This window comes from Carcharhinus amblyrhynchos, chromosome 3, assembly GCF_965287045.1.
Source record: "Carcharhinus amblyrhynchos chromosome 3, sCarAmb.v2.hapA, whole genome shotgun sequence".
In the NCBI taxonomy this organism is placed as follows: Eukaryota; Metazoa; Chordata; class Chondrichthyes; order Carcharhiniformes; family Carcharhinidae; genus Carcharhinus; species Carcharhinus amblyrhynchos.
Window position 1 is genome coordinate 104,299,464 of NC_137326.1, and position 72,089 is coordinate 104,371,552.

At 42.3% G+C, this 72,089-nt stretch overlaps 1 long non-coding RNA gene and 1 pseudogene across 1 annotated transcript; both read left to right on the top strand.

Annotated features, from left to right (window-relative positions):
- Window positions 1–16,034: 16,034 nt before the first annotated feature.
- Window positions 16,035–41,147, top strand: LOC145340991 (uncharacterized). Its single transcript, XR_013886326.1, has 5 exons — window positions 16,035–16,222; window positions 20,975–21,054; window positions 34,164–34,375; window positions 37,682–37,830; window positions 40,767–41,147. It is a non-coding gene; the product is annotated as an uncharacterized LOC145340991 (long non-coding RNA).
- Window positions 41,148–60,564: 19,417 nt separating this feature from the next.
- On the top strand, window positions 60,565–61,365 carry LOC145341478 (ribosome biogenesis protein NSA2 homolog pseudogene; annotated as a pseudogene).
- The last annotated feature ends 10,724 nt before the right edge of the window (window positions 61,366–72,089 follow it).

Sequence of the window (72,089 nt, forward strand, 5' to 3'; positions counted from 1 at the left end):
TTTTGGAGCATTTTGTTATTTTGTTTTGACCAGTTGTTAAATACAGTAAATGTTACTCTATCTTTTAAAACTTCCAAAAGAAGCCAGCCACGTGTGTTTTTTACCATCGCATTGCCTACACAGTGAAGCATTTATTGAATCTGCAACTTAATTCTTGACAAAAAAGGGGTGAAGGTGGGGAGGTCAGCTTCTACCTTTTCTGACCTGGACATAACAGTGTAAAGATCAGGGGGATGAATTTCTGTAGGGTTTCTCCCACTTGTCTGCTTTTGCTATTTTTTGTTCTGGAATTTCTGCAGCTCTTCCACACTGGCGAAGGGAGATTTGCCACATTTCCTCACACAGATAGACCTCGGAACTTGTCCCGTGTTATGACGGTGAAGAAAAAGACAATTGAATATGTGCAGGGAAATATTGGACTTCAACCAATTTTTTTAGATTTTAAAATGGATACAAACCCCAAAGCTGGCTGAGAATGTGCCACTGACAAGAATGGCTGCAGTGTTTCTCTAAGGGATAATGGAACCCCTCCCTGTTTCCAGAGAAGGTATTTCTAAAAGCATCCAAAGAATTTCCAGTACAGTTGAAGGAACATAATGACTATCTCAACACAAAGGCCCTCGTGTAATTACCTAGACAGACTAGTGTATTCAGGTTTCCAGTTGGCATATACAAAGAATAGGTTAAAAGCTGGCTGAAGGAGCTTAATAAGAAGTCTAACAACATCAGGTTAAAGTCCAACAAGTTTATTTGGTAGCAAAAGCCACTAGCATTCAGGCCTCTGGCCCTTCCTCAGGTGACTGGAGAGTTCTGATCTTCTCACCTAACGAAGGGTCAGAGACTCGAAAGCTAGTAACTTTCACGGGCGGCACGGTAGCACAGTGGTTAGCACTGCTGCTTCACAGCTCCAGGGACCTAGGTTCGATTCCTGGCTTGGGTCACTGTCTGTGTGTGGAGTTTGCACATTCTCCTTGTGTCTGCATGGGTTTCCTCCGGGTGCTCCAGTTTCCTCCTACAGTCCAAAGATGTGCAGGTTAGGTTGATTGGCCATGCTAAATTGACTGTAGATGCATAGGTTAGAGAGGATTAGTGGGTAAAATATTTACGGATTGGGGGTAGGGCCTGGGTGGGATTGTGGTCAGTGCAGACTCGAAGGGTACTGTAAGGTTTCTAAGATCTAGGAGGAGAGTATTGAAGCTGCAAAGGGGGAGTATTGGCCATTGTACCAGTGGTAGACTGTGCAGATAGATGTCAAATGAAATTTAGGCAAGATAATTAAGGGGATGACACAGACACAAATGGTTAGAACTTTAAAAGAGAAGCAGAGAGTCTTTACGACAAGTTAATAAAGTTTATAAAATTAGAGTCTGAGATCTTAAATTTGACAAATCAAGTCAATGAGAACAAAAGCAAAAAGGCACCCATATAATTGGTTAATGTCCAATTATTATATTGCGGCTATAAAAGTCAACCCAGTGGTGGTGCTACTTTTGGCCTAAGGGACATTGTATTGGGAGAAAAAAATGATGTCTGTATTGTTTCTGATCATTCCCACGTGGCTTGTGCTGAATGTGATCTTGATGAGGTTAAGAGTATGGATGCTCTCTGCACGTGGTGGACACATACAGAGTAGACAGATTGCGATGTCAATCAATGTTTAATTTGATGTCAGACCTGCCATTTTGGACCTCGTCACTTAGTTTAATGCCCACATTTAAACACGTACTGCTGAATGCACGTAGCAGCATGAAGGAACCCTCCCACCAATGCTTTTAAAAGGGTCTTGAATTTTTAAATTAGTTTTGATGACTTTCTACTGGGTCTGTTGGATGTTGTGAAATTTCTGGGTGTTTGAAGGAATTGATAACAGTTGGTAGAGTGTGTAGAGAATGGAGTTGCATTTGGGGAAAGTGTGCTTGTAGCTGCAAGAGCTCTGAGCACACTACTTGCTCACAGTCACTGGCCCACCTTGGATCTCCTGGGAACGCTCCTGCATATGTCCACTGAAGACAGATGCAGTTGTTTCAGGGATTGTGCTGATGAAGGCAAGTGGTCACAAGAGATATATCATGTTTTGGAACCCTGACTTGCAGCCTTAGGAACAGGGGAAGCAATGGCCTGGTAGTATTGTCACTAGACTATTAATCTAGAAACTCAGGGTCGGCACAGTGGTTAGCATTGTTGCCTCACAGCGCCAGGGACACAGGTGCGATTCCCGGCTTGGGTCACTGTCTGTGTGGAGCCTGTACACTCTCCCCGTGTCTGTGTAAGTTTCCTCCGGGTGCTCCGGTTTCCTCCCACGGTCCGAAAGATGTGCTGGGGTTAGATGGATTGGCCTTGCTAAATTCTCCCTCAGTATACCTGAACAGGTGTAGGAGTGTAGCAATGCAGGGATTTTCACAGTAACTTAATTACAGTGTTAATATAAGTCTAATTCTGGGGACCCAGATTCGAATCCCACCACAGCAGATGAAGGAATTTGAATTCAATAAAAAATATCTGGAAGTAAGAATCTAGTGATGAATAAAAAAGTGGAGAGTGCTGCCAGTGATTATGAATGTGATCAGAGTCTTCAGATTCTTCGAGATTGGCTCCTTGTCATGGATGTGCCGAGTAACAGGCAATATCAAGAATGTAACAAAAACTAACCAGCATTTCAAAACATGGTGGGATACTACCTGTAATAATTCCTGTTCACCAGTTCGGTTAATAACAACTGCAACATTTATTTACATGTAACTATAATACAGAGGCTTTCAGCCTCATGGCTGGCAGTCAACTTCCAGAATCAAACTGATCTCGAAGCCCAGGATTACTAGGGTGATCCCCCCCTGCCCCCACACCATGGTCCCCGATTGGTTACCCAGGTCACGTGACCCTCTCATCAGATTGCCCCATAAAGGGGACAACCGCCACATGACTGGAAAGCCATGGACAACTACAAGAAGCAGCGTGAAGTCTCACAACATCAGGTTAAAGTCCAACAGGTTTATTTGGAATCACAGGCTTTCGGAGCTTCATCAGGTGGGCACGCAATGCATTAATTTTAACACATCCTCTGAGTGAGGATGGCCGGAACGTCAGAGGAAAGAAGTTTAGTGGAAAATCAGCAGCTGATTCTCCATGAACCTGTCTCATGATGCTGTCAATTTCACCCCCATTGTCTCCTTTAGCCTAACATTTCACAATAAATCCTTTAAGCTGCTGAATTATTTTTACAGAAATGTCATTTTCTTTTGTAAACCAATTAGAATTGTCGAGTCAGCTCACAATTCAGGACATCATTAAAAAGTAGTGTGCATGCCCAGGCAATAATAACCAACTGAATTAGTAAAATATCACCTGGTATACTTTCAAAAGTAACTCAAAACAATTAGAGATTTTCCAGGCTGAAGTCTCATGTCAGGATCCAGATCATGTTTATAAATCTCTTGATCTCTCTTGTGTTTCTGAATGTTTTACAAACCCTCAGTCAGATTACAGTGTAGTTCACTGCCTGCTATCTACCTCTGTATCTGAACTGGCTCTGCAGTTACTTGGCATTTCTAAATGTGGTGTCAAATGTTGTAATTTTATCATGAAGGGTTGAAACCAGGTGGCACCGTGGGTTAGCGCTGCTGCCTCACAGAGCCAGGCACCCGGGTTCAATTCCGGCTTGGGGTGACTGTGTGGAGTTTGCACATTCTCCCTATGTCTGCGCGAGTTTCCTCCAGGCACTCCAGTTTCCTCCCACACTCCAAAGATGTGCAGGTTGGGTGGATTGGTCATGCTAAATTGCCCCTTAGTGTCCCAAGAGGTGTAGGTTAGGAGGATTAGTGGGGTAAATAGTTGGGGTTATGGGGAATAGGTCTGGGTGGGATTGCCTCTTAGTGTCAGAAGGATTACGTGGGGTTACAAGGACAGGGCTTGGGTGGGATTGTTGAATCTTTGTGGTTGAGTCTTAATTGCCCTCTGAAAAGACCTAGCAAGCTGCTCAGTTCAAGGGCAATTAAGGATGGACAATAAAAGCTGGTCATTCACATTGCAAGGATGAATATCTGACTGATACTTTTCCTTCCTGGATTTCTCATTTCTGATCTCTGGTGATGCGCTATTCACTGATTATACAGACCCCCAGATTTCCATATCTGTTTCAACTACCTTCTTGGCAATCGGTTCCATTTACTGTTTGTACAAACAAGAGATTCTTATTCCCTAACTTGTTCTAAGATCAGATTACATGGATTCATATTTTAACATTTCCATCCTCCAACATCCATCGTTTTAAATGTAGTTCCTGGATCCACTGGATAACCTCAGACTCACATTTCCCTTCATCTCACCTCAGATTACCTAGTTTTTATGCATCATTAGACTTCTCTGTGAGAGGAAAGCTGTGTGATTCACACCACTGGCTCCTGCCGCAGATGTTTTAGTACTGGGCTCCTGTTTGCACTGCTGACAAAAGGCCTTTTCATAAACACCAACTGGATAAAATTGTAAAACCCCACCAAGTCTGGAACTTGTGCCAACCATTCACTGTTATTGTACTCAAGTATTTTGTTTTTCCAGTATATTACGGAGGGTTTGAGCTCATGCTCCAGTACAGTATGGAAGAAGTGATTGTCAGACTTGTTGTTTTTCAGATGAAACGTTAACCCAAGGTTCCACATGCTAACCTCTCCCTTTGGGTGTTTTGGTTAGATGTTACATATCAAATGAGACTGAAGAGGAGCAGGGAGTTTCCAGTGGAAAATCCTAAACTACATTCCTTCCTCAACCAAAGCAACAAAAATATACACATTAGTTAGTCGTCCACTAATGAGAGCCAGTAGCCATTTGAGAGAGCTGTCCCATTTAATCTCACACCCTGGTTTTTTTCCAATAATCTGCAAGTTAATCTTCTTTAAGCACATATCCCAGTTGCCTTTTGAAAGATCCTATAGAATCTGATTCCTGCACCACCCCTCCAGGTAATATATTCCAAAACTAACAACTCTCCGTTTGCAATCAATTGTCCCATTCCCTTCTAGTTTTTTTGCCAGTTATTTCAAATCGATGACCAATATGCTGTCAGAGGAAATAATTTCTCCCTACTTTCTTGATCAAAACCTTTCATATTTATGAATATCAACATTAGGTCTCCTCATAACCTTCTCTTCTCTAAAAAGAACAATACAGCTTCAACACCATTACAGAACTGAAGTGCCTCATCCCTCATCTCATCCTGGTTAAGTTCTCTAAGTAAAAAGCCTGACAACACCAGGTTTTAGTCCAACCGATTTATTTGATAGTAAACGCACAAGCTTTCGAGGTTTCCCTCAGGGAAACCTCGAAAAAAAGTCTGACAACACCAGGTTTTAGTCCAACCGATTTATTCCCTCTTGAGGGAAACCTCAAAAGCTTCTGCATTTACTATCAAATAAATCGGTTGGACTAAAACCTGGTGTTGTCAGACTTATTACTGTGTTTACCCCAGTCCAACGCTGGCACATCCACATCATAAGTTCTCTAAGGCCTTGACATCCTTTATGATCATTCCCAATACTTATGTGCGGTATCCCAGCTGAGCTATAACTTGAGATTTGGAAATGTTTTGCATGACTTCCTCATTTTAGTATTAATAGTCGCTTGGTAATACACAGCCTGAATATTGCTGAAAGGAGAGACATGTTGCTGAAGTTTTTCATCTTACACTCATCAGGACAAATGCAAGAATGTCAAATCTTAAATGATCAGAAAAATTTATACTACAGGAGAAAAAGGTGCTGACTGGTTGGCAAGTCTATCTCAAATTGACGAGGTTTTTGTCATGGGGAAAGCAATGGGGAAACAAAGGCTCCCTGAGCTCCCAGATATTAAAGAAAAGGCACAGGACATGAAAGTATTCCTTTTGGGAGATTGGGTCCCTGCATTGTAGAGGCGCAATATTTGGTCAGAAATTCAACCTAAATAAATAAATAAATAAATTCCAATAAATAAGCTGTCAATGTGATTCACTCTATTTCTCTCGCCGAAACTGACGCTGCCAGAATGGTAAGATTGCCACCCAGTTGTTTTTCTGTTGTGATTGGTTAGAGCCCTTTTCTCCTGGAACCACTGTTCCAGAAAATTCATACACTTTTCATTAGAGTCTCTGTTTGCTATAGATATAAACATTTTTTTTAACAACATGCAGACTTAAATGAAATGGAATGAAGAAGAAAGGAGATCCCAATTGTAATCCCTGTTGTAATATGACTTTATTGGACTCCAGCATTATATCACTGGAAGGGAATGGTGCCATGTGATCCAGTCTTAGTTTCACTTTTGCTCTAAGCAGAGCACACACACATAGCCCTGATGCCTTTAAGCTATATACCTATGTACAACTGTTCTCATGTGCCTAGTCTTAATAAATGAGCCCGCAGCATGTTTACCAAATTCCATATGAGCGATTCGTGCCCTGTGTCTCGTACAATAAATAAGCCCAAGGATTGCCATTATAATAACTTGAGATTGCCCACTCCTTTTGGCAGCCTATATGTTGTCTGCTTAGTTCCCAATTTGAGTATCACATGATTTCTCTCCATATTACAAAGAATATAGAAAACTAGCTCATGTCTTGCATAGCTTCCCTTAAGCTACTGTTTCATAGCTGAGATGATTCACTTTTAATGTCCCAGCCATTAACCCCTGAATGATGCATCCTCCGTTTTGATGAGATATGAAGGAGGTGCCATTTCGGGATGCCATTTTCTGTTTTGGGGCATCTCCTTGGTATGAAATGTGACTTCACAAGTGCAAATGAGCAGTTACTTCAAGTCAATGAGCGGAACTTTCCTGTCCTGTCCATCATAGGAATTGTAGCAGGTGAAGGTGGACCTTGCAAAGGTCTACTGACTTCGGGTGGGAATTCCTGGCCTTGGGATAAATGCGGCTGGAAAACCCCGTCCAATATCTTTCGTTTAGCAAAAGTACTTTTTTTAAAGGCCCTATAGGACCAGTTGATGAAATTGCAAATTAACATTCTGTATAGTAAAATCATAAACATCTAAAAGTAAATTGCCAGTGCAACTTTGAAATGTTAGTCTGGATTATATGTTCATTTCCCAGGGGTATGGCAGCACTGAGCCACAGCTGACTATTATTTGTAAGATACCTAAAGCATTCGGGTTATCATGTACAGTGCTTAGAGTTAATAATTAATATTAACATTCTTACAAGAAAAGTGTTTTAAAGTAGAGCGTTTTTCTCTTCAGATTATCCTTCCCCAATGTGAAATTACTGTTGAGTTAAAATAAAGGTTATTTCAATATAGTAAAAGGTAGATCACTTGAGTATTAGAAATCTATTTAATCCATGCTGAATAAATTACAGGGGGAAATCGCAAACCAGTGCACAAAGCTCAAATAAAGCTTTCCAGTTTCAGTCAACATAATGTGTTCCTCAGAGCTACTATAAATCCTATTTACAAAGAAAATGGAGAGATAACCTTTAGCTAATAATACAAGAATCCTTGCTCATGAATTCTATTCATTATTAGATAGGAAGTGGTACTGCTGTTAATCAGAGCCAAATTTACATTTTCTAACTATAATATATTTGTATTGGTGCTTAATAGACTTCCTTTTAAATCTCTTTGCCCAAGGCATTTTATTAGTATACATGAATCCATCCTTAATGGATCACTGAGCACAAATTGCCAGCAGCTCGGACCATTAAAAATTCACCTTCGGCCTAACCATGAACAGATTTCTGTAACACTGCACTTTCGTAACAGCATTTCAGCATAGAGTGTCTATTGCATGACTTTTCTGGATATTGATTGTAGAATTGATTTTTAATTTTTTGTTAATGGACACCATTGCACACTTAGAATTGACATCTTTCTCTGCCCCCGTGTTAGATATGAACAAAACAATTCCCTAACGGTTACAATTGAATACATCAGCAGCAAACTAATTACTGTACAGTACTATGATAAGGGAGTGCCCTTTAGATTTTGTATGTTTGTTACAGATATCTAATCATATGCACTAATTTAGCTCACTTATAAGGACAGTCCTCTTCAATTTGAGTAGAAAAGCTTTTCTCACTCAAGATAAATAAAATTGTCAGAGTGCAATTTAGTAATGGAACGTTTTACATTACAAAACCAAATTCAGTTTGCTTCCAATGCATCAGCAGCCATCCAAGCAACAACCAAGAACACAGTGGTAAAAATCAACAAGCACCCAGCCAACAAGTTTTACAATAACAACATTTATAGCATGAATCATTTGAAGACTAGTCTCTTAGATCACCTTCTAGAGTGCAGTGATAATTTTCTAAATTTGTTCATGGGATTTCAGTGTCACTGGCAAGGCCAATATTTGTTGTCCACTTCTAATTGCCCTTAAGAAGATGGTGTTGTATCACCACATTGAATTGCGTCGATCTGTGTTGTGCAGATACATCCACAGTGTTGTTAGGGAAGCAGTTCAGGATTTTGACCCAGTGATGATGAAGGAATGCTGGTATTTTTCAAAGTCAGGATGGTCTGTGACATGTACTTGTAGATGTAGATAAGACAGGTTTGGGAAGAAGCCTCGGTGAGTTGTTGCAGTGGATCTTAAAGATGCTATTGCAGCTACAGCATGCCAGTGATGAAGGAATGGAATGTGTAAGGTGTTGTATTAGTTGTAAATCCATCACGCTGTTTTGTCCTGGATGGCATCAAGTTTCTTGAGTGTTGTTGGAGTTGTACCCATCCAGGCAAGTGGAGAGTATTCCATCACATTCCTAATTTGTGCCTTGTAGATGGTGAACAGCTTTTGGGGAGTCAGGCAATGAACTACCTGCTGTGGAATATCCAGCCTCTGCCTTGCCTTGTAGCCACAGTATGTGTGTGATTGGTCCAATTGACGTTCTGGTCAATGATGACCTCTCAAGACGTTGAGGACTCCTGTGTTCCATTGGCTGTTAATTGGCTGGTGACTTTATCATCTTTCGGACCACAGAAAGGCGACACCAAGATAGGGTCATCCATTTTTATAGAACATTGGCTTCCCAAGACCAGGTGCAATCAATGGCACCCATGATGCTTTGTGGACTCCCACAGAAATCTCCCTCAGTAACCTCACCCTGAAGGCTTCCTCTGCCTCAATGTACAGATTGTGTGCGACACTAAGAACAGGAATCCACATTACCAGCTGTTAACTGGGTTTTGCTGTACAAGCTGATCCTTAAATTTAATCCTGACCATTAATTTCATTATTTTACACGGAAAGAAACTTGGCCTGTGTCAGTTTTGCTACACTTGATGAAAATAGGCACAACATTAGTGTGAGTGCTTCCCTAATCTGGGGCTCATAGGAGTTCATCAAGAATCTATCCTTAACCCCTCCAATTCCAATCTATTACTTCTCAGAGACATACCTCAAAAACACAGCCTTAGATTCCACCTGAGCTCTGACAACACCCAGCTGTATCTCACTACCACCTCTGTTGACATCTGCACTAGCTGATTTGTCATGGTGCTTGTTTAACATGCAGCATCAGATGTACAGAAATTTCCTTTGGTTAAATTATGGGAAGACTGATATCTTTTGGTCCTCATCACAGTGACTCCAGATTGCATTCTGGCAGTTCTCTGAGACTGAGCCACTGTGTTCAGAACTTTGGTGTCTTATTTGACAATAAACTAAGCTTCCAACTCCCTATCCTCTTCATGTTTGAGTTCATATTTCTCCAATGCTTTGTCCCTCCCTATCTCTGCAACCTCTTCCATTGTCTAACTCTCTCAGATCCAACTCCTCCAATCCTGGCCTCTTGAGAATCCCTGATTTCCTTTGCTTCAGTATTGGTGGCTATGCCTTTAGCTTCCTAGACCATAAGCTCTGGAATCCCCTCCCTAACCCTCTCTGCCTCTCTACTTCTCTCTCTTACTTTTAAGTTGTTCCTTATCTCCTTGACAAACTTTTGATCATCTGTACTAATATTTCCAATGTGGCTTTGTGCTGAATTTTGTCTAATAATGATCCTGAAAAGTATCATGTTGTACTACACTAAAGATGATATACAAATGCTGTTGACCCTTCCCTGTCTTTTTCAGCCACTTTGGGAATGATGCTTTCTCTTCCTGGGAATTTATTTGTTTTGAGATCAATTAGCCTGTTTAAGAATTCCATTTCTTTTATAACAAGACCATTGATTTGATTCAGAATATCTTTATCTCGACAGGACGTATTGTTTATTTTTCTCCTTGCGAATAGTTGGAGATAGAATTCTTTTACAATACTTACCATCTTCAGTTTTCAGCCCATTTGCATCTGTTGTCAGTCTCACCACTTCTATGCCTGCCATCTTGCAATTCATTAAGCTCCCTTTGACACCACTTCCAAATCTGTGACCTCCACCACCTAGAAGCACAAGAGCAGCAAATGCATGGTAACACCACCAGCTACAGGTTTCCCTCCAAGCCACCCACCATCACGACTTGTAACTATATTGCCAATCCTTCGCTATCTTGGGACTGCCTTCTTAGCAGCACCCTCTGTATACCTAAACCAGATGGACTGCAGTGCTTCAAGAATCATAGAGCCCCACAGTGCAGAAAGAGGGCCTTTGGCCCATCGAGTCTGCGCCAAACACAATCCCACCCAGGCCCTACCCCCATATCCCTATACATTATACCCACTAACCCCACTAACCTACGCATCCCTGGACACTAAGGGGCAATTTCTTAGCATGGCCAATCAACCTAACCCACACATCTTTGGGGGTTAGGCAGCTCACCATCACCTTCTCAAGGGCAATTCAACATGAATAATAAATATCCTTGCCAGCGAAGCTCCCATTCCATGAAATGTGAAAAAAATCCTGCTTTTCCAGTGTTGAAAAAAGTTCCTGCTGTTATCCTTAACCTCAGCTGCACTTTCTCAAATTCATTTTCCCCGCTTTGATCATCTTCTCAACAGTTTTCTGCAAGTTTTTGCATTCATTCACTCATTCATTCCAGTGAGATTATTTTCTTTTCTCTTTGCAGGACTTGCAAAAACCATTGAATTGTACTTTGTACAATTTACAAATCCATTTAAGGTCACACTTATTTAAGTTGTGCTTGCTGATACAAGGAATATGTTGATCCTGCAAGCCTTCCCTGACAGCTTTGACAGGATTCTACACAAAATAAGGGTGACTCTCCCGGCCTGCTGCGCTGGGAGGCTCAAGCGGAGGCCGTTGAGTGGGCTTCCCACTGGGCGCCATGGCCTCCATGAGTCACTGGGTGTCAGATTTCCGGTGCCATCAGCCCCATGCCAGAAATTGGTGTGGAACTGTATAAATTACGTAAATGCTTATTTAAATATAATTTCTATGTAATGATCGGACCTGGACTGAAATCTCCAGACTTGCTATAGAGTCTCCCCACCCTCCCTCCCTGTCCCCCCCGCCAACCCCACCAGGAATGTTTCACTTCAGCAGAGTTTACAATAGCTCCCCACTCGAAGGGAATCGGTGCCCCAGCCCCGCTGGAGTGAAGAGGGAGCCGTCGAAGGATGTGGGGGTGCTCCACGGGCATTACCAGCTTGGCAGTGCCTACCCAAGAGGCAAAGTGGCAATGCCCAGGGGGGCACCTGGGCATTGCCCACCAAGCAGCGGGCAGTGCAACAGGGGTGGGGCAGAGTGGGGGAGGTTTAGTGGGAGATGGAGTCTAATGAGGCTGGGCCTCTGGGAGGGGGGATTGGTGGGGGTAGAGGGAGTCGTGCTGCCTTTCTGCATTTGTGGGAGGGAGGCCAGTGATTGGGGTTGGCCATCTGGGTTGGGGGGTGGGGTTGACCCGCCAGGGGGTGGTTGGGGCTGCGAGTGTGGGGCTGGAGTGGGAGATTAGGACTGTGGGGGTGGGGGGAATGATTGAGACTGCAGAGGGGGAGAGAACAAGGCAGGCCTTGGGGCGGGGTGGGGGGGAGGGTTTGTGGAGGGGTGGTAGGCTGGCCCGGACATGTCTGGGGGGGGGGAGCCAGCAGTGTGGGGTTGCTGAGCTGGCCAACGATTGGGAGGTTGGCAGTGTGGGGGCACTGCGCATGCAACAATCTTGGCACTGGCCCGCTAAACAATTTGCTGCCCGCCCCTCCAGCGGGAATAGGCCCCGTCATGTGATTCATGCTAGTGTACTCTGTGATGCATAGAGTGTGGAAGATTCATTTAGAAAGTCCCACTGAGAAAGATTGCAGGATTTACTCCAGTTATCACGCAAATTCGGCATTTAAAATTTTTTTGGGAGAATCGCCCCCAACAGCATTAACTTGCATTCGAGTGTAACACTCTTATATTCATCGTTTGACACTTGAAAGTGATCAAATGAAGGAACTAACTGCAAACAACATTAGTTGAGAACAGAAATCATTCAGCTGACATAATTGCTGTTGAGCTGACATAGGAATGAGTGAGGAGCATAGGTTTGCACAGAAGGTACAAGAGACCATGGGGGCAGCTAGAGGGACATGTAATTGAATGATTGGTCACTGGTAGGGCATACAGGTTGGGGGTGGTTGGGGGGAAAGGGTGACAACTAAAATTCCTAATATTCAACCAAACAACTGGGATGAGGTCCCTGGAACAGCACGCTGAACACAGAGTCCAGCATCACTGCTGAACCATGACAAAAACCATTGTATCTCCAGATCTTCTTTGGAAAGACACATTCCACAAGGAGGTGGACAATGATGTCTTCCTCACCACAGCCACCTTGAGGGCAACATGTGGATGGGGTGAGATCCCGAGCGTGAAGGAAGGACCTGACGGGGAGAGCCTTTCTTATTACCAGTCAAGCTCAATCTTGGTGCTTGTTTGAAAGTTCTGGTGATGGGGTATTCTTCCAAAGGACTTTGACAGTCTGCTCGGGGAACCATTGATGTCTTCTTTTCTCACAGGGCCTCTAGGACATTACGTGCAGACCAATGCCCGATGGACTTGTGGTTAAAGGTGCTTCTCAGCATATATTTTTCCATGAGGGACAGATGGTATGGCACAGTCCAATTACTTGGAGCATTCTATGATGGCATGTCCAGACCAAATATCACAGCACAGGCATACTTTTAAAAAAACTTCCACAACTTCTTTCAGCCGCAATGCCTTTAAAAAATGCAGGCTGCCTTTAAGTAGTAAGAAGTCCTGTAACAACAGATTAAAATCCAACAGGTTTATTTGGAATCGTGTGCTTTAGGAGCACTGCTGCTTCATCAGCTCACGATGCTCACCCCAGTCCAATGCCGGCATCTCCAACTCACGCCTTTAAGTAGCGCTAGCCACTTACAATAAAGGTTCCTCTCTGCTGCATGCAGTCAATCAACATTGTCTGTCGTGCTGATTCCATGCAAAAAAAATTTAAAACAGCAGACAATACCAATTTAACCTACCCGCGGAAACATAATGCAGGTTAATTTTCCAGGGTTAGCCAGTTTAATCCTTAAATCAATCAGTTCTAACTCTAAACAACTTACATTATCCCAGTTTTGTTAATTGAAGTCTTTATTAAAACGACTTTCCTTTTCTCGTACACCTCCCTTATATCTTCAAAAAGCAAATCGTTCCTCCTCCTTAGGCTCATTTGGTGGTCCACAACATGCCAAGGGGTGTTAGTTTTCAAGTGTATTACACCAATTACTTTACCAGACGTGCCAAGTTAGAAAGGATCAGGCTGCAGGGTGGAGAAAAATGAACTTGCATTGCTCAGAGCAAGCATGAACACACTCGCTGTGATTTTCAAAAAAAGCTTGTAGCTCATGGAAATAAAATCGGAAGTTTATTTCACAGGTCATTAGTGGCTGATTTACACAGGCATAGCATATTTGGTTTGGCACAAAGGGACATAATAGGTGGAATTTTCCCAAAAAATGACCACAGGCGCGATTTTGTCAGCTGTTCACACAATTCTCCCGCTGCAATGAGGTCAGAAAATTTCTTTAGGAACTATAACTTACTCTTGAATTTGCTGATATAGCCACTCTTGCTAATTCAGCACCTTTTGCATGAATCCAATTCTTCCAAATTTAAGGCAATCCCACTTGAGGTGGAATTTGGATCCAAAATTCCCTTATGCTACCTGAGCAATCCAAATATAACTGTGACAGGAGTGCAGTAGAGAGAAATAAATTAGGCCTGGACTTTCATGAGTTGGGCACAACCTTATATCAGGGATTCCGCAGACTTTAGAAGGGCAAAACTACTTTTCAGTCTCTTATAAGATCAGTGATGTAAAGTAAGTTGGAACTGACGCTGAACTGATATCCCAATGCCCGAAACCTGGGACTCAGAAGAATTCAGCATATGTTCAGTGGAATGCCTGGTGAGGCTGGATCCATCAGTTTGCCCATTGCATATTGTAGGTCCCAACTTATGCTCTGTTCAGGATCATTCTAATCCCTTTTATTATTTTAATGGGCTTCCCCTTAGAAAGACGATTTTTGGAGGAATGTCAAATTTTCTTATGGGTTAAGAATCAGGGGTTGGTGGTGGGGTGGGGTTGGAGGGGGGATGGGTTGGAGATGTGTTGGGGGCTCATACTCCCACTGAAACTGAAAAGTTAAGCTATAAGTTGTGATGGGAGGGGAGATGGACATGTGTCAATCATGTGCAATTAAAGAGACCACGGGTCAATAGCATCAGTCTTGGGTGGGAGTACCTCACTATTTGCATTAGGATATGCCATTTAATTGATTCTTAAACCTTTTGTTATTTATCCTGTCTGTTCCCTTTAGGGCCTTGACTATTTCCATAAATCTACCCTGCTCTACACTAGTGAAATCATTTCAGTTTTTGGAATAATCCCAACTCTCAATTAATTGCTCCTTTTCTGAAGCCTGGATATCTATCTTCTGATATAATAATCTGAACTCTGCTCGTGTTCTAGTTGGGGCTGAATCCAGTCTCTACCATCCCTCTCAGATTTCCGGAGCCCTTCTGCCAATGTTGTAATGGACGAGTGGAAAACCACTGTGGAAATACATCCCCTTAATGCTTTCGCTTATACACTTGAACCATTTTCAAAGGTATAAATTATTGAAGCTCACAAAACATTAATATAGCTTAAAATGAAACAAATATGCAATGCCCTCTGATATGGTATTGATATGGGACTACATCCAATCAGAGATATCGCTGACACTGTATCAAGTGTTCAGATTACTTGACCATTTTGATTAAAGTATATGACTAAAAGAAACCTCATAATCCCACAACAATTATGTAATGAGAGAGGCAAAAGCCTAGTGGTATTATCGCTGGACTATTAATCCAGAAACTCAGCTAATGTACTGGGGACCTGAGTTCAAAACCCTCCACGGCAGATGGTGAAATTTGAATTCAATAAAAAATATCTGGAATTAAAAATCTACTGCTGACCCTGAAATCATTGCCGATTGTCAGAAAAACCCACCTGCTTCACTAACGTCCTTTAGGGAAGGAAATCAGCCATAATTACCTGAACTGGCCTATATGTGACCCCAGAGCTACAGCAATGTGGTTGACTCTCAACTATCGTCTGAAATGGCCTAGCAAGCCATTCGGTTCAAGGGCGACTAGGAATGGGCAATAAATGGCCAGCCAGCGACGCTCATGTCCTGCAAGTGAATTTAAAGAGTGCTTTCAATGTGGGTAAACACACACGCACATATATTCACAAAAGGTCATTAGTGCTTTTCAGGCTGAGGATTAAGCTACAACATTAAGTTGTTAGTTCTGATCTTTACTGTTTTGTTGCTATTACTTCTATGTTGAATTTTCCATTGTACAACATAAATCTTAAAATAAAATTTCCTTTCCTCCTAAGAATCAGTCTGACATGAATCCTGATGGAGTGTACCATGAACAACTATTTTAGGGGTGGAAATTGGGCAGCTCTCTAAGTAATCCAACTGTAGTGTTAGTCTTTTTAAGATTCAAAAACTGAGAAAAGCCAACAATTCCTAACCATGCTGTGATTTAATGTCAACACTAAACATTTCAAAAAATTGATATGGTTTGGAATCAATTATCATCTTGTAATGCAAACATTTCGTGATCAGTCAGTGAGCTAGTGCTATTAAATGAGCATACTGTAGCTTTTGGTATAGCCCTTGCACAAAGTTGCAGTCTTGAAAGCTATTTGGCAAATATTCAGAGCCTTCAGACTGAGAGACGACAGCCAGCGGTGCAAAAAAATAAACTGAAGGGAAAATTCTGAGCTCACAGCACAGAAGGACTAAACCCACAGAATGAGAATTGAATTTGTGAAAATCTGGAGGTAGGAATTATTGATGCCATTTGGAACACTTTTTTTTGTTCAAACTGATAAAATGTGGATAGGTGGTAAGTAGACAAGCATATATGGTCAATAATAAAATTAAAATAGCTTTATTCATGTAAAATTAATGATCATAAAGTAAAGGATACAATCTTTCTGGTCACTGTCTTACACTTTTCCAGTTTCTGTGACAGCAGGAGATGTCTGGCACCATCTGCTGACCTGTGAGTGTTTTTATGCTAATTATTTAGAATATCTTTCAATAAAATTAAGTTAAATAATAAATTATGGACAATTTTGATTTGATGAGCAGAATGCAGAAATTAAAATAAACTGAAACTTCATAATTTTTAGAACAAAAAATGAAAAGAGAGGATTGTTATTGCTTGTATTGTAATTTTCTAAAATACACTATCAAAATTTATAACTGGAAATTAATGATGGAGTGAGTAACTGATAGGTTACCTATAAGCAATGGTATTGTTAACTTAAATTCCAAATAGTTACTCCATGTATCTTAGTGTGCACTGATGTCAGAAATTTAATCCATTTTAAATCTCAGCCTTGAGAGTAAATTTGAGAGTCCAAAATTTGAGATTTGTCTGAATGATATAAAATGAAGCTATATGCGTTGAAAATAATTTCAAAATCAGAGAGTTGAAAGAGTTGAAGTATTACAATGTAATATCCAAAAATACTGTAGGAAGTTCTAATTATCACAACTCTCTAGCTCTTCTTTATGTCTTTGTGGCTTTGTCACTGTTTGATGCACAAAGCTAAAAGCCAGATGTGTGCTGACTGTCAACACTGTTACCCCACATACCAGGTGGATAGCCTCAGGCTAATGCTTTACTTTGGGAGAAAAACCCATTACCGTCCATTGTGAGCAACAGCAAGGGGGAGCAAATGGGCTGACAAAAGGCATCCTCTTGTCCTAGCTAAAGAATGATGTGTGGGCTCAAGGACTGGCAGGGGCTAAGGATTGTGAAAGAGAGACCAAATGATGTGTAAATAACAGTTTATCACTGAAATTATAATTCAAGATTCAGACCAAAACATCATATCATGTTTTTAACCATGGTGTTACATTGAATTATATCGAGACTACAGCGTAGAAACAAGTCACCTGTTGTTTATGCTCCACATGAGCGTTCTCCCATTTAATTTAATTTCTCTACATTAACATACACATCTATTATTTTCTCTCTTGTATAATTTTCTAAATTTCCCCTTAAATACATCTGTACTATTTACAGGTATTTTTGTTTATTATTTGTGGGTTAGGTTGATTGGCCATGCTTAAATTGTCCCTTAGTGTCCTGAGATGTGTAGGTTAGAGGGATTAGTGTGTAAAATATGTAGGGATATGGGAGTAGGGCCTGAGTGGGATTGTGGTTGGTGCAGACTTGATGGGCCGAATGGCCTGTCTCTGTACTGTAAGGTTTCTACGGTTTATTTATCACAAACGTGACAGGGAGTCCCATATTCTCACCACTCTCTGGGGTGGTGCAACCAAGTGAGGAGGGATCGATAAGCTCCTTTCTTTGCCCTCGTTTGACCGCAACAGTTGTTTCTGTTTGAAAAAAATATACTTGACAATTCAGTGAACACTTAACTGTTTACGCACTGTGATAATAAAATAACAAGGACAGATTTTCTTCAGTCTAACAAAGAGATTGTTGCATGTTATTACATACAAACCAATCTAAGAGAAATAATAAAACACATACAAACTTGCGACACAACACAAAAATACAAATTACATAATGGGAAAAGTTAGGTTGGCCAAATTAGAGTCCATAAAAATGTAAAAGGGTATACAGTCTGCAGTTTGATGACTGGACTAACTTCAGGCTGAATTTGTTGGTCTGGATGCTTTGATTTAAAGATACAGATGACTTCTTGGTGGTTATTTTCCAGACGTCGCTGGATTCCGGGGAAGTGCCGGAAGATTGGAAAACGGCTAATGTTACGCCGTTGTTTAAGAAGGGTGCCAGGCAAAAGGCGGGGAATTATAGGCCGGTTAGTTTAACGTCTGTGGTAGGTAAAATGTTAGAATCCATCATTAAGCAGGAAATTGCGAGGCATCTTGAAGGGAATTGCTTGATAGGGCGGACGCAACACGGTTTCATTAAAGGGAAGTCGTGTCTGACAAATTTACTGGAGTTCTATGAGGATGTGTCTAGGGCAGTGGATAGAGGAGAGCCGGTGGATGTGGTCTTTCTGGATTTTCAGAAGGCGTTTGACAAGGTACCTCACAAGAGGTTATTGCAGAAGGTCAGGGGACATGGAGTTGGGGGTAGGGTGTTAGAGTGGATAGAGGATTGGTTGTCAAATAGGAGGCAGAGAGTGGGGGTCAATGGGTGCTATTCGGATTGGCGGATGGTGACTAGTGGGGTGCCCCAGGGGTCGGTGCTGGGGCCTCAGCTATTTACCATTTATATAGATGATCTGGAGGAAGGAACCGAGTGCAGGGTGTCGAAATTTGCTGATGACACCAAGATTGGGGGAACGGCAAATTGTGCGGAGGGTGTGGAGAGTCTGCAGAAGGATCTAGATAGGCTGGGCGAATGGGCCAGGAAATGGCAAATGGAATTTAATGTTGGCAAGTGTGAGGTGGTCCACTTTGGTAGGAAGAATGGTAGGAAGGACTATTACTTACGTGGCGAAAAACTGCAGCAGGCGACGGTGCAGAGGGTCCTTGTGCATGAATCGCAAAAACCCAGCTTGCAGGTGCAGCAGGTGGTCAGGAAGGCGAATGGGATGCTGGCCTTCACAACGAGGGGGATTGAATATAAAAGTAGGGAGGTCTTGCTGCAGCTGTATAGGGCATTGGTGAGGCCGCAGCTGGAGTACTGTGTGCAGTTTTGGGCGCCGCACCTGCGCAAGGATATTTTGGCCCTGGAGGGAGTGCAGAGGAGGTTTACTAGGCTGATACCGGAGTTGAGGGGATTGAGCTATGAGGAGAGGCTGAATAAACTAGGCTTGTACTCGTTAGAGTTTAGAAGAATGAGGGGAGATCTCATTGAGACGTATAAGATGATGAATGGGATGGATAGGATAGAGGTGGAGAGACTCTTCCCGCTCAAAAAAGACAGTAGGACTAGGGGGCACAGCCTCAAGATAAAGGGGAGGCGGTTTAGAACGGAGTTGAGGAGGAACTTCTTCACTCAAAGGGTGGTGAATCTCTGGAATTCTCTGCCCGTTGAAGTGGTGGAGGCTGCCTCGCTAAATATTTTTAAGAAGCGGGTTGATGGGTTTTTGATAAGAGAAGGGATTAAGGGTTATGGGGAGAGGGCGGGAAAGTGGAACTGAGCCACGACAGATCAGCCATGATCTTATTGAATGGCGGGGCAGGCTCGAAGGGCTAGATGGCCTACTCCTGCTCCTATTTCTTATGTTCTTATGTTCTTAATTGGCTGTTCTTTGAAAAATGATAGCACTGGGTTTTTTAAAAGAAATCTCTGGCTGCTGAAGAGCATCCGTGATGATCACTGCAAGCAAATCGGGCTCAAAGCTTACTAGCTGGGTTGGGGAAAGATGGAGGCAGGAGGCACCCCACTTAGATCTTCTCGCTGAACTGTTTCTCCTCAGTTCTGTTGAGAAAACATGTGCTTAAAACATACAAAGGATTGACATGTGACCTTCTTTCTCCAGCTGCCAGGGGAATTTTTAAAAATGGCATTGTCCAACTGTCACTTGATTAGCTCATGCCAGAAAGCTAACATAGTCAGGATCCTATTGTCCAAGCAATTAATCTTAGTGGCCCATCTCCAACAGTTGAATAAGAGATTGCCATAGATGCTTTGCCAGTGAGACAGGAGATCTGAGTCCTTTGCACTCCCATGATGTCATTGTCTTTGATGGGTTTTTTCAGACAGAAGTGACTCCAATAAATTGGAATGTGGAATGTATCGCAATGCAAATCTGGGTTAGCCGTTTTGGGCTGTAAGTTCAAGCCACTTTAGTCACGCTGTTTTTAAAAAGTTTGCTTTTAAAAGTTCAATTCAGGTTTCCAGCTAGTGGATTAAAAATCATTTTTTGGCATAAAGCACACCTTCTTGACAGGGAAAGTAAATTTCCTCTGAATTCCTTATTAGATTTATTAGTGGCTATCTTGTATCTACAGCTTCAGTATTGAGCTCAACTACAAGTGGAAACATTTTCTCCACCCTATTGAATCCTTTGTAATTTTAAGAGCTCTATTTAGTGTTCTCTAGTCAGTGTTCTCCAGAGAGAAATGGTCCAGCCAGTTCAGTTTACCTCACTAGTTAAGACACTCTCAGTTCTAGTATCATCCATGTAAATCTCTCTTTTGTACCATCTCCAGTGCCTCCATATGCTTTTGGTAATATGGAGACCATGTAATACACAGTATTGTCTAACCAAGGTTCCATATAAATTTAACACAACTTTCTCTGCCTTTGAATTCTATTCTTCTAGAAATAAATCCCTGTACTTTGCACGTTTTTATGACTTGGTTAACCTTGTTGCTACTCTTAATGGTATGTGTACTCTACCCCTAAAACCCTTTGCACCTTTACTTTGTTGCCCTTGGAGCAGGTGGCCTTCTTATTCCTCCTACTAAAATGCACCACTGCACATTTATCCATACTGCAGTTATTTTTTATACATGCTTATTCTGTATGTTTGTTAATGCTTCTTGTACTTTGTCACAGTTCTCTTTGGAATTAATATATTCACCAATTTGGTGTGATTCACAAATTTTGATATTATTCTTCTGAATTCTAGGTCCAAGTGATTGTGTAGAGTGAACAATGGTAGTTCCGATAGTGTTCCTGTGGAGCACCACTTCCGCCTTCTATCAATCTGTGAGTCTAATTCTGCAACTCCAGCTTTCTGTTTTGTAGCCAGCTTACCGGCCATTCTGCTACTTGTCCTCTAACTCCACATACTCTGAACTTTGTACTGACAAAATCAGTCAGTCTCACCTCTTATCAACCTATATCCAGGTCAGTTGCACCACAGTGTGTGATAATGAGATACGGCATTTGGACTGCAACATATACTGCTTAAAATGAGGCTCAGGCTGCAAATAGATGTGAAGATTTTCCACGGTAGGCTTGGTATTGTGATATGAGGGCTACATAAAACTAATGTGTATAAACTTTTAAATTTTGTTAACGCTTACAATTTTGTATTGGATGAATTGTTGATGTTAGAATCACAATATCCAAAATGATGATGGCTGGATTGGACAGAAAACGTTGGTCACCCAGCATAATAGTGCTCGGATTTAGGGTAGAACCTGGTCCACAAGGTCACCTCTTTATATAAATCCGGGTCCACATTCTGGACACGTGTAGAAGTTGGATCTTCCATTCTTAAATTTTGTAGGCATGTTTGGAGAGTTTCTGAGCCAATTGAAGAATTCACCTCATTGGAGGATTCTTGGCCTTGACATTACTGCCACAAGTAATACAATGTGGCATCAAGGAGCCCTAGAAAAACTGAGACTACTAGCAATCAGAGAAAAAATTCTCCACCAGTTGTAGTCATTGCTATAGCATAGGAGACTATGGTGGAAGCCAATCATTCATCTTCAGGACATTGCTGCAACAGTTCCTAAGCAAAGTGTCCTAGGCCGAGATATCTTTGGAAGCTTTGCCAATGACCTTCCCTCCGTCATTAGGTAAGAAGTAGGGATGTTCATTGCACCATAATTGCACCATTTGAAACATCTCAAATACTAATGCATTCTGCATCCATTTGCAGCAAGACCTGGACAATATTTAGGTTTGGGCTGATAACCGGCAGTAACATTCATGCCACATAAGTCCAGACAATGATATTCTCCAACAAGAGAGAATCTAAGTATCTCCATTTGAAGTTCACTGGCAGTACTATCAATGAACCCCATATTCAAAATCCTTGGGGGTTATCATTGACCAGAACATTTATGGACTAGCCACATAAATACGGTGGCTCCCAGAGCATGTCGGAAACTGGGAATTCTGTGGTGAGTGAGTGACTCACCTCCTGACTCCCCAAAGCCTTTCCATCATCTACAAGGCACAAGTCAGGAGTTTGATGAAATTATATCCACTTGCCTAGAAAAGGTCAGCTCCAAAAACACCTCAAGAAATTTGACACCAACCAGGACAAAGTAGCTCATTCACCACTTTCAACATTCATTCCCTCCACCATCAGTGCACAGTAGCAGCAATGTGTACTATCTACCAGGTGCACTGCACTAACTCACCAAGGCATCTTCAACAGTACCTTCCAAACCTGGGACCTTTATCAGAAGGATAAGGGCAGCTGATGCATGGGAACACCACCATCCGTAACTTTTTGAGGTCTCACACCATCCTGATTTGGAGATCTATCACTGTTCCTTCACTGTTGCTGGGTCAAAATCCTGGAACACCATCCCTTACAGCACAGTGGTGTATCTCCACCACATGGACTGATTCAAGAAGGTGGCTCACCATTACCTTCTCAAGGGCAGTTAGAGATGGGCAATAAATTCTGGCCTTGATAGCAGGTCTCACATTCCAAGACAGAGGGGATCTTTATCCATTCTACCCCTGTACAATTGATAATAGAAACTCTTGCAGCACTGCCCTGGAACTAAAATTCAAAGACTTAATCTGACATCACCAGAGCAATGTGATTTTCTGAGGCACCTGAGATGTGTACTTAAAGGTGTGAGCTAGTCATTTTCATTGTATGGTAATGACTCCTCACCGTAAGTCTTGTGGGGCAATGGTGGTATTGCTGTCTCTGAGCCCGAAGCTTCGAGTTCAAGTCCAGGTGCAAGATTTGGATGGCCTAGAAAGGAATGTTCATAACATGGCCAATGAGGTTGACTATCAACTTGTAAATTTTTCTCACAGCTACCAATAGTAGATGGTAAGAGCAAGAGAGATTCCTGATCAACCATGTGATGGAAAGCAATTGGAGTCTGTACCATCAGTACCCATAGTTCTGGATTACAACATGCATGTAAAAATGTATGTTGTCTTAGCAACTTGGACTCCTTGGGGAGTGACCAGTTGGCTGGATATCCTAGGACATTACCCTTAGAAAGTTTTCGCAGCACTGCCCTGGAACTAAGATGACTGGCCTCCCACGACCTCAACCATCTTCTCCTGTGTAATTGGTGTGATTCCAACTAGTGGAGATTTTCCGTCCGATTCCTATTGACCGAAATTTGCGCAAATGACTTCCTGTTGGGGTGAACTCTGGACCTGCATCTATGCCTGTCCTGTGGTGGAAGTTGGGTCAGACCTGTCTTTGGGCAGAGGCTGATGAAGAATGACTCTGTGGCTGAAAATTGGGACACGTATGCCCTAACTATGGGCATGCAGGAATTCCACTTCCAGAATTTGAGTTCACAATGATTATCATTTAACTAGCAAGCTGCATGAATGAAAGATGACATACAGGATAAACATTAGGACCTACACTTTGCTGTGTCTGCTTGAGTTACCTGAGCAACTTAAATTTCAGCATAAAGCCATCTCTACCAGATTTTATTCAGTTATGCAATGAGGACAAATGACCAGAAGATTATAATTAAGATGTACTTTCAGCAGAGTTCAGCTTAAAAGTTTAAAGTTTACTTGTTAGTGTCACAAGTAGGCTTACATTAATACGGCAATGAGGTTACTGTGAAAATCCCCTACTTGCCACAGTCCGGTGCTTGTTCGGGTATTCTGAGGGAGAATTTAGCACGGTCAATGCGCCTAATCAACATTTCTTTCGGACTGTGGGAGGAATGAGCTATGAGGAGAGGCAGTATAAACTAGGCTTGTACTCGTTAGAGTTTAGAAGAATGAGGGGAGATCTCATTGAGACATATAAGATGATGAATGAGATGGATAGGATAGAGGTGGAGAGACTCTTCCCGCTCAGAAAGGACAGTAGGACTAGGGGGCACAGCCTCAAGATAAAGGGGGGGCGGTTTAGAACAGAGTTGAGGAGGAACTTCTTCACTCAAAGGGTGGTGAATCTCTGGAATTCTCTGCCCGTTGAGGTGGTGGAGGCTGCCTCGCTAAATATTTTTAAGACGCGGGTTGATGGGTTTTTGATAAGCGAGGGGATTAAGGGTTATGGGGAGAGGGCGGGAATGTGGAACTGAGCCACGACAGATCAGCCGTGATCTTATTGAATGGCGGGGCAGGCTCGAAGGGCTAGATGGCCTACTCCTGCTCCTATTTCTTATGTTCTTATGAAACCAGAGCATCCGGAGGAAACCCACCATGCCATCTACAATAAGTCAATATCATGCAATTGCTATGCTTGCAAGTTATTAAAAGTTTTATTTTTCTACTTTAGTTTTAATAGTTTATTTATAGGCAAAGTCACTTGTCAATTGCCTTGAACCACATGCCTCATGGAAAATATTTCTATGTGTGACGTTGCACGCTTTCACCACAAGAGGGATTCCTCCACCTCTCCATCCACTGCTTCAACTGCTACACGCTATCGTGTAATGTGGCTTCGGAGAATACCTAAAAGGGAAAAAAAATCAAGGACAGACAGTGCGGTCAATGTAATTGAGACAATTTTCATAAAAGTATAAAAGTCATACTAAATGTTATTTGTAAAAAAAAAGTTTCTCCTTTAGCTGCCTTCAAAAAGTTACATTGTTTTCTTGCTTGGCAATTTGCCATGTTTGCCAGATTTTCTCCAATCGCGTTGTTTGTTTTGAATCAGACCCATCAAAAAAGTTTTTTTTAAGCAACCTGTTCTGGTTTAACTGTTAACCAGCAAAAGCTGAATCTGTAAAATGCTAATCATGTGAAAATTGCCAAATGTAATGAATATAGATGGACGATAACTGTGCCGTGTTTTTGATTGTAGAATGCCTTTGTGGCATTTATATACTGCAGACTCAAATTCCACATAATTCATACATGAATGGAAGTTCACACAGCCCCTGTAAATATTGGAATGAGTCAGGGCAAGCTGCCTTCGCTGATCGCAAGGGCAACCAAGCAATCAGTGAAATATGAACACTTGTTATCCAGAACATACTCGGCTTGGTGAGATGTCTCCCTTGTGATAAGGTTACAAATATTTTCATATTGGGGTGGAGGCTGCTGAGGAGGAGAGGTTTGAGCAATGCTTTTTGCTGGGGGAGGTAGACATGTTTCAACAGATCTTGGCAAATAACAAGGAGCTCAGAGAGAAGAAAAACTTTGATCGGTGTGTGTTATAGTCAAAATGATTTAACTGACTGAAAGATAGTCTGCACATTGTTGTTTTTAACTGGCTTTAGGAAGCAAGTCACTATCAGGATGTGGATAGAAAGCAGTCGCTGGCTGCCATCCTTCAACTTTAATGCTCCAGTCTTTAAAAGTCTATTGAATTCCTTTGTAGTTTATTGACTCAGACCCACATTGATGAACTAATGCCAGAACATGAACACATTTTTGATCATCTAAGCTTTGTCCTGTAGCAGATTGGAGCAGTTTTGCGATTGAGCAGTAAGCCAGCTCTCCAGCTTAAAGCAGTTTTCCATTGAAGTCTCTTATGTAGTAGTCAGTGTGTAATGACCTCAATCGGGCTATTGAGCTCAGCCTATTGGAGTATGAGCTCCCTGATTAAGGATCCAATTGATGGGCCAATCAAGGAGTCTATGCCTTGTACTTAACCAGGAGTGTTAGTTCTCTGCGGCCGCCCTCCACCCGCCCCCCGGAGATAGACTGCTAACTATTGGCAGTCTGTGTACTGCTATTAGAGTGTGTAAATAAATGGATTTTGGGTGAAGGGACTTCTGCCTCTGAAGGCTTATGACACAGTTCATACAGATTTTCATCAAATTTGTATTCTCATCAAAAGGTTAAAAATGAATCAGGTGTTTAATCCTCCTGGCAATGCTTCACCCCCTCCCCTCTGAAAAGGAAACAGTTGTCACAGAACACATACTAACATGTCTGAATCTCCTGCACATGAACCAGACTACCACTGTCTGGTTTTGCAAAAAAGACTTCCAATCAATCTCTAATATAAGCAGTGGTGAAAGTGAAATTTGCTTAATCTTTATCAATGCCCCCTATCAGTTGGGACAATGCTTGTTGATTCTCTCATTCTCTTTGCATGCATACAGGTACAAAATTGTTGTACACCATTCCTACTGCACAGTGCTTTTGGGCAATCTTTTAGGCAAGAAGGGCTATCTCAATCTACTGGGTGGAATTTTAAGTGTCAGTTCAGGTGGTAAAAGCGGGATATGGCCTGTTGGCTTCTCCCACCATATTTTTTGACTCATAGTCAAAAAAGAAATCAAGAAGGCAGGTGGGTCCCACAATGTCAGCCTGTGGGGAGGCTCTGAATGAGCCCATCCCACCAGCAACTTTGGAGCCTGAAATATGGCACTGGTCAGGCATGATACTTTACCCCTGGGGCTGTACGCACCTGTTCACCTCCGGCAGATTCTGTTCGCCAGGTACATGTCATGGGGATCTTGTGGTAATTTACATCAGCGCAAGGGCATAGACCAGTGTGTTGGAGGGGGGAGGAGCTATCAGGTGTAAACGTCTGATCTGCATATTAGAACAAAATGCAAATGGGGATCGCAATGTTTAAAAATAGGATTCCCATTACATCATTGGCGGGGGATAGGAATATTCAAGTGGGGAAATCCTGCTGGTATAAAAGCCATTTTGGGATTCCCACTTGATTCTCCATCTCCTCTGCTATTCCTACCTACAGAAAATAATGGCAGAAATCTCCCTCACTGTCTTTTATGTAATATAAAAATATTGCATTTTAGAAATTATTACAGTATATTTGTAACAATTAACGCATGCCCATAGTGCCAGGAACCCAGGTTTGATTCTAGCCTCTGTGTGGAGTTTACATGTTCTTCTCATGTCTGTGTAAGTTTCCTTCCACAATCCAAAGATGTGCAGGTTAGGTGGATTGGCCATGCTGTATTGCCCTGTAGGGTCTGAGCAAGATACTCTGTTGGAGTGTTGGTGCAGACCCGACAGGCAGAATGGCCTCTTCTGCACTGAAGGGACTCAATGACAAATGTTGGATAAAGGTAAACCAAATTCCTCTTTCTACATGTGTGGTAATGAAAACCTGGAGACACCTGAATCTAAATGTTTACTGAAGTTCGTATCATCTCTGCATTAATCTATTTACAGGTCATACTAATTTATCTGCCCAATCAGTAATTAATATTATTGAATATTTACTGTCACAAATAAGATGATGCTAAAGTTAAGCGTTATGGATATGTGTGGAAGATATGACTCCTTTATTCTCTCATTTTTCATAAGTAGAGTTTAAAAAAAAAGTCTGTGGTACTTGTTGCAGAAGCCCTTGGAATGTGTAGCACACATGCAGGCACACAAACATTAGAAAAGAGGAGTTTTTACAACTATCAGTAACTTAACAGTAAAAAGAACCACATAAATAGATATTAGTTCATGTGATTTCCAAATTCTGGAAAGTCCAAATTAAGAGGTTATACCCGGTTTCTAATTTAGGTAAGTTCCTCATGGAAGGCAGAATGCCTTTACGATGATACCACAGTGAGCTGAGGTTGACTCATCGATGCCATCATATTCAGAGACCTGGTCTGCTTGGCACACAGTTGCGGGTGGCTTCTAGATAAATAGAATTTAAGGAGGGTTTGTTGCTTCGTCAGCTTGGATCTTACTGCTTGATGTTGGCAGGTTGGAGATAAATCATCAGACAGGCCTGCTTCTGAGTTCTCAGTTTTATAAAGAAATTAGAAAATGGTCATTGGAATCACCTGACCTCCTTCCTCTGCAATGTTTTCATACAGGATGCCCAGATCTGGCTTTTGTTTTGTGGCTTATTATGTCCCAGTATGAGGGGAGCTATTATTAGATTCCACTACAGGGGTAAGCTTATAAAGATAAAAATGCCATCCATCCTCTTTCGTTCGCTCCCTTTTGAAATGGACCTTGATAGTCCCAAGTGTGAGATTCCATGAGCAACATATTGGAGCATGTCTTCAGCATAATTCATATAATGTCATAGCGGTCACCTTACCATTCCAGATATCAGATGACTTGTGGCAGCTGTCTTTTCTTTCACCAAAGTTCATTCTTAAATAAGGGGAAAAAAAGTTTGATTTACATAATTAATGAACCAAAATGTTGTATAAATTTGCCTTTGGCAGCAACTTGTATCTCTGAGAGCAAATCACCAGCTCATTTAAATGCTGTTTAACAACAAAACAAATCAAAAAATACTTTCAAAATTACACAGCATATCACGGTTGCTCAAATGAGTTCCACAGAAAAAGGAATAAATTGTAACCCTTTCCTTTCATTGTCAATGTAAGCTTCTTATCCATTCCACTACAAAATAATATTTAATTTTAACATTAGAAAAGCTTATCCATCCAATCTTCTTATGAGGTCTCCCTCTTTCCCTTCATCTTAGCCCTGTATCTCAGTATAAGAACATAAGAACATAAGAAATAGGAGCAGGAGTAGGCCATCTAGCCCTTCGAGCCTGCCCCGCCATTCAATAAGATCATGGCTGATCTGTCGTGTCTCAGTTCCACATTCCTGCCCTCTCCCCATAACCCTTAATCCCCTTGCCTATCAAAAACCTATCAACCCGCGTCTTAAATATATTTAGCGAGGCAGCCTCCACCACCTCAACGGGCAGAGAATTCCAGAGATTCACTACCCTTTGAGTGAAGAAGTTCCTTACTTGCCAACATTCAATTCCATTTGCCATTTCCTGGCCCATTTGCCCAGCCTATCTAGATCCTTCTGCAGACTCTCCACACCCTCCGCGCAATTTGCCGTTCCACCAATCTTGGTGTCATCAGCAAATTTCGACACCATACACTCGGTTCCCTCCTCCAGATCATCTATATAAATGGTAAATAGCTGAGGCCCCAGCACCGACCCCTGGGGCACTCCACTAGTCACCAACCGCCAATCCGAATAGCACCCATTAACCCCCACTCTCTGCCTCCTATTTGACAACCAATCCCCTATCCACGCTAACACCCTACCCCCAACTCCATGCCCCCTTACCTTCTGCAATAACCTCTTGTGAGGTACCTTGTCAAACGCCTTCTGAAAATCAAGAAAGACCACGTCCACCGGCTCTCCTCTTTCCACCACCCTAGACACATCCTCATAGAACTCCAATAAGTTTGTCAGACAGGACTTCCCCTTAACGAAACCGTGCTGCGTCTGCTCTATCAAGCAATTCCCCTCAAGTTGCCTCGCTATTTCCTCCTTGATGACGGATTCTAACATTTTACCTACAACAGGCGTTAAACTAACCGGCCTATAATTCCCTGCCTTTTGCCTGGCACCCTTCTTAAACAGCGGCGTAACATTAGCCACTTTCCAATCTTCTGGCACTTCCCCAGAATCCAGCGACATCTGGAAAATAATCACCAAGGCATCCACTATCACCTCTGCCATTTCTTTCGGAACCCTCGGATGCATTCCATCCGGTCCTGGTGACTTGTCCACAATCAGTCCCTCCAGTCTGTTGAGCACCGCCTCTCTAGTAACAATAATGTCATTGAGACCCTCCTGTCCTACCACCTTTCCATCGCGATCACATGTTCAGATTGTTGCATGTTCACCCTTTAGTGTTAATTGCTTATGCTGCACAGTTGGTTCTCGGAAGTACTACGTTCAGCTATAATTTCATACTACGAGAAACCAATAGTTCCACATTTAAGATCAATCCATTCTAACAGAAAAAGGTAGCAGGTGTGAGGTGAGGATATGGAACAAAATGGAAGTGTAGAACTTGCTAACACGTGGGATGATTGTGGTGAATAGCAACCAGGTGAGTGTGTGAAGGAGAAAGAATGAGGAGCAAATGCTGATTGGGTGGCTGAAGTCAGCTGGGAGGAGCGTAAACATTGCATAAAGCTGTTGGGCTGAATGATGTGTGTCTGTGCTATACATGATGTGGAGATGCCGGCGCTGGACTGGGGTAAACACAGTAAGAAGTCTCACAACACCAGGTGAAAGTCCAACAGGTTTATTTGTAGCAAACGTCACTAGCTTCCAAAAGCTAGTAGCATTTGCTACAAATAAACCTGTTGGACTTTAAGCTGGTGTTGTGAGACTTCTTACTCTGTGCTATACACCTTGGCTGGAATTCTCCAATCATCTGCGCCCCACCATCGCTGTCAGAGAACACGGAGCCCAGTCAAATCTCCATTCACTGCAGTGGGACAGGAAAATCTGACTGGTGTGAATGGCCAGAGAATCCTGCCCCATGTGTAATTCTATGAAAACAAAAGTAAACCTGAGCACATACAAACATACAAATTAGGAGCAGGAGTAAGCAACTTTGCCCCTTGACCCTGCTCCGCCATTCAATAAGATCATAGCTGGTTTGAATGTAACCTCAACTGCACACTCCTGCCTACCCCCAACAACTTTACTGAGAAAGAAAGAATGAAAGGTTGAATAAAACCAAAGAGGAATAAAATATGGCCACAGAAGATTAAAGTAAGGACTTGCATTTATATAGCACATTTCACAATCACTGGACATTTTAAAGTCCTCTACGGTAATAAAGTGTTTCACTACTGTAATGTAGGAAACATGGTGGCCAATTTCCACACAGCAAGCTGCTACAAACCGCATTGATGTGGCAATGCAGGCGTTGGACTTGGGTAAACACAGTAAGAAGTCTCACAACACTAGGTTAAAGTCCAACAGGTTTATTTGGTAGCACAAACAACTAGCTTTCTGAGCCACCGCTAGTGGCTTGTGCTACCAAACAAACCGCATTGACAGGAGGTCAGAAAGCTACACACTGAGTCAGGATTGCTCTAAAAAACAACTCAACTGAAACAAAAGAAAGAAAGCTCGAAATAGAACAAGGGAAGTAGTAAATAATAAATGACAAAGGAAGAGACAAAAATAGATTTGATTTTACATGGCATTATAACATGCTTCTGAAATATCTTGAAGCTTCTGCAATGGAAAGAAAAATCCAGTAGTAAAAAGTGGTTGGTCAATTCGATATCACCTGTTCCCCCCAGACTTCTGTCGAAAGCTTTGGCCAATGCGTCCCCAAGTCGGAGACTTCCGTCCCATCTGAAATAAACTTGCACATTGTTGGGAGTGTGGATTGCAGCAAATAGGAGCACTCTTTCAGGAGCACCAACAGTTGTGACAATCTTTTTGAGGTTGCACACACCAACATTTAGTGAAAAATTTGAGGGGCCCGGAGAAACTGATATGATTTGATTTATTATTGTCACATGTATTAGTATACTATAGTATTGCATACTATACAGATAAAGCCTACTGTCTGTAGAGAAGGAAAGAAGAATGTACAGAATGTAGTGTTACAGTCATGGCTAGGGTGTAAAGAAAGGTCAACTGGACTGTTGCAACCCCTTTTTGTAAAGCTGGGTGGGGTTTAGTCATAGAACAACAACTGTCAGCGCTGATGAAGAAGCATTAGTTTCCATCCATTAAAACTGATTTCTGCATTTGAATTCCCAATGTGTGCTCTGTGTTCAATGATGATGATGGAATAGAAAATGCTTAATGTGTACTCTTACGTGATAGTAGACATGGTTTCGTGGCAGGCATCATATCAGAGCCTGATCATAGAGATATACAGCGTGGAAACAGGCCCTTTGGCCCAACTTGTCCATGCCACCCAGGTTTCCTAAACTGAACTAGTCCCATTTGCCTGTGTTTGTCCCATATCCCTTTAAACCTTTCCTATCCATGTACATGTCCAATTCTTTTTAAATGTAATTATACCTACCTCAACCACCTCCTCTGGCAGCTCATTCCCTAAATGCACCACTCCCTGTGTGAAAAAGTTGTCCCTCAGCTCCCTTTTAAATCTTTCCCCTCTCACCTTAAACCTGTGTCTTCTAGTTTGGATGTCCTCCTCTCTGGAAAAGACATTCACCGTATCGACACCCCTCACGATGTCGTTAACCTCTAGAACGTCACCCCTATCTCCCTAAACTCCAGGGAAAAAAGTCCCAGCCCATCCAGACTCTCCTTATAATTCAAACATTCCAGTTCCCATCAATCAATGTCTAAACACACAAACTTCGAGCAGAGGCCGTTGAAAAGTGATAATCCTGGTGAATCTCCCTGATCCTGATTAATCGAAGGCTACCTGGGGTGATTGTAGCACCCTTATGAGGTCACATGGTTTAGCTCAAAACTGGAACGTTCCGAGAATTTATTCCTCAGTTCACCACAGAAGAATGAGTTTTCAAAACTGTGATCATAAACCTAAAAGAGACCAGTTCCGAGCCTTCAGTGAGTTGACCTGCTCTATCTTACACTTGGCAAGCATCTAGCCTCCACTGGCTGTTTGCCTGCCAGTACAGTGTTTAAAACTTGGATGCAAATCCATGACCTATCGTTCTGTGCAGCATTAGTTCTCCATTTCTCCACACATTCTCCCATGGAGTGTTCCATTTACAGTAACTGCATGAATCATGATTAACTATACATGTTACAATTCAGCGGGGGGACTTTCATTGATCAAGTTTCAGGTCAAGATATAAGCTTATTTTTGAAACAGGAAAATTCCATTTGGCCTAAATAGCCTTCTCCTTTAAACCCCTGCTTTCAATGCATTCCTGTTATGTACAATGTGTTGCCATGTATGAATAAACACTCCTTTTCGGAATGGGCCAGAAAGAGGAAGGAGAACTTTATGCCAGTCAACAAAAAGTTTTTTTCAATTCCACTTAATGTTTGAAATAGAGAATCAAAACACCAGTTCTTATAGCGACGATGCACTGTTCTCCCCACACATCCTCTTCTCTTCCTTACACACACATTCAACTTGTTGCGGCCTCTGTAAACTTCGAAGGTCTCTAATTCCAAATCTCCTGAACATATAATGCATCGTGAATTCCTTTGTTCTCCAGACTGTCAATCACCATGGATTATTGACAATATTTTTATTTTATTCATTGGAGCTTAAGCGCAATGGTATTTTGAGGAAAATTTTGCCCTTGGTGCAATACATAAAAATTTCCATTAATTCACAAGGGCAACTAATGTGAACTTGACCTCCTTATCTCTCCAGATCTCCCAACAGAACCTCATAACATTCCTTCCATCCCCTCTCCAATCATTATCAACAATTTCCTCCCATTCCATGACTTACTTTAGAATACAAACACAAATGTACATTGCAATACTCCTCTTTCTACTTCCAACCATGCTCACCTATTCTTTTCTTTTTATACAACAGAGTAATGCAAATATCTTCATGCAAGTTGTTTGCACATCCACCAACTCTTCCCAGCACATTTTTCTTACTTCACAGTCCATACTGGTCTTTCCATTTCTCACCTCCATTTGCTCATTCCATCTTGTTTCTTCCCATTATAACATATACGTTATATGAACAAGTCAAACCGATTTCCACTCTCTTATCCACAGCTATCCATGCTCTCTTTCTGCAGGAGAAGACACTCATGCTGTAATGGAACAAGATGGGGGAGGAACTGGCACTATAACCACTGATGTGGAGATGCCGGCAAAAAAAAACTTCCAGCTTACAGCACCTTTAAGACTTGATTAGCTGTAAAAACGCACATTCTATTCAGTATTCTATAAACTGAGTGTGTATCTCTGCATCCCCTGTTTGTGATCAGAACTCTCCACTCACCTGATGAAGGGTCAGAGGCCTGAAAGCTAGTGGATTTTGCTACCAAATAAACCTGTTGGAACTTAACCTGGTGTTGTGAGACTTCTTACTGTTACCACCCACAGCAAAGAGAGCAGAAAGTCATAGATTTTAGCAGGGTCAAGTAGAACAGCAATGCTTGAGGTTAATCCCAGCTGAGTGTCTGTATATTGCATGTAATCTTCCATTAGTTTCTATAAAGATGTAGCAAACTGCAAAACTTCAAGCTGCATTATCCAGTCTATCACCTGAAAATGCCCACTTCTATCTTCTACCCTAACTCTTGCCTCTTTTCTCTTTCTTCTAGGTCTTTCTTGACAGCAAGAGACCCCTGCATTAGAAAAGCCTTAAAGGACAATCCTCCTGATAATGCACCATAACGGACTCATCGCTCCCAGGCATTGGCTTAGACATTAACACTCACCATGAGCAGTGAGGCAGAGGGATTTACACATGGTAAAGCATGCAGTATGAGTGTGCAACTGCAGGTTTTGGTTGCCAAGGCAGCACAGGAGACAGGTAACCACTTAGCAAGGCCCTCTCCAACTCTGCTGAGGACTACAGTGATAAGAACTCTAGGGATCGAACTATAAGATAAAATGTCTGATATTACACAAACAGCTGCGCCAGGCTTTGGAAAAGTGTTGGTGAGGCCACACCTGGAATATTGTGTGCAGTTTCAGTGTCCTTATCTGAGGAAGGATGTCCTTGCGATAGAGGGAGTATGGCAAAGATTTACCAGGCTGATTCCTGAGATGGCAGATCTGTCATATGAGGAGAGATTAAGTCAGTTAGGATTATATTCACTCTGGAGTTTACAAGAGTGAGAGGAGATCTCATAGAAACATATAAAATTCTAACAGGTTTAGAGAGTGTAGATTCACAAAGAATGTTCCCAGTGGTGGGGGAATCCAGAATTAGGGGTCATAATTTGAGGGTAAGGGGTAAACCTTTTAGAACCGAGGTGAGGAGAAATATCTTCACCCAGACGGTGGTGAATGTGTGGAATTCACTACCACAGAATGTAGTTCAGGCCAAAACATTGTCTGATGTCAAGAAGAAATTCGATATAGCTTGAGGAGCTAAAGGGATCAAGGGATATGGGGGAGGGAGGGGGGGGATCAGGACATTGAATTTGATGATCATCCATGAGCAAAATGAATGGTGGAGAGGCTTGTAGGCCTGAATGACCTACTCCTGCTTCTAGTTTCAATGTCAAGATATTCAGCATCATGGCTGAAAGTGTGGAGGACTCCACTTCCAGCTGACCTGACATCGTCGGCACGGTATCGGCACTCTACCAGGTGGTCATCTCCTACAGCTGAGCCACCCAACAGGAATTTCCACTCTCAAGCTTTGCAAATCTCTGTGGAAGCTCAAACTTCTGCAGTGTTGGAGAGGTAGAGATCCACCTTGCAGCAATTGGTGGAATAAATGGATAATGACCTTCAAGGAGTCAATCATCTTTTTTCAGCCCTGCTCCCCAGGCATCAGTGGTATTTTGGAGCATTACTGATGTGCTGTGGTCCCTCAAGATGTCAATACATCTGTTCCTTTGTCATATCCTTCACTTACACCTGCCATGGTACCAGATCATCAGCTAAGTCAGACTGCTCAGGAAAAAGCTGAGCTAAAGCAGTCTTCAGCCAGGCCCTGACAGGAATGAGCACCCGGAAATCACCAGCTATAAGCACCTCAAGGGTCCCAGCATTAGCAACACCAGCCTTCCATCAACTTTGCTGAGGCTACCAAGGGTGCACCTAGTAGGAGCAATAGATTTAATAACCTACCAGTCTATGTCAGGTGCCTAACCTGTTACCAAAACAGCACCATTAAAACAGTGGCTGCTGAAAGCGCAGGTCACCATTTTGTCTACCAGCACACCCTGTTTCCACTGATTTGGCAAGGTTAAAATTTGTCCTTATAGAACAGGTAAGAGGCTGGGATTAGCTTCAAATTAGGGGCAGCAACCCACCCACAAGAGCTTCTGTCCCAATCAGAGGGTGGAAAGCTCAATGTCGCCACCACCAGCTGTGGCCGGTGTTGAGGGTGCAGCTCCAGCCTGAAGGTATCTAAATGGTGAGACATCGTCTGAGACATGTAAATATTTTTGGGGAAATCGGAGCCAGGCAGACAGGCCACAGAAATCAGTGATGGAGGTGATGGCGGTCGGGGCTAGTGAAGAACTGGCTATGCCACTGCCACCATGCAGCCATGCCAGGGACCCCTCCATGTGGCACAAACAATAATCAAGAAGGCTTCCTCTACGGAACCACCAGGTTTACCCCACATGACAGTGGGCCCTCTGACATGGTGCCCTCAAAAGGTGGGACCTGGCCATTAATTGGCCAATTAAGTGGATCAGTTTATTGTCTGGTGGGTGGGCAAGCTGCCAACACAGTGGTGGCCAGTTGCTGGCAATGTGGCTCCTCCCTACACCTCTCCCTCTCACTCTGCCAGCCCTCTCCCCTCCCAGCTTGTCCAATCGCTTAATAGGCCAGGAAAATTTAGCTCCAGACTCGATGTTTGTGTATTAGATTTTCAGCACCTGTCAGCATTTTTGTTGCTTTTGTTTATACAGTATAATCTAATCTTGGTTTTACGACATCATTTGAATTTCTTGATAAGAATGTGGCCCTGTAATCATTCTGAAGTATTCTCTGTATAAAATGATATAAATTGCTGGCTGTCCTATTGAATCTGTCACTGTTTGTTGTCGGTTAGTCAATGAATGACAGCTTTTGTCGCTTTCTACTGACTCATGTTGTTTTTATATAATGACTTTAGTTTTATCACAATATGTGATTACGGAGTGTCAGTGAAACCAGGCCAATTTAAGACATGTGAAGCATTGGAACATTAACTCAAACGTGAAGATATATTTAAATCTTAAGACTCGGAAAAATTCTTCATGTTACACAAATAATGTTTTCTGAAACTCCATGGACAATGAGACAAATTGCAGGCAGCTCCCTGGGCTGTAAAACTGAGGGCAGGACTTTCGTTTCTGTGAACCCAGCTGTCAGGTTCAAATGTCAGCCAGAAGCCTGTATAGTGTGGGAAACAGTCACTTGTGATTTTCTCCAGTAAAAAAAAATGGTATTTTTCAGAATATTATTGAATTAGCAGGCAGTGTGTGATGCCACCTGGCAAAATGATTCTTCACTCTGCAAAAACACAAACGATGCTGTCAGGGACTGAGGTAAAAAAACAAAGATAATGACCAAGGAGAATGAGATTTTTAACAGGACCACCTAAAGGCCACTCAACACTGTAGACATTCCTGAACTGATAGCAGGGACTCGTGTGGCGCCTTGTGTACCCTCTTATCTACACAAGTCTCTAGCAGGAGTTAACAAATGGCACCCAGCATGTATGATAAGCTAAAAGACGACCTTCAGTCAGAACGATGGACAGAGGGGAGGAAAACCTGCCCTGGGTCATTGGTCAGGTGGACATGAACAAATGATTGACATTGGCCAAACAACCAGAGCCTAGGAATAAATGTATCTGTTTGGGGGAGGAGGGGAGTCTTTTGCCTCACCAGGCAGAAGAAAACTGGGAAAGAGCTTCCTAACACCTCCGCCAGCTTGTGAAGACAAAGAACAAAGGGAAGAAGACTGCTGCAAAGAGAATGAACAAGAGCTTGCCATTCCAGCTGCAGAGATTGGCTGCATCCACTTGTGCCTTCTCCAGGATCAGTAAAACATTCTCATCTTTCACAAGTCAAATGCTTTATCTGTCCATTTAGCTTTGGCATCATAGTTAAACTGTCGTTTCTTAATAAATTCCTTTAAAATCACTTTAAAATCTCTTTTTTTTCAGTAATCTGTGACCACTGAACTTACACCTTACACCAGGGAGGCCAGTGGATGGGCTTACCATTCAATTAAAGATGGTGGGGGGGGCTCTCAAAGCAAAAAGGTCAAACAGAAGCCTTACCCCATCAGAACAGCAGCAGAAGTCAATATAAGGTAAGTGAGGGAGTGGGGGCTTAAAAATGGAGGTATTGCATATGTTTAAAAACCTAAAATAAAAAATGGCTTTTGAGATTACCTCTTTGTTGGGGGGTTGAGAGAGGGGGTCTGCAGGGTGGTCTATAGCTACTGCTGCATCCAGGGTGGTGGAGGGGGCCTCCAGGCCTGCGTGGAGTGCTAATGGCCCCTGATTTGCCTGTGGGGTCCTGAAGGCTGACTGGAAAATTTTAGTTTGCACTCATTAATAGGCCCTTAATTATTTGGATCAGCCACCCAACCCCTTCCTCCACTTCCAGTCTCTGAGAAAATGTCCTGGAGATGGGATGAAGTCAAGAAAATGGCATGGAGGCCAGTGGCACTATCCTCAGCACCCACCACCAATCGTAAACCCAGTGGGGCCTATAAATCAAGCCCTTACTTCCTGAACACATGCCTGATTTGTAGGGCACCTGATTTTTTTTCAATGGGTGAGACCTTCTATAATGAGTTGCATATGCCTAAGGTTACCAAACCTCTCCTCATGTCCCAGAGTGTCCTATAATGAAACATTAATCTCCTCAGGCATAGATGGGAGAAGCATCAACAGGCAGTTGTGACAAACATTCTGACACCACTTAGCCAGCCATTTCCTCCCATCACACCCACCTTTCAATCTTTTTCACTATCAGGCATCATAAAATCAAGATTAATTAAAATATCTTTATCTTTGAAATGTTGTTCTCAATTTTTTAATAAGCAATTTAAAATTGAAAAAAAAAACTGTTGCTGGACTGTTGTGATGGTATGAAATTAGGCTGCACTCTTGTATTGATTGACAGTAATATTATCCAATCAGCCAACCACCTCAATTTGATTGACAGTGGTACTGCCCAATCAGTAATAACTCTTTGTTAACAAACCAAGCAGAAACTTATGGACAGGGAAGCAGGAAATTATCTGACTGAATCTCCCAGAACATGCCCAAAAATAGTTGATATTATTAGCTATGGTCTCATGTACAACTCTATTAAAATATTAAAATTTTGAGATAAATTCATGAGAATTCCGGGGATAAGGAACTTCATTTATGCGAATAGATTGAGAAGCTGGCCCAATGCTCCTTTGAGAAGAGAAGCTCGAGGGCAGGTGTTCAAAAATTATGAGGGGTACAGGCAGAGTAGGTAGAGAGAAACTTTTCCCATTGGTGGAAAAATTGAGAACCAAAGGACACCGATTTAAGGTGATTGGCAAAAGAAGCAATGACAACATGAGGAAAAGCTCTTTATGTGCGAGTAGTTTGGCATCTAAAGGGATGTGGCCATGGTGGAGGTAGGTTCAATTGTGGCTTTCAAAGAGAATTGGATCATTATTAGAAAAAAAGTTACTCCAAATGTTGGGGATGGGGTGGGGCGGGGGAAGTGGTCAGCGTGGTGACATGAGTTACCACGCTGGCAGGCCAAATAGCTTCTTTCTGTGTTGTAATCATTCTATGAATCTATGAGGTAGATTCTCTGGCTTCCTCACAGTGTCCTTCTCATGGTGGGAGGCACGGTGCCATGAGCTGGCTGGCGCGAGCAGCTAGAAAGTTCTGGCCTATATCTTAGGACGACAGCAGGAGCCCTGCCCATGCCCTGCCCTGACAAAGGCTCATCTAGACTCCAAATGTTGGCTGTATTCTCTCTTCACAGACGTTGTCAGATCAGCTGAGATTTTCCAGCATTTTTTTGTTTCTGCCCAAAATATACCTGGCACAATTTGTCTCAAGAGGGTTAAAAAAGACTGACGTTTGTGTAACAATTTTCATGACCCCTGAATGTTTCAAAGTCCTTTACAAACAGTGAAGTAATTTTTGAAAAGTTGTCCTGTTTGAAAGAGGAAGTGATACTTGCATCGTACAGAAGCTTTGTCAGATCAGGAATATTGCATTCATTTTAGTTACTGAACCTCAGGAAAAATATATCAGCCTTTAGAATAGTGCAGATCCACCAAAATTATACAAGGGATGAATTATGAGGACAGGCTTGTATTCCCTTGGTTTGTACTCCCTTGAGTTTCGAAGATTGATGGCCTACCTTATTGAAGTGTATAAAGGGATTTCATGGGCTTCAGCAAGAGATACTGTTTCAAATCGTCTTTCTAAAAGGATTCTAAATGTCACATGACTATAGAAATGTCATGCTCGTCCATGCCTGTTTTCCATGAAGTAACTATGATGCCTCCAAAATGCAGCAGTCCACAATCCACATATTAATATAAATAGGAATAAACTTAGGAATAAATGGGAATAACAGTATGCGAAAGCAGTCCATAATGCAGCAACACCTGGACAATATCCAAGCTTGGGCTGACAAGTCACAAATAACATTCACTCCAGTGCCAGGCAATGACCATCTCCAACCAGAGGATCTAGGCATCACCCCTTGACATTCAGTGGCATAACCATCACTGAGTCCCCCACAATCTACATCCTGGGGGTTACCTATAATCAGAAACTCAACTGGACTAGCCATATAAATACTATGGCTACCAGAGCAGGCTATAGACTAGAAATCCTGAGGCAAATAATTCACTTCCTGACCCCCCAAAACCAGTCCACCATTTACAAGGCACATGTCAGGAGTTTAATAGAATACTCTCACTTGTTTGGTTGGATGCAGTTCCAACAATACTCAAGAAATTTGACACCATCCAGAACAAGGCAACCCACTTGATTGCTACCCCTTCCACAATCATTCAATCCTTCCACCACTGACAAATATTGTCAGCAGTGTGTACCATTTACAAGACGCACTACAGGAACTCACCAAGTTTCCTTAGGCAGTATATTCCAAACCTATAACCACTAGAGTACTTTTTAGCATCATGCTGTTCATTGAATACTTCCTTGCCAAATAAATGGCCTGAATTCAAGAAACCTGACTCTGGGGAAAGACATGTTGTTTGTTCCTTTTCAGAATGCACTGAACTGGGACAGTTCCTGTTCTGTGTGTACTGGTGTGCTGATGTGTCAGAATGTGTGTGTGTCACAGAAACAAGAAGGAACTGCAGCTGGTTACCTCTGCATAAAAGACAAGCAGGATAAGGATCTCTCGCTCTCTCTTTCTCTGCTACTGGAGAAAGCTTAGCAAAAGCCACAAGCTAAAGAAAATTGGACAGATTTTCAGCAATCCTGCAGAATACAGTGTCTCCAAACAGAGTGAGCTCTACTGGAATGACCCAACTTAACAGCCGCAACATATCGCCATCACAGACATGTCAAAAATTGATTTGTTTTTTTTTATTACTCTTATCTGAACTTTTAACTTCATTTGATCAGAATGTGAAAGCTTGTAACTAATAAACTTACTCTTTCTTAAACTCAGAAAAGTCTAGTTAACCTGTCTTCTTTCAGAATGTAAATACATTTAGAAATAGTACACATGGGGGAGGGATTCAATTTAAATTAACCTATTGTGACCAACAAAGGGGGTGTTGAATAAATAAAAGGAGCCAGCTATATCCTTCTCAACAGAGGAGGTTGAAGGCTGATGGGTGAGGGGTATGGGCCGGATGCGGTGCTGAGGTGGAGGTTGTGGAGGTGTGTTGGGCACGGAATGCAAAATTAGGTCCTGTTTTGGAAGTTAGCAAATTAGGGGACCTCACCTGGGGTCTGGTCATTGCACTTTTCAGATATTAACTACAAATTAGAAGGCTCTTTTAAACGTTCTCAATCTCCACAGGGATTGTAACAAGGATTCAAACTCTACTATAGATATTTTGATGATTGAAGACTGGAAATGGCCTCTAAATGTCATGCTGACATGTTTAAGTTGGAATGACGAATGGCTTAGTGTTAACATTTATGTCTCACAGTCAGATGGTTTGAGTTTGACTCTCACTCCAGACAGCCCTATGAGTGAAGAGCAGAATTTGGGTTGTGAAAACTTGGCTAATGTCAGCACGAATATTTGCAAACAATGGGTGGAATGGTCCCCTTTCACAAAGGATAGGTGCAGCTTTTAGCATTGTTTGAAGTCTAGAAGAATGAACTCACAGGATAAAAATCATAAGAAAGACATTGGGAATTCACTGTGGCTGCTCTTTCCTGGTAAGTCATTCAGGAATCCTGAGTTGAGATATACCCTAGGTTAAAACACAATGTAAGAACTGACTTCCATCTTATAAATGTGAAGGAGGTATGCAGTGCTAGGAATATCATTGTTAATAAGTGTGTATTATTCTGCAGCATCACAGCATTTATGGCATATTGGCACAGTGGTTAGCACTGCTGCCTCACAGCATCAGGGACGTGGGTTCAATTCTGGACTCAGGTGGCTTTCTTTGTGGAGTTTGCACATTTTCCCCGTGCCTGTATGGGTTTCTTCCAGGTTCTCCAGTTTCCTCCCACAGTCCAAAGATGTGCAAGTTAGCTGGGTTGACCATGCTAAATTGTCCCTTAGTTTCTCAAGAGGCGTAGGTTAGGGGGGATTAGCAGGATAAATTTGTAGGGTTATGGGAATAAGGCCTGGGTGGAATGCTCTGTAGGAGAGTCTGTGCAGACTTGATAGGCTGAATGCCCTCTAATGCACTGTGGGGTTTCTATGATTCTATGATCTTCATTGCTGACCTCACCTATTTCCTGGTTTGCCAGTTAGCTTCATGAAAGAAAAGTAACTGCTAGAAAATCTTTTATTGGGAAAGACAATAAAAATCTATATAGTTAGAATCAGTTTACTTGAAACAAAATTAACAAAATTCCATTTGGTCGGGTGACAGGCATTTACTATGATATACTTTGTCAGGAGAGTGATTGGTCCTAGCCGCTTGAGTTTGATAGATGTTGGACAAAGAACTTTTAATCAACTTTACATTCGGATAGGATGGCAATGGCTGGGAGGACCTCATTCTTTTAAGAAAAAGGCATTCAGATAGAATGGTGATTTTGTATATGGATACTTTACATGCCGCAGTAATTTCTTCAAGTATTCTGTTGACTCTAATGGTATTATATTCCTATGGCTATTATAATTTTGTTCCTCTCTCAGGATTCTTTATTGGTGGATCAGTAATATAAAAAATATATAATTCATGGCAGCATATGATTTAAAATTAACCATATTGAAGATAAGAACTATTGGCCTTTCTCCCTATCAAGGCCCAGAAAAATAAATCTAGAATCCATACCTTATGTTATCTTTAATATATCTACTGACAGCTTTAGAAACATATGCAATCTGATATCTTGTGTGGACATGACTAATTGAAAAAATACTCTTTGACTTCAATAAAGATTTTTGGCTCCAAGGTGTCCCTTTGGAAATAATGTTTTAGATATGTGAAGAGCAGTGGGAAAAATGACAATTTTACAGGACATGAATCATTTCTCCATATTGTTTTGCTATTCCGCTTTCATTTCTAGATGGTTCTGTGAACATCTGGTAGCAGATGTTCATAATGAATGTCCATTCTGTTAATTTCCATCGCCACAAATTAATTAATGCTCTCAACTCCACTGTTGAAGTAGTATTCAAAATATGTAACCATAAAGTGAAATATATTTACATTGATGTATGCAAATTCCAAATACCAATAAGTTCTTATTGAAACCCCAACTTGATTCAGATAGCTAGTTTTGCTCAGAGTTAATTTTATATATAATTTTCTGTTTGACCTCTTACATGTAATATTTTGTCATGCATTCTTTTTCATAATGGTAGAGACATACGTGTTGTACATTGCCTATTTCTGTGATCTGATTTTGCATGTTTGTACAGTTCCTCCCCCTCCCCTTCGGTAACATTCAATATTAGGCTACAATAACCTGATTTTTGTTGCCTTACCGAAACATAGCAATGCGTTTGAAATCTTCCAGACCACAGGAGGTTGATCTTTTTGATATTTCTTCTTGCAGGCATTATGGTCATATTGTTGACTACAATACAGAAAACCATTCCTTTTTGCACTGTCGTCCTCTGTACTGAAAGTTTGTTCTTTCCTCTCTCCATTCTCACAGGAAAAACAATAATCAATAGAACTAACCTATCAAGCTTATTTACTTTAGAAAGTTCAACACAAAGAATCATGACAACAGGAACCAGAATCTAAAACAGTCCAACCTGATTGTTTAAACAGAATTTGTTATACTTTAAAGCTTTGTAAATCTGATTCGTGCCACGTCTGGGACAATTGTGGTCATCTGATTTAGATATGTCCACCTGCACCTCAAATGTCAGGACAATAAATCATTTCCTGTTGCTGAATGACTTAGGGCAATATAAAAATTCTTGACTGACTAATGAAGGTATTAAACAATGATGTCCACTGCTGCCCATTGAGAACCTAGAATCCATTTATTTATTTATTTGTTGTTATTGTCACAAGTAGGCTTACATCAACACTACGATGAAAGTTGTGGTGAAAATCCACTAGTTGCTACACTCCGGTGCCTGTTTGGGTACACCAAGGGAGAATTTACCTTGGCCAAAGTGCCTAACCAGCGCATCTTTTGGATTGTGGGTGGAAACTGGAGCACCCGGAGGAAACCTGCATAGGCACGAGGAGAACATGCAGACTCCGCACAGTGACCCAAGCTAGGAATCAAACCTGGGTCCTTGGCGCTGTGAGGCAGCAGTGCTAACCAATGTGCCACTGATCATGCTCTGTATGAGTAACAATCTCAATCTCTCATTGTCTTTTTTACTGAGATTCAACTCTGCAGGGAGGTAATCTCGCCAACCCCCTTATTCCCACCAGTCATATACTGTTCATTATTGCCTCTCCAGACTCTGCAAACAAGATCAATAATCATCATCTCACTCTGCAGTTTCTTCCAGAATGTCTGTTTACTTGTGAGTAAGAAGCTTGGCATCCATAGCTTTATTCACATTTACACAAATTCTCCTGTTCTGAACTATTCTCAAATCATTGAAGTAATGGGAATTTAGACTATGTGCAGCCTGATGTTGGAAGATTATGAACAGGAATTTGCCAGAACAGAGCATCCCAAGGCATACCCAGTTAAATAATTTCCTTTATTCTTGATCTCATAATTTTGGCCTATAGTTTTCTGGAAATGCAAATTGATAAATGGCACAGTGTTGGTAACAGTGTATCTGTGAATGATGGGACCAATATGTTATCTTCTCAATCAATGATGCCTAAATATTGAGTAATTAATAGAAAGACTAGAAGGAGGATGGAATTGTTTTCATTCATGGGATGTGGGCATCACTTGCTGGGCTGGCATTTATTGCTCATACCTAAGGGCATTTAAGAGTCATTACTGTGGGTCTGGAGTCACATGTAGGCCACACCAGGTGCGGATGGCAGATTTCTTTCCCTAAAGGACATCAATGGACCAGATGTATTTTACAGCAATCAACAATAGTTTCATGGTCTTGAATTTTATTGAATTCAATGTTCTGCCGTGGTGGGATTTGAACTCGGATCTCTAGAGGAATACCTTGGGTCTCTGGATTAGTAATCCAGCTACAATACCACCACAACACTGCCGCACCCCAAAGAGTGAAAGAATTCAAAATCAAATCCAGTACAGAAAGACAAACAAACAAAGAAAAAGAAGAAATAAAGAGAGGAAAAAGAGATAGGGAAAATAATTTAAAAAAGGAACAAAATAGTAATGCTTAATTTGAGAATGCGGCTGTTACAGTCAGACTCAGGATGAGGTTCACTAATTTGTTAACCTCCTAAACTGGACGTCAATTTTGTTGTGCTCCTGGGTGTGGAAGAATTAACTGGCTTCCCTTTATTTAATCCCTCACCCTCCTCAATTGATTACAGCAAGGTTAATTAAAAAGGGATCCCTTCTCCTGTGTATAACTTTTCCCAGTCCAAATGTATTTACTTTTTAGGAGGAGCCAATTTAACCAGGCTTTCTTGAGTCAAAAGTTTAGTTAGTTACTAAAACCTGAAAAATAATAAAAAACACAGCACACACGTACCAATCAAAAGTGAGAGGTTGAGTCCTGATGAAAAAGGAAAAAAAGAGTCAGTCTTTAGCTTGCTCACAAACATAGATGGAGGTACATGGTAACTGTTAACATGGGTGATTCTGGTAGAGCTCACTTTGCCAGTTTAGCAGTTAGTTTGGAGACACTGGGTTGTGCAGAAGAAGTTGCCCAATTTCCTTTTGATTGTGGCTGCTGCTGAGTTTTCTTCTTGCAAGAGTCTGATAATACCGGGTTTAAGTCCAACCGATTTATTTGATAGTAAACTCGCAAGCTTTCGGGGTTTGCCCCTCCGTTTCACCTGACGAAGGGGCAAATTTCCCCTGTGTTTTCCTGGAAGGGGAAAAATTTAACATGTCTTTCACCCAGGGTCGATTTCCCTTGAACTCGAACCATTTATACCTTCTGAGACCTAACTCACCAGGAGATGGATTCTGGATGTCTGCTGAGACTTGCACTCAATTTTTTGTCCCCACAACCACAGGAGATTAGAGTTCAGTCTTTTGCATCTTGTCTATCTCCCTTTCAAATCTCTATCTGGGGGCATTCCTTTGGTTGGCAGTTCCTGCTGGGGTTGTAGTCCCTTGGGGAGGCTGGGGCAGATCTGGGGAGGGCACGGGGAGTCCTGTGTGGGAGATTGACGACGGTCTGTGTAGTAGTTAACCAGAAGTTAGGAGAGGTTTTAATTCTTCTAACTTTTCCTGGGTAACTACTGCTACAACATGGTTGCAATTGTCTGCAGTTTGAGATTTAAATCACATTTTTGGTTGGTTTCCAGCACAGTACAGTTGCCCAGGGAAAGTTTGCATTCTGGGCAATTGCTAGGGATTTTCCAGCACCTCTTTGGGATATGCCCCAAATACCCCAAAACACCAAGCGTTTCTCCAGTGCCACTTCAGCAACATACAAGAGGCAGGAATTGTACTCAGTCCTCAGCATATTTGTAATTGTGTACCTTATATCAGACAAAGCACCTCAAGGAAATCCATATCAAGATACATGTAGATATTCAACATAACAATACAAACCTTATTTTAACTGTAAATCTTGATTTGGATAAATCATTCTTTTTATTTATAGCCTGATTACATGGTAGATATTACCAGCTTCTTTTCAGAGCTGAAGCACATCAAGGTAACCAACATTCTAATCAGTTTTAGTGATTTTGATTGAGTAATAAAAATTGGCCAGGGTCCCATAAGAATTGCACTGCTCTTTGAGTACGAAATGAAATTCTCTGTGTCCACCCAAGAGGGCAAATGGGACTTTGCTTAATATTTAATCGAAAAGACTATGCAGCACTTCCTCAATAGTGCAATGAAATGTCAGCCTAAAGCACGTATCAAGGTCTTTTGAGTGGGGCTTGAACCCACAACCTTCTGACTCAGAAGAATAAGCACCATCAGGCAGATACATAAAAATTAGGATTGTTTGCTTCCTTTCTTTAAAAACATGGTGAGAAGGAACTGGCATATTGACCTTTATTGCAAGGGGATTGGAGCACTGGGTTAAAGAATTCTTGTTACAACCAGATAGGGCTTTTGTGAGACCATATCCAGAATAATGTGTGCAGTTTTGGTCTCTGTATTTCAGGAAGGATGGATTTGCATTGAAGTCTAGTAATTGTATAGCAATTCCTCTCCACCCAAATTCTCACCAATTTTACGCTGTGGCCTCACCCACCCTTGTCCCAGTTGAGACCCTTAAGTGACCAATTGTTAACTACTTAAGGGCCACTGCCTGCCCAGCCTCAATTTTCAGACTGGTAGGAGGATTTACCTGGCATGGCGAAAACCCAAAACTTATTGGGCTTAGGCCTCTGGTGCAATGGGAATGCAGGAGTGGGAAGCGGGCAGTGGCACTTCCATTAGAAGCCCCCTTCTAACTTCAAACTCAATCTCCCTCCCCCCACACGAGCCTCTCCCCCAAGATGCCAGTTGCCCACTTTCCACCCCCTCATCTTCTCGCAGGCCTTTCCTACCTTCCCCACCCTGGGATCCCACAAACGTGTTGTGTCATTCAGACCCATGACCTAGACTCAGATATCTTCCTGAACTTCCTATTCTTTCCAGTGCAGTTCTTGTCACTGCAGGGATTAGAGAGCTGCTGGCCAAGCAGATTAGCCTCCTGTGACTTCCCACCTGAAGCCTATTGATGCGCATTTGAGCATGAAATAGCTGTGGGGCAATCAGAGTCATTGGGGATGGCAGAAAGAGAAACTCCATGACCTGAAATATTCAGGCCTACAAGTTAATTTGTCTGAATGCAGGTTTTCCAAACTACCTGGAGATAGCACTCTTTGACTCAACATAGAATAGTTCGAGCACAGATAGAGGCCATTTGGCCCATTGAGCTTGAGCTCATTTATAATTGGAAAACGTTGGCTCACGGCACTGAACAGTAAGATTTCCACAATATGGTGCTTTCTTGATTATAAATTTCAATTGAATAAACATTATAATAAATGCATCAATTAGATTTATACTTCATTTGACTTTCTCATTTATAATGATTGCACTTAAATACATCATTACTATAAGTAACAGTCTTAATCTTTGGTCTGAATTCTCCAGAGAAGGGACAGTGAATTTGGCGCTCAACCAAACCTTCTCCATTCACTGCAGGGGGATGGGAGAATCTCGCTGGCATGACAGCCGGAGAATCCCACCCAATGTTTAATATTGAGCAACTGCAAACAGTCATCCAGAAGATTGTTGTAGCAATAAAACAAACCTTCCCTTCTGATTGGCGAATCTGTCTGTTTTCTGTCGACCCCTGACCCAAAGGTGGAAAGATTATTGACAATTGTCACCTGGTGCTGCAAAGTCACAAGTAAGGAACTATACTGATGGGCACTGGGTGGGTTTGGACAGCTTTATTGACCCCCTTAACCACATCTTGATGTTCTAAGTTTTCTTTTTGATTTGTTTTTGTTCAAGGCAGTATCCCTTTAAGGGGCTGCCCCTTTAATTTACCCCTCAGTTTGTTTAATTGGTTAACACAAAATAGGGGTAAGGAAATAGAACTGATGGGAATATGAATGTTCTTATTATGCAAAGGTAATCTTTGTATTATGTAGGAGTGTTGCGTTACATCGATGTAATCAGTATTTAAAACATTTAATTGATTTTTCTGTTTATAGTTTCTTCCGAAAGCCAAACAGCATCTTCATAAATTTTAGAATTGTAATGTTGCCTGTTCCTCTTTAGGGCCTAATAAAGAATCCTGGGGTATAGGAGTTCACACTCATTTCCACAAAAAATAGTTTGGACATTGGAACTAGAGAAACTTCAGGAAAAAGGGCTTACTTTGCTGTCTAAACAACAATTTTTATTTGACATAGATTATTGACACCAGATGGCATGGATATTTTAAACAGCTGAAACGAAAGGAAGTATAATTTTAAAATTAAATGATCTTTTTTCATTCTCAAGCTAACTTTTGGTGCAGTTTCAATTCTTAACCAAATGGCGGTGCCAAATGTACAGTACCCCTGTCACCATTACTTCACAAGTTAAACTGCAAATGCTGTAACTACAGTCATGTATCTTCCATTCTGTACTGTTCTGAAGTTGCAGAATTATTAAGTAGTTTTGTTCCATCTTCCTGTAGTTTAGATGATCTAACAGCAATGTTATGACTAGAGATATTGCTATTTGTACTTACCTAAGAGCAGCGTGGTGACACTGTAGTTAGCACTACTGCCTCACAGTGCCAGGGACCCAGGTGCGATTCCAGCCTTGGTCACTGCCTGTGTGGAGTTTGCACAATCACCCAGTTGAACATGTGGGTTTCCTCTGGGTGCACTGATTTCCTCCCACAGTCCAAAGGTGTGCAGGTTAGGTGGCTGGGTCATGTTAAATTGCCCCTTAGTGCCCCAAGATGTGTTGGTTAGAGGGGTTAGTGGAATAGATGTTTGGGGTTATGGAGATCGGGCAGGAAGTGGGCTTGGGTAAGAAGCTGTGTTGGAGAGTCAGTGCAGACTTGATGGGCTCCTTAGCGATTCTATGATACCGACATGTTCAACTGCTTTGGAAGATGCTAACTATTAATTTTTTTCAGGAAAATGGTGCCAAGTTAAAATGTTAATGTTGTTTTACCTGGATGTACACTATTTGAAACACCGTCTCAGCAACTTTTAATCATCTTATGCTCAATGTGTTGGGATAACTACCGTTCGACCAGCAACAGAGAGTGATCTCAGAAAAAGGCAGGCATCAGTATGGGGCTGCAGTTTCCACTTTGATCACAACTGTCAATCCCAATGCAAATTGTGCCTAAAATGGCACCCGTTTTGTAAAATGTTTTTCCCCTGAGCTTCTGTTCATTTGCATTTAACTGAGCATGAAATCTGCCATGAGCCAGCACTGATGGACAAAGTGTAATTATTTTTTAAAAATTCATTTGAAAATATATTCTTTGATATATATTATTTCAAAGCAGTAATCTGACACAGTTTGATTAATACAGCAGAAAATGAGCTTATCTTAAAAAAAAGCATTTTCAACTGTTAAATCAATCCACCACCTGTGAGTAAGCAGATGTTAAATGACTAAAGTTGGCCTTTTAAGATATGCAAAACTACTCTCTGGTTCAGTTGGAATACAGTAGTCAATTCCTTAACTAAATCCTTTTGAAAAGTGACTATTGTTGCCCTTGAGCTTCGAAGTTCCAGATTAATATCAATGCCTCCTCAATCAGGTTTGTAAAAGAATGCAATTAGAGGAAACTCCCAAAGCTGAGTAATTCACAATTTGTGGTCACTTTTGGGAGGGGCAGTGTCAGCTTCGCATGCAATGATTTTTAAACTAGTGCAAAAATCTCAGGCATACGTGTGGAAACTGACCTTTTCTTTGGAATATGTTCCAAGGTACACTCTCATTTAGGGGCTGCACAGTGGCACAGTGGTTAGCGCTGCTACCTCACAGCTTCAGGGACCCAGGTTCAATTCCGGCCTCGGGTCATTGTCAGTGTGGAGTTTCCACATTCTCCCCGTGTCTGCATTGGCTTTCCTCTGGTTTCCTCCCACAGTCCAAAGATGTGCGGGTTAGGTTAATTGGCCATGCTAAATTGACCCTAGCGTCAGAGGGCTTAGCAGGATTAATATGTGGGATTGGGGGAATAGGGCCTGGGTGGGATGTGGTTGGTACAGACTCCATAGGCTGAATGGCCTCCTCCTGTACTGTAGGGATTCTATGATTGTGTAAACACAAATGGAACTGAATGTAATTTGTACATGAAATTCCACAACCTGTTGCTTCAATTGTTACAATGTTGGGAGAATTGCATTGATAAAAAAAATACAACTGTGCCAATAACTACAAGCCAACCTGTCAGCCTCAGCAAAGTTTTGATTATTGATTACGCTTCTCAGGCTGACTGAGAGACCATCATTAGACAATGGAAGGTTGATGGGAACTCATTCATATTTGTCTATCACACATTGAGTTGTGATGTTTCTTTTTTCTTGTAGTAAAATAGAAAGATGAACCTAGTGGAATTTGTGAATTCTTTGGATGGCTGTGTTTAGGACTCTGAAATGTCTGTCTGGAGCTCGTGTGATTTGCAGTGGCCATTTTTAAAGTGCTGACTGAACGTTCAGAATACACAGACTTGATTTAAGTGATCTCGTGATTTTTTTAAAAAATCGTTCATGGGATATAGACATTGCTAGCTTGGCCAGCCTTTATTGCCAGCACTATGTGCCCTTGAACTGAGTTGCCAGCTTATTTCAGATGGTATTTAAGAGTCATCTAAATTCCTGTGGCTCTGGAGTCAAATGTAGGCCAGACCAAGTAAGGATGACAGATTTCCTTCCATAAAGGAAAGTGAAGCAGATGGATATTTATGACCATTGACAATGGTTGTCATTTGACTCTTAATTCCAAATTTATCAAATTCAAATTTCACCATCTGCTGTGGTGGGATTCAAACTCAGGAACCCAGAGCATTACCCTGAGTCTCTGGATTGGTAGTCCATTGACAATACCACTATGCCACCACCTTCCCCAGGGCATTAGCAAGAAATTTTATTATTGTGGAAATACATGTTGTATTGATTATCTGAATGAATCTGAACTTAATTCTTGCTCCCTATGTTCACATGCTGTAAAGGAACACAGCTCAGTGATTTGGACCTGACCTCATTTCATCAAATGCTTGCCTGGTCCACCTTCAGAGAGATTATTGAAGCACACAAGCAAGTGACATTAATATCCAATTCAAATTGTGATACAATTGTACATCCCTGAGCTTTGCCATTGTATAATTACAGAGTGGGCAATAAGGGCATTCTTTTCATTGTAAGACATCCACTAATGAAAGTGATCAGCACCACAGTACCTCAGAGAATATCTAAAACAACATCCTCAACTTGTAACAAGAGTCCATGGAGCATACTAATAAATGAAATACTTTTCATCCAAATGTCATCAGTATTCAGAATGATTTTTTGGGGAGAGCATTGGAGAAAATATCCTGGAATAGTTGATAGGGAATTAACAATACAAAGTCTGTGACCTCTTAGCCATTTCTTCCAAACAGCTGTAACATTTTACCTGGCAAAACTGGTGCTCCTACCTTTCTCAATTCTTTTTGTATTTCCAATAAAATACTCTGTAGGATCTCTCAGGAGTCCATTCACAAGTGCATGCAGGTAGCAACAGATGGTCTTTTTGTCAAGGCCACATGTACATGCACTTTACCAGAGGTAAAACTATTCAGGCAGCCTAGGTTTCACTACTACCTTCGGATTCCCCCATGTGTAGGGGATCTGTGGCTACATCTGTGGATACAAGAGCTCCCTGGCAACAGGCAACACATCAACAGATGGTCTGCGACCACACAGAACAAATAGAGTCATAGAGTAATAGAAGTTTACAACATGGAAACAGGCCTTTTGGCCTAATTTGTCCATGCCGCCCTTTTTTTTAAACTGATAAGCTTGTCCCAATCATGCAGGTTAGCACCAGATACACAGAAGCTACTACAACTTTGACATCTTGGGTGCATTGCAGATCCCAAACGTCTTTGAGGGACCACACAAGATCCACATTTGGCTCCTTGGTGACAAAGATTATCCGGAAAGGATGTGGTTGATGATGCTGGTGTGGGGGCCACAAACTTCAGCTGAGGAAAGGTACAACATTGCTCATTCTGCCACATTGGCAAAGCAGACCAATGATACCTTGAAGGTGCGATTCTGATGCCATAACTGGGGCACTCATGAACATTCCTCAGAAGTTCTCACATCATTGTAGCTTGCTGTACCTTGCATAACCTGGCGCTACAGAGGGGAGAGAACCTGCTAGATGCCAAGATGGAGAAGCTGCATGCCTCCTCCAATGAGGAGGAAATTGAGAGGGCTGAGGCTGATGAGGTTAATGAAGCCAAGGCTGAGGGAAAGAGGCCATAACATTGACTGGACGAGGCAGGCATGTGAGTGAGGCCCTCATAGTCACCAGATTCTAGGAGGATGATGACAAGTATGGGAGATTATCCCCTCAGATAAATGCCCTCTATGACGGGCCCACAACACCACTGGCATTGCTAATCTTCTCATTTTGATCATCTTCCTTAATCTGAGAGTGAGTAATTACACATTAGGCTCAGTGTGTCCTCATCATTTGAAGAATGATGAAGACACAGGAGCTTGTGTCCTTACTGAGATGAGGCATTCCAGCAGCATATGACAAAAGGTGCTGCCTCACCAAGTGTTTCTCCACAGTCCCTACAGCAACATACAAGAGGCAGCAGTTGTACTCAGTCCTCAGCATATTTGTGGTTGTGTACCTTACATTTGACAAAGCATCTCAAGAAAATCCACATCAAGATCGCATAGCTCTGATGAAAGGTCATTCAGGTTTGAAACCTTGGCTTTATTCTCTCTCCACAGATGCTATCAGACCTACTGAGGTTTTCCAGCACTTTGAAAGGATCAAAAATAAGTGGACATGTAATTAAAGTAATTTGTAAGCAAAAGCACCATGAGGAAAATCTTTTCCATTGCAGAGAGAGGTTAAGGTCTGAAATACACTAATTGGTGGAGACAGTTTAATAGAAGCATTCAATAGGGAATGAGACGGTTGTATAAAAAGGAAACCGGATGGAATGCATCCGAGGGTTCTGAAAGAAATGGCGGAGGTGATAGTGGATGCCTTGGTGGTTATTTTCCAGACGTCGCTGGATTCCGGGGAAGTGCCGGAAGATTGGAAAACGGCTAATGTTACGCCGTTGTTTAAGAAGGGTGCCAGGCAAAAGGCGGGGAATTATAGGCCGGTTAGTTTAACGTCTGTGGTAGGTAAAATGTTAGAATCCGTCATTAAGGAGGAAATTGCGAGGCATCTTGAAGGGAATTGCTTGATAGAGCAGACGCAGCACGGTTTCATTAAAGGGAAGTCGTGTCTGACAAATTTACTGGAGTTCTATGAGGATGTGTCTAGGGCGGTGGATAGAGGAGAGCCGGTGGATGTGGTCTTTCTGGATTTTCAGAAGGCGTTTGATAAGGTACCTCACAAGAGGTTACTGCAGAAGGTCAGAGGACATGGAGTTGGGGGTAGGGTGTTAGCGTGGATAGAGGATTGGTTGTCAAATAGGAGGCAGAGAGTGGGGGTCAATGGGTGCGATTCGGATTGGCGGTTGGTGACTAGTGGGGTGCCCCAGGGGTCGGTGCTGGGGCCTCAGCTATTTACCATTTATATAGATGATCTGGAGGAGGGAACCGAGTGTAGGGTGTCGAAATTTGCTGATGACACCAAGATTGGGGGAAAGGCAAATTGTGCGGAGGGTGTGGAGAGTCTGCAGAAGGATCTAGATAGGCTGGGCGAATGGGCCAGGAAATGGCAAATGGAATTTAATGTTGGCAAGTGTGAGGTGGTCCACTTTGGTAGGAAGAATGGTAGGAAGGACTATTACTTACGAGGCGAAAAACTGCAGCAGGCGACGGTGCAGAGGGACCTCGGGGTCCTTGTGCATGAGTCGCAAAAACCCAGCCTGCAGGTGCAGCAGGTGGTCAGGAAGGCAAATGGGATGCTGGCCTTCATAGCGAGGGGGATTGAATATAAAAGTAGGGAGGTCTTGCTGCAGCTGTATGGGGCATTGGTGAGGCCGCAGCTGGAGTACTGTGTGCAGTTTTGGGCGCCGCACCTGCGCAAGGATATTTTGGCCTTGGAGGGAGTGCAGAGGAGGTTTACTAGGCTGATACCGGAGTTGAGGGGGTTGAGCTATGAGGAGAGGCTGAATAAACTAGGCTTGTACTCGTTAGAGTTTAGAAGAATGAGGGGAGATCTCATTGAGACGTATAAGATGATGAATGGGATGGATAGGATAGAGGTGGAGAGACTCTTCCCGCTCAAAAAAGACAGTAGGACTAGGGGGCACAGCCTCAAGATAAAGGGGGGGCGGTTTAGAACGGAGTTGAGGAGGAACTTCTTCACTCAAAGGGTGGTGAATCTCTGGAATTCTTTGCCCGTTGAAGTGGTGGAGGCTGCCTCGCTAAATATTTTTAAGAAGCGGGTTGATGGGTTTTTGATAAGCGAGGGGATTAAGGGTTATGGGGAGAGGGCGGGAAAGTGGAACTGAGCCACGACAGATCAGCCATGATCTTATTGAATGGCGGGGCAGGCTCGAAGGGCCAGATGGCCTACTTCTGCTCCTATTTCTTATGTTCTTATGTTCTTAAAAGGAGCAAAGTTGCTGGGAGAGAGCAGGAGAATGGTAGTAAGTGAATTGACCATTTGGAGAGCTGGTGCAGACATGATGGACTGAATAGAAACATAGAACATTGCAGCGCAGAACAGGCCCTTCGGCCCACGATGTTGCGCCGACCAGTTACAAAAACAATGACCCACTAGCCTATACCAATCCCTTTTCGTCCATAAACCTATCCATAGATCTCTTAAACGCCCCCAAACTAGGCGCATTTACAACTGCAGCAGGCAGGGCATTCCAATCCCTCACTACCCGCTGAGTAAAGAACCTACCCCTGACATCCGTCCTGTAGCTACCCCCCCTTAATTTAAAGCCATTCCCCCTCGTGCTAGCTTTCTCCATCCGAGGAAAAAGGCTATCACTATCCACCCTATCTAAACCTCTGATCATCTTATATGTTTCAATAAGATCCCCTCTTAGCCGCCTTCTTTCCAACGAAAACAACCCTAAATCCCTCAGTCTCTCCTCATAGGACCTCCCCACCATACCGGGCAACATCCTAGTAAACCTCCTCTGCACCCTCTCCAAAGCCTCCACATCCTTCCTGTAATGTGGGGACCAGAACTGCACACAGTACTCCAAGTGCGGCCGCACCAGAGTAGTGTACAGTTGCAACATGACGCTGCGACTCCTAAACTCAATCCCCCTACCAATAAATGCCAAGACACAGTATGCCTTCTTAACAACCTTATCTACTTGATTCCCAACCTTCAGGGATCTATGTACACATACACCTAGATCCCTCTGTTCATCCAATGGCCTCCTGCTGTGCTGTAACATTTCTGTGATTCTGTGACCTTACTTTCTTTTTTTCCTCCTCTAGCACACCCCACCTCCACAGATTGAGAGTCACCCTAAACAGATGTTTAGAATCCCAAACACTTGTTACAATTGAATTGAAGCAAATATTTCATGGAAACCTTCCCTCTTGAGAGATTAAAATTTCCAGAAGTATTGTTAAGCCTGGCTGCTTATTGTACCTTTCAGAAGATAAATAGCACAGTAACAAAACCAGCCCAGTGGGGAACACTTCTCCAATGTTCTCATTTTCAATATGTTGTAAAACTAAAGTTTGTTTATTAGTCACAATTAGGCTTACATTAACACGGCAATGAAGTTACTGTGAAAATCCCCTTGTCACCACACTCCAGTGCCTGTTCAGGTACACTGAGGAAGAATTTAGCATGGCCAACCCACCTAACCAGCAAGTCTTTGGACTGTGGGAGGAAACCGGAGGAAATCCATGCAGACACGAGGAGAACGTGCAAACTCCACACAGACATGACCCAAGCCGGGAATTGAACCAAGTCCCTGGTACTGCTGTGCCACCGTGCCACCCCATGTATGGGCAAAATTAAAATGTATGCAGCATGCATCCTATGAAGCATTTTGAAAGGTTTTATCATGTTAGGCACTACATAAATGCACATTGTAGTTGTTATCTCTGCTGTTATGAAAGTAGCTTTGATTCCCTAGTGTAAACATTTGACCTTTAAGTCAAGTTGGCTGACTGGCAGAAGGCAGATAGTAGGGATAAAGGGGTCTTTCTCAGAACGGCAGCCAGTGACTAGTGGTGTGCCTCAGGGGTCAGTGCTGGGACTACAACTTTTCACAATTTACATTAACGATTTGGAGGAAGGAACAGAAGGCACTGTTACTAAGTTTGCAGATGATACAAAGATATGTAGAGGGACAGGTAGTATTGAGAAAGCAGAGGGGCTGCAGAGGGACTTGGATAAGTTAGGAGAGTGGACAAAGAAGAGGCAGATGGAATACAAGGTGGAAAAGTGTGAGTTTGTGTAGATTGGAAGAAGGGATGGAGGCATAGACTATTTTCTAAATGGGAAAATACTTAGGAAATCAGAAACACAAAGGGACTTGGGAGTCCTTGTTCAAGATTCTCTTCAGGTTAACATGCAGGTTCAGTGGCAGTTAGGAAGGCAAATGCAATGTTAGCATGCATGTCAAGAGGGCTAGAATACAAGAGCAGGGATGTACTTCTGAGGCTGTATAAGGCTCTGGTCAGACCCCATTTCGAGTATTGTGAGCAGTTTTGGGCCCCATATCTAAGGAAGGATGTGCTGCCTTGGAAAGGGTGAGGAGGAGGTTCACAAGAATGATCCCTGGAATGAAGAGCTTGTCGTATGCGGAATGGTTGATGACTCTGGGTCTGTACTCGTTGGAGTTCAGAAGGATGAGGGGTGATCTTATTGAAACTTACAGGATACTGCGAAGCCTGGATAGAGTGAACGTGGAGAGGATGTTTTCACTAGTAGGAAAAGCTAGAACCAGAGGGCACAACCTCAGACTAAAGGGACAATCCTTTAAAATCCGAGATGAGGAGGAATTTCTTCAGCCAGAGAGTGGTGAATCTGTGGAACGCTTTGCTGCAGAAGGCTGTGGAAATCACGTCATTAAGTGTCTTCAAGACAGAGGAAGATAGGTTCTTGATTAATAAGGGGATCAAGGGTTATGGGGAAAAGGCAGGAGAATAGGGATGAGGAAAAAATCAGTCATAATTGAATGGCAGAGCAGACTTGATGGGCTGAGTGGCCTAATTCTGCTCCTATGTCTTATGGTCTTATGTTCTTCAGTAATAAGCACACAGGCAGCTGGTTTCAGAGCATGCAACTTTGGAAATAATTTATACTGGACGTGGTGATATTATCTTTGCACTATTTGTTCTAACTATAGCAATAGTTCCATGTGACACATAGATGATTTAATAATCTCTGCCTTATTCTTTCCAGAGCTTGGAAATGGATATGTAAGACCTCATGCTGTTTGTGGTGGCATTGAACTGCATTATGTAATGACAGTTATGGTTATTATTAGGTTCAAGGCTGTCAGGTTTTTCAAAAAAGTCTGGCATTGTCTGCTAGTTTTACATCTTTTCCACATAATTTCAGCTGTTCAGACTAATTATGAAAGTTAATTTGAGCCTAAAGTGCCTCTTTTTAGACAGTATTACCTGCATCTACCAACCTGCTCTAACTTTGTAAATAGGGATGATCTTTTGTCAGGAAGCAAACACTGACAATATATTGTGGTAAAAATACACTGTTTGCATGGACAATAAAAGGTCCATCCAGCAACTTGATTCTTTGCTCAGTGATTGCTGAAATTGTCAACAAACGTTTAGTGAGCAACATACTAATACTGATTTTCACTGACTTGTATATCATTTGTTGTTTAAAAGGAAGATTCGGCAAAAGTAAATAATCGGGGGTGATTTCTGTGGTGACGAGGTCTGCGTGAGCCATTAAAGAACAAGATCTTTTGATTGATAATCTATACTTCTTTTAAAAAAAAATCTCTGCTGGTATAAGCTTCTTTGCAGGCTTTCGGATCTGACTTGATTTACAATGCACATATGATTGTAAAATGAGGAAAATTAAAGATAATCCTGGGCTGGAATTTTCCTAGCAGCGCAGAGGCAGCTTTGGAGGTGGTTGGGTGTGGAGAAGGGGATCTTGGAGCTGGGATCTGGAAATTCTGAATGAAGGCACGGGATGGCTACCTGGTATGCTCCTACCTCTGTGCAGCAAGCTTTTAATTACCTCATTTGCAGCAGAGATGGGTAGACAGATGTGGTATTTAAAAGAGCGATTGGGGAGTATTCCAGCAATGAAATTTTATGACTGGCTCCACTCTGCTGAGTGCTCAACAACTATTTGGAGATGGTTTCACGGCCAGAGATCCATTGTATGACCTGACAGATTCTTAAATAAAGAAGCAGACAGCATATTTGCAGACATTTGGAGTCACTTCACCTGCACGCTTATCCCTGGGCTGCTCTGGGCACTATTTATTGGATGTCATTTGGGCCTTTATGCGAACATCATCATCTTGTGGCTCTCTGTCTGCCATGCCCATGGGATTGCAATGGGACACAGGGATAGCAGTGGAGAGTCCTCGTTGATGAGAGCAGGGACACTCCAAGCTCTGCTCAGCTGGATGCAGATGTTGAACCTGAAGAGTTGGCGGTGGGAGGGCAGGGTGGGGGGGCATCAAAGAAGTGGGCTACTCTAGAAAAGCTGCAGAAAATGTGTGAGGTTCTGTCAGCCTTTCAGGAAACAATGAGCCTGATGGGAAAGACTGGAGGACTCAGTCTCTAATATCCTCTCATAATCCTTAAAAATGCTGTAAATGCTGAAGGAGCCTAGTAATCGGCCACATCCTGTAACGTTCAAACTAGCAGGTGCGCTATTGAAATGTGCAACTTGGAAATGGGTCGAATGTCAGGTTCCTGACACCTGCAGGATGATTGGTCACAATATCTGTAATTTTCTAGTTTCTAAATTAAGCAATATGATCTTCATGAGAATGGAAATGACTATCTTCTCAACTTCAATCTCCCACTTGCATATCTTCACACCCGTACTGTTTTTTACTCTGGGGGGAATAGTTACAGAAGGATTTCCAAGTTTATTAACAGCCCATTGAATCATATTGAATGGTCCTTCCATGGCCATCCAATCCCGGTGTTGGACTTGAACCCAGAGCGTCTGGCCTAGCAGTAAGGGTGCTACCCACTGCGTCGCAAGGTCTCCCTCAACTTCAATGCCGGAGTAAAACTGTTTATAAAAACGTAATCTACTGGATTATTCAAATTATATTTATTTCAGGCTAAAGATGAACATATTTTTATTGTATTCTCACGTCATCCTTTTTAGGGTGGTGTGATGGTCTGGCATTGGATACCAATGGGGTACATTGTCATTCTTTAATCAGCCAGTTAGTCCTTTTTGTTGCATTGATCAATCAGGGTAAGACTGGGCGCCGCCAGTCTTTTGGCTTTTCCCATGTTACATCGGATCATCACATGCTGCTTGACCGTCTTTCTTTACCTTCATTCATATCATAAAATCCCTACAGTGCAGAAAGAGGCCATTCAGCCCACCAAGTCTGCACTGGCCCTTTGACAGAGTATTTTACGCAGGCAGTCTCCCCCGCTCTATTCCCACAACTCAGATGGCGGCAGAGTGAGTGGGCCTTGAGGATTATCCCGTGTTATCGAAAGACAGAGAGAGAGAGCGCATTCCAGCCGGGAGGAGTGGTTCAGCTGTTGCGTTAGAACGAAACTGAGAGCAGCAAGATGCCACAGAGTGAACACATCGAGTTACACCATAAGCAATATGGCTATTGCCTGGACTACCATGAAAAGAAAAGGGAAAAGGAGAGCCGTGAAGTGCGTGGGCACGCTCACAAAGCCAGGAAGTTGATCAGTCTTAAGGCCAAACTGTACCACAAACAGCGCCATTCAGAAAAAATACAGATGAAGAAGACCCTCAAAATGCACGAACAGAGAAACACAAAACAGAAGAATGCTGAGAAGACACCAGAAGGAGCCATGCCAGCCTTTCTACTTGACAGAGAGGGCCAATCCCGTGCCAAAGTCCTGTCCAACATGATCAAACAAAAAAGAAAAGAGAAGGCTGGTAAATGAGAAATAGCTTTGCCAAAAGTCTGTGCCCAAGGAGAAACTGAAGTCCTGAAAGTTATCTGCACAGGTGAACAGAAGAAGAAAAGCTTGGAAGAGAATGGTTACTAAAGTTTACTTTGTCAGAGGTGGATTCACTAAGAGACCTCCTCAATATGAAAGATTCATCAGACCGATGGGCTTGCGTTTTAAGAAGGCCCATGTAACCCATGCAGAGCTCAAGGCCACCTTCTGTTTACCTATACTTGGTGTTAAGAAGAACCCATCATCACCTTTATGTACAACATTAGGGGTTATTACTAAAGGAACTGTCATTGAAGTGAATGTAAGTGAGCTTGGCTTAGTCACACAAGGAGGCAAAGTTGTCTGGGGTAAATATGCACAAGTAACAAATAACCCAGGAAATGATGGCTGCATTGATGCAGTTTTGCTAGTTTAAATCACCAGAGCACAGAACTACGACGTGCATGTTAAACGGACTTGAGGACCTGACTATATTTGATCTCTGATGCAAGATCCCCCCAAAAAATCAGCATTTTGTACTTCTATATTTTTGTTATTTATGAATTGGCTTAAATGATGAAAGCTGAGAGAAAATAAAGAACCATCCATCTAACCTACATATCTTTGGAACTGAGGGGCATTTTTTTACCATAGCCAATCCACCCAACCTGCACACCTTTGGACTGGTGAGTTACCCACTGCAGCATTCCTAGTCTTTGAGCTGCTCTGGTAGCCACAGTAATTACATGGCTATTCCAATAGAGTTTCTGGTCAACCATAACTCCCAGGATATTGATAGTGGGGAATGTCAAAGAGAGATTATTGGATCTCCTGTTCCATTATTGGATCTCCAGGACAATCTCCTGTTGGAGATTGTCAATGCTTTGCATTTGTGTAACTGGAATATTACTTGCCAGTTATAAGCCCAGGCTTTAATGATGTGCAGGTCTTACTGCATATGGGCACAGACTGCATCAGCATCCAAGGAATTGTGCTGAACTTTTAGCATACATTAATCAACATCAGCACTCCTGACCTTTATGAAGCAGGGGAGGTCATTGATGAAGCAGCTGAAGATGGTTGGGCCCAGGACACTACCCTGAAGAACTCCCGTAACAATGTTCCGGGACTGAGAGAAATGACCTCCAACAACCACAAACGTCTTTCTTTCGGCTGGGTATGACACCAACCAGTAGAGAGTTTTCCCCTGATTCTCATTGACTTCAGTTTTGCTGGGCCACCTTGATGTCACACTTGGCCAAATACCGCCTTGGCATTAAGGGCAGTCACTCACATCTAACCTTTTGAGTTCAGTTCTTTTGTTCATGTTTGGACCAAGGATGTAATGAGATCAGGAGCTAGGGACACTGTTCCAAAACTGAGTGCTTTGTGAGCAGATGATTTCTGAGTAAGTTTAACTAATACTGTCGATGACCCTTTTCATCACTTTGCAAATGACCAAGAGTAAACTGATGGAGTGGTAATTGGTCAGATTGGATTTGTCTTGAGTTTTGTCGATGGGACAATTTTCCATATTGCTGGGTAGATGTCAATTTTGTAACTGTACTGGAATAGTTTGGCTAGGGGAGTGGCAAGTTCTGGAGCTATTGATGGTATAATGAGAGAGCCCCATAGCCTTTGCAGGATTCAGTGTCTTCAGCTGTGTCTTAATATCATGTGGAGTGACGCAATCTGACTGAAGACTGAGATCTGTGATGCCGAAGACCACTGGAAGAGATCAAAATGGATCACCACTCAGGCATGTCCGGCTGAAGATGGTTCTGATGGTTTCAGCTCTGTCTTTTGCGCTGATGCGCTGGGCGACACCATCAATGAGCATGGGGTAATTTGTGGAGCCTTTGCCTACAATGAGTTATTTAATTGTCTACCACCATTTGCCACTGGATGTGGCAGAACTGCAGAGTTTAGATCTGATCTGTTGGTTTGGGATTGCTTAGTTCTGTCTGTCACTGGCTGCTTCTGCTGTTTGCCACGTTGTTGCTTCACCAGGTTGATACCTCATTTTTTAAGTTTGGCTGGTGTTGCTCCTGGCATGCTCTTTGGCATTATTCATTAAACCAGGGTTGGAGGTGGCTGTAGCAGTAGATGATGACCAGCATGAAGTTTTCTTGCTCAGGTTTGGCTTGATGAAAGGAGACTTCATGGGGTTCAGAGTCTATGCTGAGATTAACAGTACACCATGATGCCACTCACCTCTGGTGAGTCTGCCCTGTCAGTTGAAGAAACATACCCACAGATGGTGATTATGGTGACTGGGTGATTCCTTGACTGTGTCTGTGCCTGGTTTTTGCTTGACGAGTCTCCCAGCTTTGGTGCAAGCCCCCAGATGTTAGTAAAGAGGACTTTGCAGGATTGACAGGGTTGTGCGTGCCATTGTCCTTTCTGGTTCCTATGTTGATGTGGAGTGGTCCATGTGGATTCATTCTTTTTGAGGCCATAGCAGTTTGATGCAACTGAGTGGTTGTTAGACCAATTCGACGGACGTTTAAGAGTGGATCACATTACCCTTTTTAAATTACAATTACAATTCTACTGTGACTTGAACCCATATTCCCAGAGGGTGAGGTGGGGGGTGGGGGGGGGGGTTGGTGGTGGGGGGAAGGGTTTGGTGGTGGGGGGTGTGAGGGTATGGGGAGGCGGTAGGGGGATGGGGGTTGGTGGGGGGGTGCAGGCATGATGGGGGTTGGGGGGCTGTGGCAGGGATTGGGGAGTGTGGATGTTGTGGCAGGGGTGGGGGGGGTGTTCAGGGCAGGGAGGTGGTATTTTCTGACTTCCCATGGCAGGAGTTTCTCATGGCAGGAGGTGGTGCGCCATTTGCTGGCAGCTGGAACTTCTCGTCCCGCCACTGTCACTGGGATTTATTTGTAGAACTTTTGTTTCTTTGGTTCTTTTCTTGCCCCACTCCCATATCCTTTGATCCTGGAAAACTAACCCTTCTACCTAAAATCTCTCTTTGATTCCCATCCTATAACAGACCTATTACAGGGGTGGCACAATGGTTAGCACTGCTGCCTCACAGTGCCAGGGACCCGGGTTCGATTCCCAGCTTGGGTCACTGTCAGCGTGGAGTTTGCACATTTTTCCCGTGTCTGTTTGGGTTTCCTCCGAGTGCTCCGGTTTCCTCCCACAGTCCAAAGATGTGCAGGTTCGGTTGATTGGCCATGCCAAGTTGTCCATTAGTATCAAGGGAGAAGCAGGGTAAATATGTGGGGTTATGGGAATAGGGCCTAGCTGGGATTATGGTCAGTGCAGACTCAATGGGCCAAATGGCCTCCTGTGCATTGTAGGGATTCTATTCTATCACCTTCCTTTTATCCTTGTCTGACTCACACCTTGTTTAAGGCTGGTCACATTTCTAATTTTTCCCAGGTCTGATGGAAGATCACAGACCTGAAGCGTTTACTCTGTTTCTTTCCACAGATGCTGCCATGGCCTGCTAAGTATTTCCAATATTTTGTGTTTTTGTTCCAGGTTTCCAGCTTCCACAGTCTTTAGCTTATCTTCTAAACAGCACCTGTCATACTTGTGTGATGAGAGACAGCGTATGAAAGATTTTTTTTAATTCTGAGGCATCAAACGTCTGGATGGGAATTTGTGTGGGTTGTATTATGTGCATATGATTCTCTCCAAACAACTTCTCCATCAACTCCCCTGTGAGCACTCCATTCATGAGATGCTGTTGGCGGGATTTTACAACCTTGCTTGGGTGAGACTCATAAAACTCTGCCTGAGGCCAACAGAGAATTTCATTCTGCAGGCTCAGGGTGGGCGAGATGGTAAAACTCCGGCCATGTCTGAGTACTAATAATACATCTATTGGAGAGAACATTGTTGTGGACAGAACAAAACAAAATTTAAACAAAACTAATTTCTCCTGTCACCACCATCCATAAATAGAAAGGTGTTTTTGATTTGTTTCTCTCATTATAAGCAGTGGTGTAGTTCCCAACCTCTTGGTTTTAGTGCAATCCAATTTTCTACGAACAACCCCGCAGCAAACATGAGGTAAGATTAACTCAACAGGTTAGTTTATTTGCAATCATTCAAGACGCAAAACGTTGTGGGAGCAGTGTGTAGGTCATGACACCACCCCTTTGCACGTAAAGAGGATAAAGAGAAGAAGGTTTTATAATACAGAAAACACAGGGGAAAAGAAATATTGTTTCATGTCTGGAGTCAAAGTCCTTCACAGAGGTCGGTGGGTTGAAAACTGATGCTGTTTCATTCACTTTTCCATGGTGCTGACTTCACAAGATGAAATAGACACTCAGGCATGAGGCAATGGTACAGAATTTCCAGCAGAAACAATGTAGATGGGGCCAGATGTATGTTCCACTAGGTGTCTGTGAGGCTGTTAGTCAGATGATATAGAGCGTTGCAGTTCAATGAGGTAATATTATTTGTTCCACAAGCCAGAGATCCATGTCACATGAACCCTATCTCTCCAGACAGTCTCCAACAAGGGATATACATCCATTATTTGGAATGTGGCTGGGTTTCAAAGATTGCTAACTGTCTCAGTCATTGTAAATTGAAAGAAAAGTTGTGGGGTCTTTCGTTTTAACTACCTGGGTTATGAAATGCAGATGGCCTTTGTATCACTCTTCCTGAAGTTCAGCAGTGCAATCCATTGGTGTCTCCTCAAGGCTATCAAGGTGTGAGATTTTCTCAAACTGTCAACTGGCTTTTTTTGTTGGGGGTCACAGACAAAGGGGTTCATCCATATTAAGGGTCTGTTTTTCATTTTTTTAAATTAAGAAATAGTAGTGAGGCTATCTGTATATATGTTATAAAATATATACTTAGTGAGGTCTTAGTCCCTCACATTAGTTACACAGGTAATGTATTCAGAACTTTGGTAAGATTATGACTGTGAAGAAGATGATCAGAACATGTAATGTTGAAGGGAGAAAAAGTTGTGATTTGCAAAATTTAGTCATTTACCTTCAATTTAAAAAAAAATCCTGTTCCATACAAACAATACTAATAACTGCTTTTGCATGTTAATTATGCGCCTGAATTTTACAATAGTAATGATGGTAAAACTATCAACATTTGCTGTCATTACACCATAAATGTGACAACAACTATGGAGTCTGCACGTGTGTTGTGTAACAAGGAAATCCAGTGGTTGTTGTCAGTGATTCAAAACTTTTCCAGAAGATAAAATGTTGAGGCTATGCCAAACTGTAATCGGAGGGACATTGATGAATTGACTAGAACTTCACTCTTAAGTTGCTGGTCTCCTTGCAAAAGCCTTTTAAAAGTTATACTTTGACTGAACTGTAACTGGATGTAAACATCAACTATGAAGATAGATCGACAAATTGGGACCTTTCTCCTTGGAAGGAAAGCCAAGAGGAGATTTAGTTGGGGTATTCAAAATATGAGAAAGGTGGACAAAGTAGATAGAAAGAAAATGTTCAAGCTCATAAAAGGATCGAGAACGAGAGGGTACGGGTTTAAAGTGATTTGCAAAAGAAGCAAATGCAATGTGAATGGTTCAGGAATGCATTGCCTGGAAGTTTGGGAGAGATAGGTTCCGACGAAACATGCAAAAGGGCAACAGATTATTATTTGAGTAGAAACAAAGTATAGGACTTTGGGTAAAAGATAGGAGAATGACTAAGTCATACTGTTCGTTTGAAGGTGCAGACATAATGAACTCAGTAACCATAATGAACCATAACATTTATGTGATTCTGTGATTAATGCTGTACCTACTTCAAATTTATTGCTAAACAGCTTCACTGGCCCTGAAAAGCTAAATTTTTATTTGTAGAATGTTTGCTTTCTCCATTAAGGCCCATTCTACATTGGAAGAAACATTAAATCATATCATAGAATCTACAGTGCAGAAGGGGGCCATTTGGCCCATCAAATCTGCACTGACCACAATCCCATCCAGGACCTCTCCCCATAACCCCATGCATTTACCCTAGCTAATCCCCCTGACACTAAGAGGCAATTTAGCATGACAAGTCCACCTAACCTGCACCATCTTTGGTCTGCAGGAGAAAACCAGAGCACCTAGAGGAAACCCACGCAGACACAGGGACAACATGCAGACTCCATACAAACAGTGAGCCAAGATGGAAATTGAACCCGGGTCCCTGGCACTGTGAGGCAGCAGGTCTAATCGCTGTGCTACTGTGATGGAAATGAAGAAAATAGGAGCAGGAGGAAGCCATTAGGCCCTTCGAGCCTGCTCTGCCGATTATTATGATCATGGTTGATCATCCAAGTGAATGGCTTGAACCTGCCTCCCCCTCCCGTACTCTTTGACTCCCTTTAGCCCCAAGTGCTATATCTAACTGCTTCTTGAAAACATGCAGTATTTTGGCCTCAACTACTTTCTGTGGTAGCGAATTCCACAGGCTGACCACTCTGGCGAAGAAATTTCTCCTCGTCTCTATCCACACAGTCCTCCCTGTATCCTCAGACTGTGATCCCTGGTTCTGGACACCCCATCAGGAACATCCTTCTTGCATCTACCCTGTCTTGTCCTGTTAGAATTTTATAGACTTTGAGGAATACTGAGTGATTTAACTTCCTGGTTTGCTGTCTGAATAAATACTTCAATGCAATTCGGAGTTTATCTATTTACTAATGTCACTAGTGTGAACATCAAAAGATCTTGTTGACTTGGTGTCAGAATTTGCAATTGCCTTCGGGAAAAGGAAAATCCATGCCACAGAGATTGCCTGATCTATGTGGGTAGCTCTCTTTGGGGTCAGCAGCAAGCCCAGTTGTTTTACTGCTGGCACTAAATTTAACCCACAATTTTGTTCTTGATTCTATGTTTATGAGAACATCCAAAGTCCATTTAAAATTTGTGAAAATTGCTTGGAGTTTATCATGAGGTGGCTTGGTGCCACAGTTGTTAGCACAGTGCCAGGGACCTGGGCTCGATTCTGGCCTTGGGACACTGTTTGTGCGGAGTCTGCATGTTCTCCCTGTGACTGTGTGGGTTTCCTCTGGGTGTCCTGGTTTCCACCCACACTCCAAAGATGTGCAGGTTAGGTGGAATGACCATGCTAAATTCTCCCTCAGTGTACAAACAGGCACCAGAATGTGGCGATTCCTGGATTTTCTCAGGAACTTCATTGCAGTGTTAACGTACGCCTACTTGTGACATTAATAAATCAACTTTAAAAACTTTAAACCTAAACTTTAGTGTGTAGATTTGGAGATTAGAGGGGTAAAATGTGTGGGGTTACAGGGATAGGGTGCAAGGTAGGCCGAGTCAAGAAGTTGATGTTGACCTGATGGGCCGAATGTCCTCCTTTGGCATTCTGGGGATTCTATGATATCTATGATGCTATGATAACATGCAATTCCATCAAATAGCCTTGCAAAACTTCATTGTTTACATCATGTCATAACAAAGTCTTCACGTTGAAACACATTGTGCATTGCTGGGATTGTGGCTCAGTCACTTGTGGATTTTACATAGTTAGTTATGAATAAAGCTGGATGAGCATTTGTTGGGGGCCATGGAAAAACAAAATCATAGAACATTGTCTTGTAATAGATATTCTCCCTCAGGAGATTCAGTGAGTTGGCTTAGAGTTCACAATGTTGCTAATTTTACATCTGAATAGGCTCAATGGAACAAGCAGCTTTTCCTTGTGACATGTACTTTGTTTTATGAAATAATACCTTCAGAGAGTGTGCAAAGATTGGCAATGAGGGACGCTGTGGTCTCAGTTGAACAATGTTGAGTTGCATTGCTTCCTGTTTGGCATTCAAAAAATAAATTGACATGACATTGTGGCTGTGTTACCACAAAGGCTCTATTTAAATGCTTGGACCTAGAGTAGGGCTTGAATAAGATCACGAAAGCAAATTTACAGCCACAGGATAATTTTCAATTCAGGGATCCCAACTCTAAGATGAGCAGAAAGATCCTGATAACTTTAGGAAGTTGGAGAAGTAAATTGACCATTAAGAATTCCTCACCAACATCGATTTTGATCTACCCATCTCTCAAATCCCCTAGGTCTCTGAATATCCAGTCAGCTTCTGTCCACTTTTCAGCCAGTGAATTTTACTGATTTTCTTTCCATTGCATCTTGTTCTTTTTCATGACCTATACTGATTATTTCTGGGATTTTGATTTCCTGACATGCCCAGTAAAGGACCATTAGAAATCAGGGGCCGAATTTGACAGGCCGATGCCAGTGTGTTTTCAGGCAGAGGACTCGTATGATTGCCTGAGTAGTAGTCCTGCTGCCTTCAAGTTGGTAATTTTATGTAAAGAAGATGAGGCCGAGGAAGTTTGTCTGTCTATGACCCATTGAGGCCCTTAAGTGGCCAAGTATGGCCAATTAAGGGCTGCATCCTGCTCTGGCCTCTCAATTTTGATGAAAATAAGAGAGGTTCAGGGATAGAAAGGAAGCCTGGTGGGTAACCCTGTTTGGGGCTAGGGCTGGAGGTGGGGCCTCTATTATTGGCCTCCTTTTGAGATTGGGTACACTCCAACGACTCTTCAAATCACAAACCCCACATTCTGTTGCCCAAGGTTCTCCACCACTGTGTTCTGGGGCTCTGGCACTGATTCTAGGAACTGGTCTCCATGGTAGTGCTGAAATTACAGAGCTGCTGGCAAATTGGATTGATTGGTGGCAGTTGGAGGCACGAGTGTGGGGTGGAAATCTCGGATCCAGCTGTTTAATTCTCCTCAGAGCAATAAATGACTGTGGGACAATGGCATCAGTGGGGATGCAAAATTCTGCTCCAAGCAAAGGTAAAAAAATAGAAGTTGGAAGAATAATGAAGGTGGATATATTTAACAATTGTTGTGTTTTATGAATAAGAAATCCCCCTCTTTTTCAGTTCTCATCTCTTCTCCCTTGAGGTGTAGATTTGTTGTTGGGATATCATCCTCTCAGTCTTTAGAATTGAAGCATCCATACTTGAGTGAGTCTGGACCACAGATGTCCAAGACTCCTGAGACCACATTCTACTCAATAAGCCCAAGTGACTCAGTTCTATCATGCATCAAAGGTAGAATTTTCCAAGTCCTCATGTGCTGCAGGGTACCTGGCTTTCCATAAGCATGGTTTGGAATATCATGGCCTCATGAATTTTCCAGTCTGCACTCTCAGTGGGCTTCATTACTGGATAAATGCTAGAATAGAGCATGATCTGGGAGTAAGAGCCACATGAAATATATGTCTATTAAATGAAGCACGGATTTACGCTTTACTTGTACCAACTAATGCTTCATGCTTGGTGGCTACGAAGACAAAATTTTGGGTTGATGTGCAATAGACAATATTGGCAGGTTGCTCAAGTTAATGTTATGGAAGGCTATTTAGTTCCAAAATATATTTAAACAGCCTGCTGCTCTTCTCACCCATTGGACACACACAAATCTTCCAGCAGAGGTCGCTGGATAGCCATCTGGAACCCTGGCCTAGCATTTTCTTTGTTTCCTGAGCCCAGGGCGAATGAGGCCAATTATAACATCCTTTATTGTGACAGACAAGATGTGTTGATCCTGCTGTGACTGGGACATCCGTGGTCTTGTATAGTTCAGCTGATCTCTGCCCCAACCAGCTGAAAAGCATGTATAATTCATTTCCAGCATTTTATCTCAGTGATATTAGGTGAGATTTTCCAGCTTTGCTTGCCCCAAACTGGAAAATCCCACCCGAGATCGACAGATCTTTCCGTGGTCTGCCCCTTGTCTGCTCTGAATCTCTTGGCAGATGGGACAGTAAAATTCACCCCACTGTGTTTGCATTTTAGCAATAATGAGCCATTTCCTACAGTATTAGCAATTGACACAACATCATAATGCCCATTCTAAAAATGTCACATAATAAAAATATCCAGCCAAAGAATTTCTTCAAACCAGTAATTTAACTTCAGACAAAGTTTGTTTTTTCTACGCATGATAGACAGAGTTGCCCAAGTACAGGATATAAACTAACTACCAGAACTATTTGTTTCTAACACAATGGCAACTTCTTGTTGACTGGCTAATCATCACTCCCAGTGGTATATTCTTGACTTGGTGACCTTTAGCTTCCTTTGTCCTTGAAGATCAAAGTTAATTCAGAAATCATAGGAACTTAGCTAAGCATCTTATTTCCAAGATACTATCTGAAGTATTTCTGGACTGCCCACTTGTTTGTTGTTTTACTCAAAGTTGGACTCGAACCAGTACATTCACTTATTTAGACATTGGATTAAAAACTAGCTATAATTTTCAAGCTATGCTTTGATAGTTTTTTCCTCATTATTTTTAGAACACGTTCTTTGAAATATATGTGAAAACTTTCTAGTACGTATTTCAAAATGTATCCAAAGCTTATTCTCATAAAATATTTCTGACTTCTTATACAGTGAGACTAAATCATTACTTTTTTTTCTAGCAGAACTAAGTACCAGACATTTAAAGCTTTTACACTGTCTTAGATAATGTTTAAAAGCAATGTGCACAGTCAAATTAAACAAAAATGTGGCATTTAATGCAGTAACACCCAAGGTTCAATCCCTTGATGCTGAATTAGTTGACCTGAGGCAAGGCAGCAATATGGATGCAAAACTTTCTTTGATTTGGGAGGGAAGTCCAATGCAGTATTCTGCCAGTATATTCTTTCCCACCCAGCAGGAAATCATAGAATCATAGAAACCCTACAGTACAGAAGGACGCCATTCGATCCATCAAGTCTGCATCGACAGCAATCCCACCCAAACTCTAAATTCGCACATTATCCTGCTAATCCTCTAACCTACACAACCTGGGACACTAAGGGGAAATTTAGCAAGGCCAATCAATCTAACCTGTAAATCTTTGGACTGTGGGAGGAAACTGGAGCACCCAGAGGAAACCCGTGCAGACACAGGAGAATGTGCAAACTCCACACAGACAGTGACTCAAGCCGAGAATTGAACCTGGGTCCCTGCAGCTGTGAGGCAGCAGTGCTAACCACTGCACCACTGTGGCACCCTGGGTCATCCCTTGGGTGTTAATCACCACAGGTCCCTAAAAATGGGACCAGATGTCATGAACTCCAAGAGGGAGCTATAGGACGAACACCACTTAGCGCTCACTTCCAGGATCGCATGGGCGAAGCATCCGCTACCAGGGTGCAGAGGGGAGTCTTCATGGGATCTGGAAGTTGGAGGTGCTTGGGTTGGGC